Source organism: Corapipo altera, unplaced genomic scaffold (genome assembly GCF_003945725.1).
Source record: "Corapipo altera isolate COAL_440 unplaced genomic scaffold, ASM394572v1 165, whole genome shotgun sequence".
Classification (NCBI taxonomy): domain Eukaryota; kingdom Metazoa; phylum Chordata; class Aves; order Passeriformes; family Pipridae; genus Corapipo; species Corapipo altera.
In genome coordinates, this window is record NW_020884954.1 from 1,703,883 (window position 1) to 1,775,282 (window position 71,400).

Genomic DNA, 71,400 nt, shown 5'->3' on the forward strand with positions numbered 1-71,400 from the left:
TAATCTACAGGGATTTACTAAAAAAAATAGGTTCAGTGACACTTTTGGTCAAAATTATTCAGAGCAGAAGAGAAACAGGAAAACAAGAATTTGGAGTGGCTTCTTTTGTGCTTGTGAGGATTTGAGACTTACATACATGGATGCTTGACCGACTCAGAGTAGGTCATTTCATGTTACCAGATGTGTTAAAATAACAATCTCAAAGATGTTTATTTAAGAATCAAAGTTAGCTCATTATTTTGGGTTTACTTTAGTAAGTAAGTAGGTCTTTAAGCAAACCAGTCTGCTTATTTTGACTGAAGTATCCAACTTTCACCTCTCCTTGTGAGAGAAGCGAGGGTAATCATGCTGCAGCAATGAGCCAAGCAGGGTCACAATACACTTTCAGAAGAACTTTGTTATTTAGAATATTTTGGAATACAGCTTGAGCCAGTGTTTACTTTCTACTTTTAAAGTGCCTGTCCTCAAACACCAGATACTTACACAGATGATTATAAATACAGGAAAAATATAAATAGCGGCAAAGCCTTTCAGATTAAGCCAGATTCCAAAACATAAGTAACCAGCAAGAAGACAAACCTCTTTCACCAAACTGAGGTTTGCCTTGGTCCCCCACATTTTGCCTTTTATCAAGAGTTTCAGCAGGTAAAGTTGTTTTACAGGGTTCCTTGACAGCTAACAGATTTTGGTATGGACCTGACATGGCTGAGGAGGAGATGAGGAACTGGTGACCCCGAATGGAAACGTCACCCCTACCATTCCCCTGTCTACCACAGGAACCTGAGAGCATTTGTAGTCCTGCCAGTTTGAACTGTAACAGTAACTCCAAGATAATTCCACAGGCTACTAAGTTTCAGACCACACAGGTCACGGAAAGCAGAACTGTCAAATCTCACGTTCAGACTGTGCTTTTGTCACCTAGAATTTCTTCCTGTGTCAACCCCTATCTTTTCTGCATGTTTAGGAGAGAAGAGAGTCCTCCAAATGTGACTTGTAGCATCTACACTGGGAGTTTAGCTCTTGCTGTTGTCAGAGGAGAGAGCCAGTGCTCAGGTAACAAAGTCAGAAGATGCAACAGCCTTCAGTAGGAAGCACAATTCCAGTGGGAGCTGCCTGATGCAAGCCATATGAAATAAGTCCTTCAGCACTGACTTCTACTCCTATTTTCCATGGAGATGGATGATCATCTCATTTTTAACTACAGCTCCTCTGGAGAGGGAGGAACACACATGAAAACGCACAATAACTTCGACTACTATATTTTTTTACTTAATAAGAAAGACATGCCCTGTTCTTGAGACAAAGTCAAGAGCATTGGTGATGTTTGTGCCAGTGCTTGTTTTCATAATTCTGAATTTGCAGCACAGGGTAAACTTTGTGTGTCTTTCTTAAATGAAGTTGTGCATTTTATTTCTGGGTTTCTTGTTCCTCTCAGTAAGTATCCTCTGCCTTTCTGAACTAGAAAAGTCATGAAGAGTTTTTATCATTTTGGACACCGATGTGAGCATAATATAAGTCTTCTCATACCTTTACCAGTAAGGCAGTCTTAGTGTTTTGACAATAAAAATGGGTTTATTAAGCTCAGAGTTTTAGGATATCATTAACTGCATTGTTTTTCTATTCCTCTAAAATCTGGTATGAGTTACCCCAAGTCTGCTTGTGGCAGTAGAAGTGTACATGCTCCTGGCTTTGCTCAGCACCCTGACAAAGTTGAGAAGATTTATTAAAATGGGTGGTTTTCTGATGCATGTTCCCGGTCTTGGAATACAGGAATTAACCATGAAGAATATGGATTAGTTCAGGCTGAATTCAGGTAAAAATCTAATGGTTTTTTTTTTTTTTAATTATCAAAAGTACAACTGAAGCAAACTTGGGACAAAACGTGTTCTTTGTTTTTGCCAACCTTTCTCCAAATGAGAAACCAGGCAGTTTAACTTGTGAAGTCTGGAGGAAAGCCAAGGCTCTGTAACCTTGTTGCAGATTACTACAACTTCTTCATCCTGCCATCCCCTACAGCAACGTGGTATGTTCATGCCTGCAAAGTTGGTGGGGAAGGCTTTCTATATTTATAGTCCTAAACCTATTTATATGACCTAAACATAAACATCTCCACCTAGGGTTTTTTTTTTTTTCTAGTAGTCACTCATTCTACGTGTGAATGTGTGATTGTTGCTTCAGGTGGAGGAAGGAGATCAAAACGTGAAAGACAAATGTTCTGTTAACTGCATCAGGAAGATGAGTTGGAGGAGAGGGAGAATAAAATCCCTGACCTTCCTGAGGCAGGGATAGGAAGATTTTCTTTGACAACCAGTGAGACAGTTTGTCTGTCGTGACCCTGTATCTACTTGAAGACATGCACTTTGCTCTGTTTCCACGAGGTCCAAGAAAAAAAAAGGAAAACTAATTGCACGGTTAAATTTCACTGTTCCTTACATGTTATTCCTGTGTTATGTGAAACGAAAATTTTTCGACTAGGGCGAGGCATGAGTTCAGCGTTCAGCAGTAGGTACCTGCCAAATCTGAAGAATTAAATAAAGAGAGAGAGGAGGAGAGAAGGGGAGCTGATTTATTCCATCTCAATAAAGAATTTGACCGTGTGTAACAGCTGGACAAACTATGATTTTTTACACGTGGATGGCCTCAGAAGTGGGCAGAAATAATAATGCAGTTTGGACACCCAATGAGTATGAGAAATTTTTACCCAAAAACAGTAAAGATGGAGGGGAAGTTACAAGTCTTTTAAAGTGAGTTTTTGCATGAAAATACTGTCACAAATAGCTACTGCATGGCAGCAGTGATAAACCAATGCTAGGGGACAGCCATTATGAGCATCACAATAACCTCTGACAGGTGCCAAATGAAATCTCTAAATCAACATCTGCCTTCAGAGGCTGCCTATTCCCAAAAGGAATATTCACTCTTCTGCTCTTATCTCCTGCTCCATCCTCTTCTACCTGCCAACAGCTGTGAGGGATGGCGAGCTGCCTACAAGGCTCTTTGCTTTCTAAATTAAAGAGGTATGTTAATTTGGGAAGACTTCTTCAAAACCCTGGTAGGTGGTGGGTATGCCATGATTCTGTCTCATTCATGTTCTTCTTGTGAAGAGATCCTCCTTCAAAACACACATATCTTCAGACATATTCGATGGGCCAAGGTTGATTATTTATTTTTTTTCCTGTTTCCCAGGCTAACTCTATTTTCTGATCAGATGCTGGCAACGTGGCACCCACTATTGTACCCATGCACTGACTTGATTTTATTTATTTTTCTGGCACATCTATTGGCAGTACTGAAATGAAGCAGATTTACAAAAGCAGGGATAGCTGTTCTCACGTGGGAGAATACGTCTGGAGCTGGAGAAGGTGCAGCCAGGATGGCAATGAGAGTCCTTGCCCAGAGCAAGAAGTCCTCTGGGCATGATTTAGAGCAGCCTTGACACTATTCTAACCTGTAGTATGGAAAGGTAAAATGTCTTCCAGCTGCCTGCTGGATCTGGAAGCAAGACACTTCAGCAGCCTTCCCCTGTGAGGCCCTGCAGAAACTATGTTCAGTAGCAGAGAGAGCTGCTTAACTTAAAGGGGAAAAATCTGGGAATTTTAAGAAAAGTTTCAGAAACCATTTGTTTTGGGTTTTGAGGTTCAGAAGAAAGCAAGGGATGGAAACTCTTTGGGAAAAAAAGGAAAAGGGATCGTGCGAGCCTCAGTTTAGCTTTCCAAAACTGCAGAGTCTGCCAGGGAGGTCTATGCCGGACTGCAGCCCCAAGGGAACAACAAACCCAGTTGGATTAAACTGGCTTTCCTGCCAGCTCACTGAGACAAGTGGGAAGTCCGAGGTTTTTAATCTCCTTTTTAAGTTCTCTCGGGATTTAAGTCGGTCAGTTTGCTCGTTCCCTTCCCCCCCCCCACCCCATCCCGCCATTTAAGAGGAAAAAGAAGGATGAAATGTTAAGTCTCTCCTCTCTTATTAAAATACCCCCAAACAAGTACAGAACAGAGCAGAGAGAAATAACCCCAGTGACCACTAGCCAAAACTCACAAGTAGTCTGTGCATATCTGAAATAGTTGGTGCACTCGCATAGGAAATCGCTGGATATTTTACACCTCTTGCAGTGGTTTTAGTAACTGGCTGTGGAAGCTCATTCCCCACTTGAGAAAGCCATGAATTATACAGTTTTTACATCTGTTGAGCATGTTGTGCTTCTCAATCATCCAGCTATACTGAGCCCTAAGTTTTCAGCCTTCACAATGAGATCACTGTTTTCAAGCACGTTCTAGTGGCATTTTGTCAAGCCATGTGTGTTTTCAGGATGGGGGCAGGGAGGGGGGAACAAAAGTATGCTGCCGTTTCACAGGATTGCAATCTACTTTTCAGCCTACATAAAACTGCGACTGACCCATCAACAAGAAATATTCTTTGTTTTCTGCTTCTTCTCTGCCTTGAAATGGTCTGACTTTCGTTAGGAAGAAGAGCATAAAAGGGAGGGATACATTTTTCACTTTGGATTTCGATACCTGATAATCTTTAAAAAAAAAACAGCAACCAAATAAAACAACCAATCACCAACAAAAGAACCTCCAAAACAACAAAACAAAGCCACAGAATGCCAGTCATCCTTATTCCTCCTCTTAATGTGTTTATTTCAATCTGTGATGATTCATTTTTGCTTCAACCATGTGGTAGTAAGAGTTAAACTGGGCTATTAAAGAAGGGCTGACCATGCAAACTAAATCACAGGGAATAAAGGAGATATAGTATCTCAATTTTGCTTAGGCACAGCCGTAAGAAAATTGCATACATTAATTAGCAGATGTTAAATCAAAGTACTCCACGTTCATAATAGCAGGAGGTGGATTCCATAGAACTAAGAACAAACAACTTAGGAAGGGCCAAAGAGGGAAAACCTTTGTAAAAATTATCCATAGATAATCTTTCCAGTGGAGGCAAACAGGGAAATTAATACATTTATCTTCAGTCACCCAGGACTCATTGAGATCCCTCCAGGCTGAGCAATTCACAGGCAGATAATAATTCCTTGCACTGAAGGTGTTTGATCATTACCATATAAAGATTTCTTTTTTTTCTTTTTTCTTTTTTTTTTCCTAGAGATGGTCACCCCTGATAACATTTCTCCTGGCTAAAATTCAGATGCAAAGAATACAAAACCAGTAGATGTAATGAAGGTTGACTGCTCGATGCACAGGAGCAGCTTCACATTTACGCATCTTTTGTACCAGCTTTTTGATTTTGGACTAAAATCCACTTGCTTGTATAGTTTGGAAAAGATGAACAGGCATTCCTATCTAAATAGATAACAAGCATGGCACTGATGGAGAGGCACTCAAAATTGTAGCCTCATGTAAAGTATGCTGGACTAGCAGCTGGATCAGAAAATGTTTCTGTGTTCTTGCTGAGAAACAGCATTCAGAGAAAACCCCTCTAAAGGCAAAACTCTTCTAAAGAGCTTAGACCTTCAGTGCTTAATTCAGGTAGTCTAAGTGACTGTAATTCATCTGTTTTCCCAGTCCTGTGAGTGTGTAGGGCCAGCTGGGCCCAGCTGGGCTGCGGGAGTGCGAGGAGTGAAAAGCACTACTGCTCCCTGCTGTGTCCTGGGACAGATGTCAGACCTGCCTGTGGGGAACACTTCCCCCACTGCCCAGGGCCATGTGTAGGAATGGGTAGGGGAGAAAGCGGGTCAGGTAGGAGCCAAGGACACTGCTATTCATCCTGCTGAGCCTGAGTGCCCACAGCTTCTTACTGGTCCCCAAGCACACCCTAAACTGCTTGCTCAAATGCCCAGATCAGCTGCTGCTTTGTGGCTGTGTTGACGTACCCAGAGAAGTATCTTGGTGGTGGGACTAATTTGGACTGGGAGATCTAGCTTAAGTTTGGCTGAGAAGAGTTCATACCCACCAGCTAAACCAGGAGTTTCAGGAGTTTTCTCCATTAAACTCAGGATAATCCACACTATGTGTGGACTGGACAAACTGAACTGCCACCTCTTACCCTGTACCTATAACACACTTCATCTTCTCTTCTTTTTCAGCTCACTGGCACGTTCTAGCAAAGCTCGGCAACAACTCAGTGAAATTTTTAGGAGGATCAAAGACAAGTTGTCTTTACCCTGCTCGGGGATGTGATCATAGCACTTCTGGTGGTAATCAACACCGCAGAGCTGACGGCCCCTTTCTGCCAGCTGGGCACCAGGTTTCCTCACAGCAACTGCCAGCCCTTCCCAGGGGCTCTGGGCTACGTGGCTCCCCCATGAGGGGACCTCTAAGAGCAGCACACCCTGGTACACAGAGGGTGCTTGACCATGTTATTGATCCATGGCTGCATCTCTGCCTGCTGAGAGACCAGCGGATTCCACAGATGTGCTGGAGCAGTAACTTGTTTATCACCCAATAAACGTGACTGTGGAAGAGCTAGGGGGAAAAAAAACCCACTTTGGGCACAATATGGTTGTCGTTAATGTTCCTAAAAACTTTTGCCTACCTGCACCTAAATGCAATGTGTATCTTGTTCATGTTCTATTTAAATAAGCAAATCCCTTTCCACCCAGAACAAGACAAGGCTGAGATCCCTGCTGGATCCAACTACTACAGCTAAGTGTCTTCATACTGGACTTAAGTTTTACCTACATAAGCTTGCTATGGCATTCTGATTAAACTTTAACATCCCTGGTGCCCCTGTCCTTTCTGTTTAGATCAGAACATTCAGTGTTTCCATTATACATATGGACAATACCCTGACCCTTGTATGATTTCCTTACCCTATTGCAAAACATTCTGTGTAGCCAGTTTTGCCAGGATGCAGAAACACTGTTAAAAGCAGGGAAAAATAGTCGGTGACATGGCACATAACAACTGAGTGTAAATTGATGTGTAAAAATCAAAGCTGGCCAGAAAAAAAACCATCAGAAAGGGGATGAAGTTTACCAAAGAAACTTGTTCACTGTAAATCACTAAATCATATCTCAATTTTATGGTATTTACGTTGAGCTCAGTCGTGACAGAAATTAAGAAAAGGGGCGAAGACTCGAGGAGGGGAGCCTGTGGGCTAATATTAGCTGCACTATTTGTTTGTGGGCACTGTCGGAAGGAGGATGAGAAGCAAAAGCATCTTTGGTATTACCACTTGCATGTTAAATGGGATTCCCTCCTTGAAGATATTTTCTGCGTTGTCAGAGGAAGGAAACAGCAGCTGCGAAGTCGGGCTCCTCTCATGCCGACCGCAGAGCCTGCCCCACCCCCCTGGAAATCTATGCCAGATGCAGCAAAGAATGAGCAAGGTTTTCAAAGTGGACACTCAGCATATGGGAGGGAATATTTTAGCAACTAGAAAGCCTTGGATATTTTCAACAGCTCTCAGTCCTTGAAGCAGTGCTTCGAGGCAGAGTCCGCTCTGAGCCTCTCAAAGGCTCGTGCAAAATAAAGAGCTGTATGTCTTCTTCCCATCGATCCCAAGCTTAGGGCCAGGCTGCTGAAAGCCTCTTTTGATATGTTGTCTGCATGTCTACTGTGAAGCAGGACTGGTAAATGCTGGGTTTGAAGGAACAGTGAGCTGAGGCAATGAGGTATCTATGAGAAAGCAAAGATCTTTGAGCAGCCTCTGAGACAATTTCTATTCTAGCTCTCTGTCCCCAGAAAGAGCCTTGGCTCCTCAGCCCAAAGGCATAGCTGTTACAAGTGTGATTGATTAGAAAATGGTAAGTGATTTACATGTAACAGACTTAAATGCTTTATTTGCAAATATTATCGGCAAGGTTCAATTAGAACAGCTGAGCACTCGAGACTCAAGCTTTATTTTCCAATTATTTTAAATATTTCCGTAAAATCTCGGCCTTTAAAAACACGGAGGAATTATTTTGGGCTCATTTAGCTATATACAAAAGAGAAAAACCTGAACAAAACACGAGGTCTCCAACAGTATTCGTTCCAGGAGAGGCCTGTTCCTTCTTCTGCTGAAGAGTGCTTTGGTTGGAAAACATGTGCCTACATTACATTATTGGAGTAAGTATGGAAAGTTAATACAGGACATCTTGGCCCTGCCATGAGCACTCCTAGTGAATGGGCTCATTCCATCCCTCACTTTGGAACAAGTCCCAAGTGAACGCAGCTTTTGGTGTTGTGCAGCCAGCAGGAGATACAAGCTGAAGGCAAAAAAATGAAGCAGGTGTGTAAGGAGACAGAGGGTAGCCACTGGGACAAGGTTTTATAGATCTGCTGAGAAAGAAGATGATTCTTCGGCTTGGAAGTAAATTGCAAGTTGAAAGGAGAGGGAGAGAAAAAAACAAGGTCAGATACTTAAAGGAAAATGTGTCCTTTCTGGTTCCTTCCTGGGCTTTGGTTCTCTGGTCCTCCACCACAGCCATCTTTTCAGAGCTCTAATTTCTTGACTCACTAACTGATAAACAATTTTAATGACATGGTACTGGGGATGTTTTCTGAAGGGCTTTTCATATTTTCCATCTCCCGGTGTTGTGGCAAATTGCAGTTATTTGGACACAGCTGCTGCCTGCTCCAAGCGTGCTTGTGGTGTCAAGGTAGGCTGTATGTTCAAATCTGAAGGTTGGGTCACAGAGCTCCTGCCATCAGTAATACACTTGTTTTTCTCCTGTACAATATGCACCTTATTCTTCTCCATGAACAATGAATTGAAGCTATACCCTTATTTCAATTTACGTCAGCGTTGTATGCAAGAGGAAATATTATATCTCGTTGTAAGGGGAGACATGTATTCTTATATTTGGTCATCTGTCTATCACGGATATGCTTCATATCTGAGCTGCACACAATACAGAAAATTATATGGGGAACAACCCCTTTCTTGGGTTTCCCAGCTGGAAACAATAAATCTTGTCCTATAAGCCATACCCAGGGGTTCCCGGGCACTCCGAATCAATTGGGTGCTGCAGCTCCCCGGTTGCACAATTAATCTTTGCAGGAAAATTCTGGTTTGCCTTTCACAGTCAGCAAGGACAAGGGCTGCCTTTCTGAAAACCACCCCAGCTAAACTGTGTGTGAGAAACTCTTGCTCAAACAGTTCATAACAGAATTCAAACGCAGTGCTCAAAAAATATTAGCTTTAGTGCTTTAGTCTGCTGGCTGAGAATTACACTTCCAACAGTCATTTAAACAGAAGCTTAAATAGAGGTATTCTCTTAGTCCAATACAAAGACACCCAGACCATTATTATAATGATAGAAAATGGTGTGCAGTCTGGGGAAAATAGTTATGATCATATGTTTAAATGCATTAGTGAGCATTAAGCATTCAAACTGCTCTGCCAAGCCATCTCCGTCCTTCTGCTGCTACAGGCCATTTTTAATTGGGGTTGTACTCAGAACAGAACTTTTCGGCACCTTCTGGGATGTGGATCATCCTGGGTCTTCTTCTGGGAAGGCTTAACTCTGTGATGTTGGGTTGTGGAAAAAAAAAAAGTTAAAACTAATACCAGTAACTAATCTGCAAACAGGATATTTCTAAGACATAGAAATTTCAGGGTATCACATGCAGGGTTCTGCTTTCATTTGACCCATATCTTTTTTAGGTCCTTTTTCAGGTCCTTTTTCTTCCATATCTTTTGAAATGCCCACTTTGTTACCATAGAGTCATAAATGTGAAGGCATACTGAATTAAAGGATACAAAGAAATATTATTTTCTGAGAATTTTCAACCGTCAAGGTATAGTTACTGGAAGTAAGTCTAGTAAAACTCTCTGAAATAGTGGAAACAATACAGTAGCATAACAGTATGGATTATCATGTCTAAACACTCTATTGCCTGGGTCTTGCTTACTTGACCCCCAGATTTAGAGGACAAGGCACTTAAAATTTAAGTGAGCTGAGGTCTAGAAATGAGTGCTGTATTTTGACTAATGGCATATAAATATAGATGATTCTAGTAAAAGAAAACCAAACAAATCCCAGAGAAAGAGCTGTTTCTCTTTATTTTTAGTTCTTCAAGTTTTCACTTTTTTTTTTTTCTCTTCGTAGTTTTAAGTTCAAAAACTTAATACCTTTGGCAGAAAAAAAAATTTCCACAATATTACCGTAGCAAAACCACCGTGCCCTTTATAATGGAACACCTATTCAGGATATCAATAGCTTAGATGAGCCTTTCATAAAAGCATAACAAAAAAAAAATGGAGAGCTGTTCTTATCATCTGTAGGAACACCTCCCAGACAAATTACAAATAAGGGCAGCTCTGATACTGCATTCCATTTCACTCACTTCTACCAAATACATAGGAAGGGATGTTGAGCATGCTTATGATCTGGATTAAATCAGGAAGGTCATCTAAAGACAGATTTAGATCTAAGGAGAACTAGGAGTTAGTAAACTCACTTTAATCAGACCTGTGATACAGTAACAGATTTATAAAGAATGTCATTTGAGAGACTTCTGAGTGCTGCTGCTCGGAAAATAAAGTTCTTTGGGGTTTGGGTTTTTTTCTTCTGCTGAGAGGAGAGCCCCCTTCTTTTCATTAGGTGGTTTAAAAGAAAAATTGTTTTGCAAACTCAGGCACATAGGAGTAGAGTAGTTCCATGAAAGCTATTCACAGGAAAAACTACCATTGCCAAATTCTCCCTCAGTTCTCTTTTGCCTTCAACAGAAAAAGAAAATCCCACTGACACACCTTGATTAAAGCAACTCTTCAGAAAGAAAAAAGATTCTGCATGAAGTGTGGCCTCACGTTGCTTTTAATGTGAGATTGTATGAAGTCATGGCAGGGATGGAGCAGAGACAGTGAATTCAGCAGATGTTACCCTTTCACTGCCCTGCAGTGACATTTGCCATGAAATGAAAGGGCTGGGAGTTCTTCTGTGTGGTGCTACAAAACTGAGGACAACATGTTCAAGTAAAAGCGAATCAAAACCAAAACCCAGAGCCCAAAACAAGCCTAAAGGGTTCTTTCAGACATCAACTGGAAGAAAGCCGAGCATCATGGTCTGGTTTGGTTTTTTTACCCAACTTATGTGTAATTTATCCTCTCTACACCTCATCCCAACTCTCTCTTCCCAGGATAGTTGAAGAACACGAGGAATCAGGCCAGGTGGAAGGCAGACCACTTCTTCACATTCTGCATGCAGCGTTACTCCTTTGTGTAACTTCATTGTATGTTACAAAATTAACCTTCAGATGGTGAGCTGAACTCTCCTGATAATCCCTCACGAACCCGGAATTTTCCAGATGGAGCTCTGTAGGGGTCGAGCTCTTGGTATCAGCTATTTGTTCTTACTTCAAAATACTTCAGAGCATTCCCATTTCTACATCTGTATTAATGCCCCAGGTGTAATTTCTGGGTGAAGCCTGGTGCTCAAGTCTCCTTTACTCTGAGAACTGCTCCTCAGCCCAACAGATTCACCGTGACATGAACATGAACTAAAGAGCTGCTAAAAATAGGGCCCTTTTCCAGAATAAGGTCCTTCCCTTAACCTTCAGAACAGTTTTTCCAACTGGCCTCTTCAATTATTCTCTAAGCACAAATAGATTGCTTCATAAAATTACTAAAATCGTGGATATAATGACTTTTTTTTCACATACTGTTAAATTGGTCATGCAAGCAAAACTGAAGTCCTGTATCCAAACCTCCAAGAATTTTTGAGTGTAAACTGGATCAAACTTACTTGGATTTAGGTTTTCTTTCCTTCTTATTCTTTTATACTCACATGTGTTTTCACATATACCATATGAGTATGGTAAAGCAAAGCCAAAATTAATATGGTAGTTATTGTGCCATTTCTTTCTGCCAAAATTAAAACTATTTGGTAGTACACATGCTTACACAAGAGTTACTGCTTTCAGCTTAGGCCTTCCTTGTGGTAGTACCTTATCTCTGATACATAATTCATTCTTGAGGGTATTAGAACAAGGACTTGTGTAGAGAAATGTCTCAGTCAAAGAACAGTTATAGGGTTGATTTAGGGATTAGGTGATGTAAATCTATATCCTCTGTTACTCAAAGCCCGTGGTGAGCTGTTCACTGTTCACTGTTGTGCTTTCTCACTTAAGTAGCAGTGAACCCATGAACAGTAACGATGCTAAGTATTATCTGGCTTCAGTTGTGTTCCAAACTTTACCTGAAAGAAAACTCATTTGCACTTAATGTTTTATGTGTCTCAGTCTTTGCATTTTCATGCCCGAGAGTTGTGGACGTCTGCACAACCAAACGCTGACTTTCTGTTGTTAGAAATGGAACAACTTCATCAGTCTGCTGGCATACCCTGCTGTCACACTTTGCTTGTAACTGCACAGATAGATCTCCTGAGGGAGACCCCTCCAGTGAGAACAAAGGAACCTCAGTCCCTCACAGATTATTCTCACACCATCTCTATTTAGGCAGTAAGTGATAATCACCAGGGAGAGCATCAGGTACTCGTTAACGGTGTCAAAGCAGTCCCGCAGATTACCCGTGACCCAAAACCCTCTGAGGCTAACTGAGGGATTTCACAACCTTCATCAGACTCCAGATTGTGCCTAAGCAGGCTTTGGTCTCACAAAAATATTAATACCAGTGACAACTGTACTGTACCACTCAGCTATTCTTCAGCTACCTGTAGCAGATGAGCACTGGTGAGCAAGGACAGGGACATTACAGCTGTCTGCTCCTTGGGCCAATTGAAAACCCTAGTTAGATAAATTTCTGAAGTGTTCCACCCTTGTTGATTGCACTCTAACTAATATGTTTTAATTAGGCACCAAATAAGTTGCTGTTTGCTCCCAGTGTATTCATCTGTCACCAATATCTCTGCAGCAGGAGCTGCATCAAACAGATTTTATTTTCATGGTAAAGCTGTATTGGAAAGGAGGGGAAAAAAAATCCTCCACCAAAAAACAGCACTAACTTTGCTAAGACTGGTCTTGCTGAGGGGTGAAACTGGATAACCAATAACAACAGAAAACACTGAATGGGGGCAAAGCATGACACATATCCCAAGAGGAATAATAAAATATGCTCAGCTTATATGGTTAATCTTCTCTGTAGGCTTGCTCTGCAAATTTAAGGAAGATTAAATTTCAGATATGCTGTTTCTTGTTTTTTCTGGCAACAATAAACTTCAATTTGAGGGAGGTGGGGGAGGGAGAGGCTGAGTGGGGAGAAAGAGCCACAGTAAAGTGTCTGCTGTCCATGTAGTTTTGCCAGACTGCTGTCTCAATTGAGAGCTGTGATCGAGATTTATTGGGCTTAAAATATGAAACAGACCTTTCATGTTGGAATTCTAAATATCTTCTTAAGCAGTAGTGAGTACCACCAAATGCTTAAAGGCAACACACCAGAGTTCAAATCCACATGATAGTTTCTTCTCTCTCGTGAACCAGCAGACTGTAGGAACCTTGCTCCATCTTCTCAGTTTTGAACTGGGGAAAGAGTATATTGGATGTTATGATCAGTGTCTGAAAATCACTTTGTCTTTTTATATTAGATTTTGGCTCAGATGGTCAGTGTTTGAACATGTGCATTGAATGGGCAGGTTTATCACTTAATAAAGAAAACGTCTGAATGTGTGCAAGATGTTTGCATCTTGGTAGCACATTTTATTAAGCTCTTAGTTATGTGGTGAGAGCAGGAACAGCTTGGAAAAGATCTAGACTATTTGTTTTGTGCCATTTTGCCAGCCTCCTGTTCCTCTGTTATGCCAACAGCTATGTTCTACAGGAAAAATAAAGCTGTCTGCCGGAGAAATAAAACCAGAGCCAAAGTTTTCTCTGTGGACCTCAGGGGTTAGAGAGCAAAATGCAAAAACCTGCCTCCTTTCACTGCTTTTCCATCATTACACGTTCAAAGTATATTTGGAAGAGCTCATCCTCTCCTTCAACTTATTTGGTAGGTGCAGTAAAGAGAATATATTAGGATTTTTAGGCTGTACACCACTGTTTATGCTGAGATCTGACTAGGCTGCAGGTCAGGTAGCAGTTACATTGAATTTTCAGTGTCAAATCATTAGATTTGATTACTGCAGATCTTAATTATTGAATGGGGTCCCAACCAGCAATTAAAGCCTGGATGACTTGTTTTTTAGTGGCTTATATGAAATGAGTCTTCAGTAGCAGCTCTGTCTCCCCATGGTGTGTGGACCAAGGTACTTCTTAAGTGCCCATTGCAGCTGTGCTTTCTTTTCACCATCAGCTACAGCAGCACAGGGTAAGTGAGAAAACATGGGAGAGCAAGTACTACAAGCCAGAGGAGCAAGAAAGAGTAGAAATTTCTGTATTTTTCTTTCCCTAGCAAAGAATATCACTCAGAAAGAACGAAAGAGATTGAGATGAGTAGACAAGTCCCTTTCTTTGCTGACTGGTAGATACATAACGTCTGATCCAGAAGATCCATCGCCTGAGCTGAGCTTTTCCTTTGAAGGTGCTGTGTTTCAGCTGTGCTCATGAGGCTTTTACATCCTTTAAATTGCTAGGTACACCATTTTTGTTTCTTCAGTGTAGGAAACCAGATTATATCTCATTTGGTTAGTCCATTTTATTCTTTCATAGCAGACAGAATTCCGGTGGCTTTGTTCCGAGTAATTCCGTTATTAGCTCCTGAAATAAACAATATTGACGTGACTCCTTGGGTTGAAAATGCTGCCAGCGAGATCTTGGAGGTGTTATCCAGACCGTTCCTAGCTTGAGCTTCGATGATGGATGTGATCCAAGGACAATTTGGAGCTGCTGGATTCCTCATGCAATGGGATTTTGCACCAAGAACGTAGCACACCGGTGCTCTGCAGTTTGTTCTTCCCAGGGAAAAATGATGAGCTAAATTTAGGTTTGCTTAAAATATCCTGAGATGTGTTTAGCTGAAGAATGATGATGCTTTCGAAGCTGACTGAAATCCCGTGAAGGATCCTTCGCTCCGTGGTTCATTTACCACCACTGCTCCAGAGCCCAGATCTGTCAGCATTCCAGGCATGCTGCAGAGCTCAAAACTTGCACAGTATTTTGACTTGGAGTGAGTTGAAGAGTGATGAAGATTGAATGGATTCATTATAGTTTTTTTTTTTATTTTAATCAGTTATACACCTCTTCTAGTTTGAGTAGTCTTCATAGGGCAGGTCATTTGTGGGTTTGCACTGTGAGCTTTATTCCTTTTCTTTGTTTGCTGTTGTTGGGCCAGATTTAGAGCAAAAAAAAAATATTGTCCTTATCAATTGGACAAAACATTCTCCTTGAAGAATGTACTTCAGTTCTGTCTGTCCTAACTGGTATTTCAAGTCATATGATAAAATTATCTGGTTTCTCTGAAATGACTGTATAGTTTTCCTTATACCATATTTTATATGCTGCTTCTCTCAGGATACAGAAAGCACTACTTAATACTTAACAAATGGGATGTGAATAAAGAGACCCTAGAAATCCAAAACCCCTATGATTCTTCTGTGAATGCTATAAAAAATGGAGAAATATGAGTTTTCCATACATAGTAAAGTGCTGTGGAAGTGCTGCATTATTCATGCCCCATCACTGGAGGAAGGCATAAGGTTTGCTGCAATAAATTGCAAGGAAAAGAAAAAAAAAAATAGAGAAAAATTAATGTGTGTTCTGTTTACTCTCTAATTTGATAGGCACGACCTAATAGCTGGTGATCCAATTTTTGGTCCAAAAAAGGTTAGGTCTGGAATCACGAACATACTTTGGACCCACTGCATTCCCGTATGCAATGACCCTGATCCACTCTCCCTTTCCTGTATAATGTATGCTGCATGGCACTATAGCTCCACAGTGGTCTGACATTTGCATTGGCAGCAGTAGGATTCCTGGATATAGGAAGAATGACAATGGCCAGTGTGGGAAGGAATGGGTGACAGTCAAGACACTAAACAGATGTAAAATATCTTGTCATTCCTCCTAACAGCTGTCAATCACAGGCTCTTACTAAACAAGACATCCCTGAGGGTGAGATCCAGCATCTCTGTTGTCTTCTTGTCCTCACAGAAGCTTCCCAGCAGGAAGCATGGTGGGACAGCTTACCTGGGAAAACCAGGCTTCTGCAACCTACATCTTAAGACAAGTCTAAAACCAAACAAGCACGGAAAGTGGGAGCTCCCTTTTTTTTGGATAAGGCCTCTTGGCACTCATGGCCTCACTGGAGAACTAGACACAATGGAATTGGGATCCAATTTGTATCAATTCCATTAGGGTCAGACCAACTCATGTTATCCCATTAGCTTGCAGCAGTTAGAGAAACACACAGATGGGTCTGTGTTCTGAAGACCAGGACAAAGCCTTGTTATGCTTTTTTTCCCCCCCCTCTTCCCTCCAACGGGATTACAATGGTCCCTGTTGTCTCTCTTTGTTTCAGTACTTCTTGATTGACAATACCCTGGGAGATGTCACTATCCTTGCTCCATGCATTGTAATAGCCTGGAGTACCAAGGGTGCTTTAGGACCTTGTCTCCTCTTTTTTTTTTCAGGTGTTGTAAACATCTGTCACTGCACCACAATGAGGACCTCTTGTTGAGCTTACATGCCTGATGCTCTATCACTCAGTGTCTGAGGGAGATGCAAGAGAAAACTTTAGGTAGTGACATGAATAGAGGGCAAAGAAATAGGGCAACTTTATTATGGACTATCATCAGAAAGTAGTATGTGTGGAATGTCAATTTAATAATAGAATTGACAGCTTTTCTCTGGCTTCCGCAATGCCACAAGTGTTTCTTTGACAGTTTAAAAAATAGGCCCTTTGTAGCAGCCAGTGAGTGGCACTACATACATTTGTGAATGCCCTGCATAACTGAGATTCCCCCAAATGCCACTGTCTTAAGACCAGCCCTAAAAATCCTTCTGCACTGACTAAGGGTAGTGGTGCACGGAGATCTGGGGAACCCAAGCAATGTAAATAAAATATGGTGTACAGTAGCCAGGAAGGTGCAGCACAGCTAAAAAGCTGCTGAGTTGCCATCCTGTCCCGAGGGAGTTTCTAAATCAAAGAGGATGTATGTGCCACGGTAAAAGTTGCTACACAGCCAGCAGTAAATTTTCAGATGTCCAGTGACAATTATTTCCCCATTCTTCATTCAATGAGCGTTCACAGAAAGCTTCCACTTGTTCACCACAGAAAAGTGCTAACGTTTAGTGACAAATCAGAGGTCCCTAACTCTAGCAAGGAAAAAGAGAAAGCAATAAAAAGGCAGAAATTTGCACGATTCCCCCCTGGTTTGTTCTTTAACTGGGGGAAGAAATTCCAACTGGTTTCTGGTTTTGTGTTCATGAGTACAGTTGTTTTAGAAAGCAAGGTACGTAGTCTAGGGAATAATATTGCTCCTCTACAGGCTGCAAACACAAAAATAAATTAGAGATCTCTCTTTTTTTTTAATGTGTTCTTTTCAGTGCTGAATTTGACATTAGTTATTTTAGCAGAGAGCAAGGCACATTTCATAACCTGCTTGCAATTCTAAAACCATAATCTTCAAGATTTTTTTTTTTAATTACAATTCTAAAATGACAAATAGGTACCATACTTTTGTTTCAGGGTCAGCTGAGTAATTTTTCTTCATCTTTTGAGGAACAGAATCATTCTAGTAAAGAAAAGGTGACTGAGAAGAGTAGAAAATAGGATAAAATTAAAATTGTAATGCCTGTATCTTGGAAATGATGTCTCATAGCATAATATACCTTTCTCCACGGACTTTATAATTAATTTTGGCTTATAAGTTCGAACAGCTTATTTGCCTGGAAGTCTAAGGAGTTATCCAACTTGCTTTTACTAATTTTCTTGTAACAGTTTTCCAATACACAGTGACAAATATATGGGAAACATATAACTAGGTGAAAAAGCGTATTTTCTTACCATTTTTTGATCTAGTAAAATGGGTTTTCCTTCATAAATGCAATGGACAGTGACTGCTGGAATTTGAAAAGAAGCAAAGTCAAGGAAAACCCATCAAGGTTGAGGTCCCTCATACCTCCCTACAAAAAAAATGAAGCAAGTAATCTTTGTTTATTCCCCGTGATGCCTTTGAAGAAAACAGTAATTGAGTCTGAAAACATTTTTAGCTTTAGTGAAAATTTTTTTTGGTGAAAAGATCTGCAAAATAGTCTTAAGATTTCCTCCTGTGACGGTTGCATGAGGAAAGGAACTATTTGTGCCTGTTACGAGATTGACCCGTTTCCCAAGTGCCAGACATACATACTCTTAAGTCAGACAGTTTGGTAACTTTTTAAATTTTGGATTCAGCAGCATTTGGACTTCTTGGAGAGAAAAATAGCTTAAAGATTTCTTCCCTCTTCTGGAAGGAAGGAACCTTTCAAGGTCTTTGTGGTGTCCAAATTAACTGATAGGTGCAGTCTCCCTTCTTCCTTATGTGAAGGTTTCGTGCATTATGAAAGAAAAGTCATCCATCACCTGGTTCTCAGAGGTTAAAATGAATGTTCTTCTTCCCCTGATTCTCTTGTTTATTATAGTTTAGGATTAGAACATTAGCGCACTTGTCAAATATAAACTACATCATCTGTTTCCCTTTTAAACAGTCAATATCTTTGAAGTGAAAGCTCAAGTCAGGCAAGCTCAGCTCCGAAAAAAAGGCATAGCATTACAGTGCTGTCACTACCAGGAGCTGAACCATGGCCAGTTTGGGCAGTATTATATCATTGGAATTAAACTGGTTTCCTGTCCTCTCGAGAGAAAGGCTTTAAAAAGGAGAGAGGAGAAGAAAACAATATTCTTCTTGTTTGACTTTTCAACTTCACGGCCCTGTGCAGTCCCCCTGTCACTTCCATCAGCCCAAGGAGTTTGTTTCTTTGTGTGGGCATACAAGGATTTTCATTTGAGGTCTTTATGGCTACGTTATGTGAGGTAGTTGCGTTGTGTTTTACAAGAAACCCATCCCCAGAGTAGCTGCAGGAGAGGTTTTGCCGCTGACGGTGGAAACAAACTCCCTCAGAACAATTTGGTAATTTTTTTTTTTTTCCCCAAAGGCTGCAGCCAGAGCGGAGGAGCACAGCATTACACCCTTCAGGGCTATGCCCCAGAAGCAAAAAGATACACCACCAGGAACTGAAAGGCCTTGACAGGCTTTTTCCTGGGCCATAAAAGTTGTTACAGAGTGTGCCTGTAAGCCCAACCTGCTCATACTGCAATCTATTCCTGCCAACGATTTAAGATCAAAATGCCCTGTACTGCCTGGGTGGATACAAAGGCTCTCCAAAATGCCTTTTTTTTTCCCTTTTTTTTTTTTTTTTAACTGAGTCTATAAAGACAGAGGAGGCATGAAATAACTTTTGGATCTGATCACGTTTTGGGGGGACTGACAGTGCAGAGAGAAACAGTCTAGCCTTTACTCGTGCCTTTCTGGTAACAAACAAAATTGATTCAAGGATCAACTAAGAAGACATTTCTGAGAGTTTTAGTCTGCTTCCTGTGTGTAAACAGAAGAAAGAGAAGATTTTATCGGAAATGTTCCTCACAAAACAGTTTGTCTGTATCTAGCTTGGAGACAAGGTTTCGGTCAGCTTGACCTCACAGTTAAATAAGGCTGGTGGTCTCAACCTGACACCTAATTAGTATTTCCCCACCTTGCCATTACACTGTCTGCAGCTCGGCATGAGCTGAGATTTCTCCTCAGGAGACCCCAAGTTGTGCAACTCTGAGGCTCATATGGGTTGGGAGAGGAAGCCCAGCTGAGCTCCGGAGGGAAGTTTACAAAGACTCCGTCCACGCTCAGCCACCATCATCAGCCCCATTTTTTCACCATTGAACTGAAAAATAACTAACTAGAGGAAAAAATCAGTAAGCCTAGAGGCTGTAGTTTAGCTTCAGTGAAACAGAACCCAGCATACAAATGTTGTGGAGCCTGAATTGGAAACGAACCCTGAAAAGCTGCCAGGGTACAGCTGTTCCCCCGCGGCCCATTTGCTCTGTGACTGGAAGGTTGCTGGACTCTGAACAGCTGCTAATTGGTAATGATAGCACAACAACCATAGTAGGGAGACTATGCATTTGTAAAGCTCTCCTTAAGTGCCAGTAAAGCCACTAGGGAATAAAGTGCAGAATATCCCAGTTCGTAGAATTAATTTTGCACATTTTATCTGTGGGGAAAAAATGAGGTTTTTTCACATAAAAATTCATATTCTTTAGGTTTAGTTTTCTTTTTCAAACTTTATTTTAACATCATCACCCTGCTTTACCTGGGTAAAAATCAGAGCTTTTGCTGAAGAATAAAAATTCTTTTAAAACGTTCAAAAGTGGTCAAAATATTAGCAGTTTACGACATAAATTTCGCATACTGAAAGAAAGGAAAGAATCCCTTTCAAACTGAGAAATTTCTGTGATCTACCACTTAGGACTTGTATAGTACATGCTTCAGGCACGGGGTGAGGTGATGATGATTTAAAGTCATCGGAAAATAAGAGAAAGACTCACCTGAACCAAATGACCAAAACAGTCCAGCTAAGGAATGCAGTTCTAGTCACTGATGAGTAGAAAAGGTACTTTCCCTGATTCAGCCAGTCTTAGTCCTTGCTTTCCCAATAAGAAGACCTAGAAATCAGTCCTGTTGGCTGGACTTAGTGATCAATTTGTGTCAGGGAGGAAAAAATTTTTGATCTTTTTTTTTAACCCTGAAGGAAACCTTTAGAGTCTTATTCTGCATTCCCTTTGCTGAGAGGAAAGCCATGCTCAATTCTTCCTTTATCTTCTAGGCCAACACGAATTTAGTTCTTTCTAATCTTGCAAAATACACCCTTTCTGTGCAGATTCTGCCGTTATATCACTAACATCCTTCTCCTCTTCCATATGCTTCATCTCCTACTGTCTATAGAATTTGAAAATCATTTAGGTTGGAAGAAAAATTTCAAGATCATTCAGGCAAATTGTAAATTTTATGCTGCCAAATCCACCACTAAGCCATGTCCCCAAGTGCCACATCCACACATTTTTTGGACACTTACAGGGTTGGTGACTCAACCACTTCCTTTGGCAGCCCATTCCAGTGCCTGACCACCCTTCCAGGGAAAGAATTTTTCCTTCTATCCAATCTAAACCTCCCCTGGTGCAACTTGAGACTGTTTCCTCTTGGCCTATTGCTTGTTACCTGGGAGAAGATAGAGACACCCACCTTGCCACACCCTCCTCTCAGGTCATTGTAGAGAGTGATTAGGTCACCCCTGAGCCTCCTTTTCTCCAGGCTAAACTGCCCCAGCTCCCTCAGCTGCTCCTCATCAGACTTGTGCCCCACACCCTTCACCAGCTCTGTTGCCCTTCTGTGGAGATGCTCCAGCACCTCAGTGTCTTTCTTGGAGTGAGGAGCCCAAAACTGAACACAGAATGTGACATGTGGCCTCACCAGTGCCGAGTACAGGGGGACAATCACTGCCTTGGTCCTGCTGGTCACTCTGTTCCTGATCCAGGCCAGGATGCCATTGGCCTTCCTGGCCACCTGGGCACACTACTGGCTCTTGTTCACTTGCTGTTGACCAGCATCCCCAAGTCCTTATCTGCCAGAAGATCAGGTCTGACAATACAGATCAGTCTAACAATATAGATCAGTCTGACAATTTCTAGCAGATGTGATCTAGAGACAGCTCATTAAAGATCCAACAAGCCAGCCAGGTCACTGAACCATGTTGGCCTGACTTATCATGCAAGGTCTGTGAGAGAAGGAAAAGACTGGAAGAGCTGATCTTCCTTACCCAAGAGACTTGCTGGTGTGAGGATGGTGTAGTGTGACCTCAGAGAGTCTTCTCAAACTCATAAAGACTCACCAGTCCTATACTCCCATTCAATACCTCCATACACTTGAAATCCTCTAGGTTAGAGGATCTGAGCCTTTGCAGCCACAGAGTCCTGTTAGAAGCCAGTAATCACCACGTGTAGGGCTTCCACTGCCATCAAAATCACTGCTTCAGCTGGCACTGGCAGTGGGACTCACACTGGAGTGTATTTGAGTTATTTCTCTCCAGCTTGCCATAGTCTTTGCCGAGATCTCAGCTGGCTTTTCCCTCTGCAACTGATGCCCTGTGTGCTAGAGCACAATGGGGGCTCTTCCAGCCAGGAAGAGCCTGGCTGGAAGAGCCAGGATTGGGAGATCTTGCTTGAGATGAGGAAAGCCAGGCAGTGGTGCAGCCCTTGCAGAGCCCTGAGCCTCCTCCTAAGGGCCCTCCTGCCCCAGGAGCAGCTGGTGAGCAGATCATGGATTGAGAGCAATCAGCATAACATATGAGGCTGCAGAACAAGAGAGCGTCTGCTTTGCTGCAACACAAATGCTAAGTGGCAAGATGACTTTTTTTTTGGGGGGGAGGAGGAAAAACATGCTTAAGGTGTTGCTAGGTGAGGACGCCTCTAGAACAACACATAGGACTTGACACAGATTTTGCTTCTATTAAATTCTTTAGTCAGAGGTACTTGTCATCTCTGAAAATTAAACCCTGAGCAGTGCTACACGTGCAAGCCTCTCACTTGTTACAAATGCTAAATCTTCCAGACAGGGGAAAAACTGCACGGGGATAGAACACCAGAAGTGTCATGATAAAGTATTTTACCAAAGAGGTTAGTTTTCATTTTAAGACACTTAGGTGCAACCTCTCCCTCTGTAGTACGAGAATATGTCACTGCAGCAAACAGATTTGTCCACTGTTTATGTAAAGCCCTTGTTTTTGTAGCAAGTGCCTTGCAACCTGTGGCGTGTTTACCCTTGGAACATCCCCATGAAGTAATGAATGCTGTCATACTTATGCTGACAGGGGGTGATACGAGGCCCAGAGAGTCAGAACAGGGTACCAAATTTGGCCACCTGGTAGCTTGCTGCAGCATAAAGATCATCTCCTCACTTCCCCTGGGCTGGTACTGGGATTCATCTCACACCCTGAGGAGTGCAGGTGATGATTCTGCTCTCTAAACTGGTGGAAATGTGTTCTTCTTGCTCACTGATTAATTTTCTGCCAGTGGGATTCAAAAAAATAGCTAAGATGAGGGCAAGAGAGGTGATGACATACTGAAGCAAAAAATGTACATGAAGTGAGGTTATTTCTATTACAGAAAGAGGATATTTGTTTAACGACAGATAATGATTTTCTGAAGCAGACCTTCTTTTAGCAATACTGCCACTTGTTCAAAAGCAAAAAGAAAGCATCCATGTTGTAAAACTTCACCTTAAGTGCCTTAACTCAGGTTCCAGCAGGGCCCCAGTGGCTGAATAGACTGGATTTTAGGCTGGATCGTCCTTCCTTCCTCTCCTAAACTTTTGTTCTGTTTTGTTGTTCTGAGTTCCATAAAAGGAGACTACAGGAAGAGAGAATTTTCCTGACTTGATTATAGTTCCATCAAACACACATGCTCCCAAACATGCTCAGTTTCTTCTACAGTAATGACTCATCAAGCATTACAGTAGAAAATAGTTATGTATTACATAGGGCTGCTGTGGAGAGCAGAAAAGAATGTGATTGTGCAATTAAAGTCTCAGTATTCAAGCACCAGAGACGGAGAGCTAAGCTAAAATTACATATAAAACATTAATTTATCCATTTCCTGGCTGTGATTCTTTGACTGTCCAAGCAGATGGTTGCATTAACACAGGGTGAGTTTTTCCTCATGTAAAATAGCAAGTTGCAAGTTGTTCCTAATAATTCAATTATTACTGTATCCTTAATCACATATAATTTCACTCATTAACTTCAGTCTTGGCTTTCCGTAGGGTATGATTATTATGAAGTAGATCACACTTTAATCTGATCAAATGTTCTGCACATTAAAAAATACGGACATTTACGAACAATAAAACTTATGGGTTTGAGTCCAATGTAAAGCTACTTAACCAAAGTTTCACATTTGGGTGAGATGTCCATATTTTGGGAAGGAGGCAGTCTGGTTTGAGTGCAGCTGCTTGGAAATAAACATCTCAGATGTTGTCTTTAGGAACTACTAATCAGACCTTTCTGCTTTAAAAGGGGCTTCTTTCTTACTAAAAGAAAAATGTTGTGTGGAGCAGAATTTTCCTTAGCAATATTGCCATTTGTTAAAAAGCAGAACAAAAAAAATGTAAGTGATTTTAAATGAATTTCACATTTACCTAAAGAAAAACTTCAGCTCAACCATCTGCAGGAAAAGGCCACTATAATTCACGTTTCTATAAACATGCTGTGATGACAGGATTTTTAATACTGCACCTGAAGGAAAAAGATAGTGTACAAATGTAATGCACCTGCTGGCTTGGGTGTTTATATGATCAGCTAAGCAGGAGCTCTTAATACTTCCCAGCAGATCTCTGCCAGTGGGCCTGCCATAAATCCCTCCACAGCCAGACAAGTTGGCCTTTATTTTTTCATATTGCTCTGGGCATCTCACATGACATTCCCAAATAAGGAATTGTACTACAAGCCTGCTCTGATTGCTAGTAATGACTTAACTGCAGAGGAATTATAACAGTATGAATAACAGTGGTTTGCACTGTGAATGCCTAAGCTACTCCAAAAATGCCAGAGCAACCAACATAATGTGCTTCTCACTCATAACTTTGAAACGGGAGAGAAAAGTCAGGGCACTTTACAACTGCTGCTAATCTGTAAACACGGGTTGCTCATTCAACAGCAGGAAGCAAAAACAAATGGAAAGCAAATAACACTATTAGCTGTTACTGGGTATTGTGGAAGTAAAATTATGCAGACAATTAAATTAAAAATACAGGAGGGGAAATAAAATTCCCCCTCGTTTAATAAGGATAATTTGAATGGACATATTGTCAGCCAAAAGTTTTTCTGTGCATGCTGGCCCTATTAAGCAGCATTAGAGTTCTGTATCCTAGCTCTAAATAAACCAACACTGTTTGTATATGACTTGCACTGTAAACTCCCCAGGGACAGAATCCTCTTAATTGTTTTTCCTTACAGCTTGTTTAAACTGCCCTGGGAGTCTGGGCTGTGCTTGTAAACACATTTCTAGAGAGAGTAGATATTGAACATCTATCTAATAGGCAGCTAACAAAAGATACCAATAAAAAAAAAAACTACAGGTTTGAAATATTTCAAAAAGCAGTGATCAGATCAAAAAAATGTAACACGTTGGTATCTTTGGCAAGGCTATTGGGTTACACATAGAGCAAGGAGGTGCTTACAAATGGGCACTGCCTCTCAGTGCTTGTTCATGGAAAAGCTGCAAATTGCTAATATATATGGAGGGGACACGGGAGGAGGGGAAAGTAGGGGCAAAAAGCAATTTGCAAATCGAGCAGGGAAGTAAGGAAAGCCTGGGCTTAAGCTCAGCAATTCACAACCAATTTCAGCCAATCTCCAGGCATGATTTAAACAAATTCTCTGGAAGGATTTCACCTGCAATTGCTACTGTGCTACTAACGAGTAAAGCAGTTTTCCTGGTTGTGGCTGGCAGCGCTGCAGGAATGAGAGGCCAGTGCCTAGAAAGGCTGTTTGACAACACAGAGTGGGGGGAGAGAGTGGGGGAGTGTTAGAAAGGCTCCGTAGGAGGGTAGGCAGTTCAGAGTTTGATGAAGCAGCACTTGCTCTGAGCCCTGTCCTGGGTTGGAACTGCCGGGTGAGGGGCTCTGCCTCCAAAACAGACCCCTGAAGGATGGGCTTGACTTTTTGGCAGCACACCCTGTGCAGGAGCCTTCAGGCTGCTGTGGGTGCTTCCCTGCAGCAGAGTGCAGGGATACATCACCTAACCAAGCAAGCTGGTGTGGCTGGGTGGGCAGCACCAGGCCTGAGAAGCAGCAAGTCTGGCACTACAAGGCTAATGCACCCACGGGAAAGCTTCAGTGCCGCTTCTTCTGTGGGCAGCTTGTGACATTGTGACACCCTGAATAGCCCTGATGGTGTCTGCCCTGCCACATGGAGCACCTTCAGGGCAGGCCACAGACAGCTTTGGTATTTGGAGCTATAGTGAGAAACCAAAAGAATTCCTCCTTCCATGCTATAAAAACCTGCATTCCTTCCTTTGGGCAAAGCAGGCTGGATTTCTCCCTGTCTGAATTCTCTGACTTAGCTGAGCGATTTGCCAAAAAGTCTGCCTCCCTGGAAAAGAGCAGTTACCACTAATTGTTTTGCCTGAGAATCACTCTTTTGAGTTGTCAACCAAAGCTGCCTTCTGGCAGCTGCCCAGGTTGCCATAGTTCTAGACAAAATGAAAATGTTTTTCAACGAGGCATCCGCATCAAAGCGAGAAGCGATGGAAATATCAGTCAGCAAAACTTGTGATGTTCTGCCTGGGAGGAGCTGAGTCTCAGCACTTTGCACCACTGCAAGAATGGTGCTTGCAAGGAGGATGAAACTGTGAGAGCTGGCCATGGGTTCTTAATTCCATATAAGGAAGAATTCCATTTTCCAGATTTCTTTTCCCTCAAGATAAAGCGTGCCTTGGGTTAGAATCACTGTTTTCTCACCTACTTGACTACCTGATCAAAAGCATAAGGGAAGAAAGATCAGTGCTTCATAATTAACACATTAGCAACTAAAAATTTATTTCTTTTGAGATTTTATCAAATCCATTAGGGGAAAAAAAAAAAAGCTTGCAAATCTGGGGCACTCTCTTCTCTGGGGTGACAATATGCTCCAATGCTCAGCACTTATTTGGACTATAACTGTAGGAAAATGCCCTGAGAGCCAGATCTGCTGGCTTGTCTTCTGATCTTGAATAGGAAAGGACTCCTTTAACCTTCAGGGTGGTTTGTTTAAGTTAACAGAAATGTGCTCTCTCTCTTTGGTTTGAAAGAGATGGCCCTTTTCTGCTATCCATTTTGTTTTGGAAGCTCTAGTGAGGCACAGCTCACAGGGCATCTGTGAACTAAGAGGGAAAAGTTGAGAGACAGAATTTAGGACACGGAATAACTGAAAAAAAAAAAAAGAGATGGCTAAAATTGCAGTGCTGCATGGGTAGACAGCTCTGTTTATGTTGTCTATGAGTACTCAAACAGGCTATGGCAAATGGAGACCTCCCTCCCTTGACCTGTTGGCAATGCCATTCCTAATGCATCCCAGGATACCACTGGCTGCCTTGGCCCTCAGGACACACTGCTGGCTAATAAACAACTTGTTGTCCATCAGGACCCCCAAGTCCTTCTCTGCAGAGCTGCTTTCCAGCAGGTTGTTCCCCAGTCTGTACTGGTGCCTGGGGTTATTCCTCCCCAGGTGCAGGACCCTGAATTTTCTTTTGTTGGTCTTCAGATGGTTCTCAGCCCATCTCTCCAACCTGCTGAAGTCCCTCTGAAGGGCTGCACAGCACCCTGGGGTATCAGCCACTCTTCCCAGCTTTGTGTCACCAACAAACTTGCTGAGGAGGCCTCTTCCCCTTCATCCAAATCACTGGTGAATAAGTTAAACAATACTGGGCCCAGTATTGAACCTTGGGGAACACCACTAGTGACAGGTCTCCTGTAACTTGACCAGTGTCACTGGCCATGACACTTTGGGATCTCCTGTTCAAGCAGTTCTCAATCCACCTCACTGTCCACTCACCCAGGCCACACTTCCTGAATTTTGAGGATATTGTGAGAGATATTGTTGAGAGTCTCACTGAAGTCCAGGTAAACAACATCTACTGCTCTTCCCTCATCCATCCAGGCAGCTGTCTTAACACAGAAGGCAGTCAGGTTGGTCAAGAGTTATATTCCTTCAGGCTTGTGTGGGAATGCCCTGATACCTCTCCTGCAGGGGAGTTTTACACTGTCCAATGCAGTTGTGCCTTACTGGAAGGAAGGAGATTGGGATAATTAAAAGCATTACCCCACCTCCTCAGGATCTGCTTATTATCAGCCTCTTATCGCACCCTTATCTGGCACAAACCCACTTTGTTTAAAACATCAGTCCTGGGTTATTAGGGGAACAATGGATCACACTACTCAACCAGCCCATCCAAGCAAGGTTCTGGTCTTCCTCCTTGTACTCCAAATATATCAGCTTGGGCTTTGACTTCAGAAGCTGCTGCTGCCTGGGATGTAGACTTTTTTAAAAATTGCCAATTAATTGCTAAGGATTTTTGGAAAGGTTTGCCACGGTAATGTAGGATATTTAGTAATCTGATAATTTTCCCTCTAAGTGAAGAAAATTGCTAAAAAATATCTTAAATATTATCAACATTAAAAAGTAGTTTTGAAAGCAGAAGACAAGGTTGAACTTAAATTGAAATTTTTTTTTTTTTTCCACAGAGGAACACCAACTGATGCTCCTATTTTCCACTGTGGTGATTCTGTTCCTAATGGCTCACATGTAAAGCATTTTGCCAAGAAAAAAATACCCTTGTGTGGTGTAGGTTTACCCTTGATACAACAAATCATTATCAGAAGAAAGAAGGATAGGCTGACCTTGCCTGTGACTCCTATCCAGGATTTTTCTACAGCATATACATGGCCACATTTATGAGTTGTTTTTTTTTACCAGGCAGCCTTGGTGATTTTGGTCATCTCCTTAACATTTTGGATTAAGGTATTGTGGCACCTGCCATAAAGTCACAAACACAGGTTAATTTGCAGGGTGTGAGGGGGGAAAGAGATGTGAGAGTTCCTGGTGATGTCAGGGAAAGAAAAGCAGTCCTTGCAGACACTCAGAGGTGGAGGTGTCATCCCACAGTGCAGCAGAGCAGGAGGCATCCCTGGTGGACCCCTTGGCAGGGATCTTCCTCAAATGACATTGCTGAGTGACAGTAATAATGTCTGGGCACAACTCCAGGCTTCCTGCTGACTGGGCTGCATCTAAATTTGAGGTGTGCTCAAATCACTCAGAGTCTTGACCAGGTGGGTTGGGAATATCTTCGGTGTCGAAAATCCCTCCTTATCTCTGGGCAACCTGTTCCCGTGTTTAATCAACATTGCTGACTTCAACCAGTATCTATATCTGTATGTTGAGAACACAAAGAAAACATGGGGGTGTGAGGGGGTGAGTGCTGTTTGTACATTTACTTTTTTCAAAAAAAAAATCAGGTTTGATGCTTATTATTTTTGGTGCTTATTATTTTGATGACTTCTCGATTATCTTAGTTATGTCACCTCCCAAACGTGCAATAATTAACAGTTGACCTTGTGCCTCACAAATACATTTTACCACAGCTTCAGCCCTGGACTGGGCTTTGTCTTCTGCTGGGATCTGTCATTTTTGTCACGTGGTGATACCTCAGAATTTTTGTCTGGAGGGCAGGCTGTAGATGGATATGACATTGTGTAGTTGAATGCTTGCATGAATGGGTAAACCTTCTAGCACACAATTTCTAGGGCCCAAGGCAGCTCCACTGTGACTTCTCAGGCTGTGAAGGTAAAGTGATACAAATATTTTTGATCACATCCAGTTATATAAAAATATAATTGAAAAAAGTGGGCTATCCAGTCAGTTTCTTTTTATTTTTCGTGCGTCACTCTCCTTAATCTGATAACCATTTCTATCTATCTCTGGAATTTTATTGACTGTTTGCTTTTAACAATGGCAGTTGTGGGGAGTGCAGTCACAGATAATTTGCATTTGAGTTTTTCAATGTGCATTCTTCAGAGTCCCAGGGCAATAGTGGGATGCGAAGTCTTGTTAGACTGTTGGCTTTATTATCCAGCTCATGATTCACAGGAAAATGTTGTAATGACCTCTTACACCAGCAACTAATTCTTTTAAAAGATGAAAGTTGTTTCTTCTCCTGGCACAGATATCAGAATCTGCCTTCAAAGAATGATATGGCATTAATAGTACAAGCTGCCCAACACTTCTAAAGGAGTAAAAACAGCAAGAGCATTTTTTTTTTCAAGTGTATACACAAGCCAGCTGTATTTTTTTTTTTATCCTGTGCTTCACAGGCAGAAATGTTTCCTCCTGCTAGTCAGACACAGCACATGTTAGCAATAAGTGAATCATATTTAAGATGGAGAAGAGAAGAAAAACAACCCTGAACAGAATATTGACCCAACTCCCAAATCAAAATTAACCTATAAAACTTGGAGTCACTCAGAGAACCTTTCACAACTATGCTGGCTGCTCTAAGTACAAAAGTGCACAGCTTCTTATTCCAATAATGTACCCTAAAAGAGTACTTAGATAAAGAGATTTTTTTTTTTTCTGCCATGAGAATTCATTTATCTCTTTTCTGAACCATACTACTGTGATTTCCTGTCCTGGATGCTTTTGACAAACACCCGCACCAGAATATCACTTTCCTTGTGTTTCGACCGTTTTAAAATTTCTGGTCAAAATTAATTAAGGGCCTGCTGAAACTAATTGGGTGATGTTGTTCCTTAGGTTCAGTGAATTTCCCACTTCCCTGGTGGTTTTACTTCATCAGGATAGGCAGTAACCATTTCATCTTAGGAAGCCTAGTGAATCACTCTGTTGTACAGTTTTTCTGATTATAGTGCCAGGGGTCCAAGTGGTTTACAGCCATGTTTTGCTTTGGATTAATCTGCTCGTGGTTCAGGTGGTTTGTATCTGTAGTGAAGAGCTGAACAGTGTTTCATACTTTCCTATTTCTGTGGAAAATGTAGCCTGATATGTCATATTTGTCCTTTCACAGTGATACATCACTGGGGGATCCATCATTCTGTAAGGCTTCCTCCCTCTTGGCTTATTTTGATCCATGAGCGTGGATTTGTAGGAAATATTCTGATCAAATGCTAAATGAATGATCTTTGTTTCATATTCTATTTCATTTCACTTACATCACTCCTCAAGTTTCCTCAGACCATTTTGCATTTGCCAGTGTACAACCACTCCATTCTTACACTTTGATAAACTTGCATTTTTGTCCCACCACCTTTAATTAAATACTTAGTACCCATGTTTGTGGAGTTAAACTCCTGTACTTACCCCCACCAAACAGTTTCCCTGTCAGCAAATTGTAATATTGTTTTTCCCTTACCCGGATCTTAACTGCTCCACAATTTTTTTCTTTTAATAAAACGTGGGGAAAATGTATCTTTTATACATGTTGTGCATGTTAGACCAGATCAAATGGGCTCAGAACATTTTGGATTGAAAGAACTGCTTTGCTGGTAAAACTGCTATCTTAATAAAATAGAAGTTGCTTATCAAAGACACCTCTGGTGAATGCAGGCTGCATTTTTTCCCTTTTTCTTGTTTATATCTGTTTCTAATTATCTCCTCCAAGACTTTTTAATAGCTCTTGAATATTACTGTCCCTTTAATGTACAGGTATTATTGTGGTCTTTGTTAATCTTCAGCTGCCTAAGTTTGACATCTTTTAAAGCAAAAAAAACCCTCATCTAACTGACCTCTAAAACCCTTCTCACAGGACCTGTACTTCAAGGATACAATCTGTCAGCATTTTGGGGAAGAAAGGACTCAGCTCTTCTGATGTGACTGTGTTGGGGTAAATTTTGGCAATATGCTTCTCTATTACGTGTAATGACTCCTCATCTTGCTGATTACTTGACCTCCATTCAAAATTACTTTATTGAAAATGGAGGCAGAATATTATTGCAGCCTTAGAATACGAGTGTGTAAATTTTTATCTGGAACTTACTCCTCTACTACATGATAAAATAACTTCTATTCTTTTATGTTTTTCCCCAGTATATGCCTACTGAACCATGTGTTATTTCTATTAATTTGCTTCTGACTCCACTTCCAGCAATTTCTGTGTTGTGCCCACACTTCAAGCTCTCCCTGTTGATTAGTCCCTTTGCTGACCTTTGTAGCTCTATCCTTATTTCTTCTATCTTAATCCACTTTTAGGAGGTAAGCTTGTTTAGTCCTGTATTAAGTCTATATGAAGATGGGGAAACACCACTGACCCCCAACCTCAGGGTGCACTTGGTTAAGTTCCCATTTAGCTGTTGGAGTTTTCAGTCCAGGTGAAATCCCTGACTTTCTCCATTTGCCTTTTTGTAATCATAAGCTTGATTCTATGATCTCTTGTGTTATAATCTTAAAACAGAACCATTTTTATGATCAGTTTTTCTCTAAGGTCCATGCTATGCTTACCTTTCAAAATTATACCTAAGCCTGCATTATCTTAACAGAAAACCTGGTTTTCTTAGTGAATGCCCAAAGCTAAATTTCTATTACATTCAAGTGCTTCTGATCATTTTATTACTTACATTTGCTCTCCATTCTTCATAGAGGAAGCTAATGTCTTTTAATAGCAGAATTTTAACTATTGTCTCTGAAGTTCATCTCCATTTTACAAGGGAAGTTTGCAACAGACCCTTACCTATATTATCTTAGATGTCTAATATGTTTCTGACCCAGCATAAGGGATCCACACTTTTCTTGTTCTTTGTTCCCAGAATGCCTCAGTGTGGCAAAAACCTTCTGTATCTGGAGACTTAATACACTAAATAAGCTGTCCATAAGAAGAGAAGTAAGGAAAGGTGACAATTGTTCTTCAGAATTAATTTTTTCTATGCCTGTTATAATTGTCAAACCTCTTCTTTAAGACACCTCCGCTGTTTTTTAACAGTGAAATGCTGAAAACTACATATTCCAGCACAGGCTTTATCAGTTCAGAATAAAACAGAAGAATTACTGTATGAGGCTATTAAACTTTCCGTATCTATATCCCAGGGTTTGTTTGGTTTGGTTTGGTTTGGTTTGGGAGTTATTTTGTTTGGTTTTATTAGATAATCTGCTCTAATCCCAGGTCAGTAAAGTTGTTTCCTGACCACTTTCCCACCCTGTTTAGTGCACTTGCTCATCCTTGCCCAAACACAACGCCCTGTGCTTGTCATTTGGAGGAATTATGAAGTTTTGTGCTGTTTTTTGAAGCTTCTTACCCCCTCACCCCAACTATTTCTCAGTTTCTCTTGCATCTTTTTGCATTTGAAGCCCTCGGTAGGGTGGTTGGTTTCCACAGTAAGGACACTGTTCCACTTCATTCAGGTCTCTACAGAAAATTTCTTCCTTTCCCTTCCGTTTAGAAAACAAATCACTGATAACTATATTTTAAGTGATTTTGGGTTGGTTTGTTTGTTTTGTTGTGGGGGTTTTTGTTTGTTTGTTTTTGGTTGGTTTGGGGAGGTTTTTTGTTGGTTTTTTGGTTGGTTGGTTGATTGGTTGTTTTTGTTTTAAATATACCATTTCAGACCTGCCACTCAGTTCCCACTCCTAACAGGAATGTGACTCCGGACGCCACCACTTCTTCTTAACATCCAGATACAAAGTTATCTTCTCTTGTAGCTGCACAGCTTTGTTACCCTGTCTAAGAGGGAAATTAGCTGAGGTTGATAAGAGTTTGTTCTGTTCCCATCCAAGGAGAGGTCTCTAATGAACAGAGGAGCTGGGAGAACTTCAGATGAGGCCATCACTCCTCTGCTGAACACAGACTAATTTATAGCCTCTCTGCTGTGGTGGAGTACCAAAATTGGGTGCTTTTAAAGTTAATGGCAAATCAAAGCAGTTTACCCTTTAGTACTCAATTCTGATAAAAGCGAAGAAAATCTTACAAAGGCAACACTTTTGTTCTGTTTTTGAAAAAAAAAAATAAATAAATAAATTGAATACCTCATGACCTCCCTTCCCTTTGGAACTGAATTTAGCCTACCAGTGTCCTTAGGAGACCAAAGCACGAGGCTGAGCCCTCACCTTCCTAAGGATCCTCGGTAAATCCATGTGATTAGAAGCAAAGTACAAACGATGCAATAAAATGCTGGGGAGTATCCCATGATCCAAGGGTGGGGGTGAGCTAGGAAAGTTGCACTTCATGCTCTGCCTGTCAGATTTGCCACCATCTCTGGCTTCCCTACCTCTGTTTTTGTTTTTTTCCCTCTCACATGTGCTCAGCACTGAGTTTCCTCTCCGGCTGTGAGGCAGAGCTGAGGGCCGGGGAAGATGTCTGGGTGCTGTGCTTTGGTTAGAGCTGTGTCTCCTGCCTTCATGACCTTGTGACACCCTGTGCCCCCACCCTCGTGTGCACAGATGATGACCTTGACCCTGCAGGTCTTTTCTCCTGCGTCCCCTGACGAATTGTCAACATTGAATGACATAAAGTCTGATTTCAGGGGCTGTTGTGCCCGCTGCTGCCTTGCTGTTTTCAAGATGCATTTTACCTACTTTCTGTTGCCTTATGGAGAAAACTGACCCTGCAGACACATATATGGGTGTGGTCTCTAACACTGCATTCCATCTTTTAGCCATTCTGCAATGACAGATGTGACTGTTCATTTAACAGGTGAGTGGGTGATTTGGCAAGTTCCATAAACTACTCCAGAGACAACCCAGAGAATCCAGAAAAGTCCTGATATCTTCCCCACAAAACTTCACGTTTCTGCAGAAAATGCCTTTATTTTATTTTAATTTTTCACCTCCCCAAGCTGAAAAGCTGAGGGGAAAGTTTGAGAAAACCTGCTGCAGACTAATTCTCCACTGGTTAACCTGGGTGGAAGCCCCTAATTACTAAGACAACATCATCTAAGAAGTTTTCTGCTACCAGAGCACACATGAATCAGCAGTAAAGCTCTGTCACAGGCTGCCTGTGGCATGGTTTGATCTGCTCTGGTCGAAGATTGATACTTGCTAATGTTTTTATGTTCCTAAACTACTCACTGCGTTTTCTGTGCTGCATAAAACAAAAGAGAACTTGTTTGCTTCATGCCTCTTCAGCTGTAACTTTCATACTGTAGTAGTTGTGCTCCTAGAAACAAAAAATTATCACTTAAACATCTGAGTAAGTAACAGTATCAGGCATTCTCATCCCAGGCTGACCATCTGCGTGAATTAATAATTTATGAAAGACATTATTCTGCGCATTTTTTTTCTCGAGGCTGGTATTTTGGCTAAATATGAATAATTTCTCTAAATTTGTTGTTTTTTCTGCTGGGGGGAAATGAAGTGAACACCATTTAATAATTGCTACAAAGCCAGAAAACTTTGATTTTAATTAATGGCTGCTGCCTAACCAATCTATAATTCCTGAGACACTGATCCTTTTTCCTGTGCACAGTGGTTGTGAAAGAATAGGAAAATGTACTGAGTGACAAATAGAGTTTGAAATAATTAAAAGAGGATGAACAAAGCACAAATTCTAGGAAATATGGGCAGAGGCTGATTTTTGCATTACTCATTCTTTTTATTTTTAACTCAAATTAGGGACTGACTTTTTCTGTACAAAGTCTAGTGTTGTGGCCTGGGCTTTCTTGTTGTTGTTACAACATGGCTAAATATGAAAGTACTAATGAGGTTTCTCAATAAAAATACTTGGTATTCCAGTGTTCCAGCTACAAAGTGTGAACATCAGTGACGGATGGTTTTCAGTTGGGTCACTGTTTTGGGGTTGGGTTTTTTTTCCTTCTCATTCTCTTTTTTTTTTTTTTTTGCCACTGGATTTCTTCAAATTGTTGGCTTTCTGGTAAACGGAATGTTGCAAAATTACTTTCTGTAGAATGAAGCTGAAACGAGACTGGAATAAAAACGAAATTGTGCTCCAGGTATTAATTGCAGTGCTGGAACACTGTTGCAAATTGGATTTCCCTAAAAAATGGATTGTGTCTGTAAACGCATGAAACACACACAGTCAAGAAATTCAGAGGGAGACTTTTTGATTTTTCAGTGACCCATGAGTGATCCAGACTTTATCACCTTTCCTTGTGGTGACTCTTGTGCTCCCCAGCTCTTAATGGACCTGCGAATTATTGGGGGGCAGTTCCTGTTCCTGCCTTGCAGTTTGACACGAAGGGACCACTGAAGCTTTGGTTAACTTCTCCTGCCACCTCCTGGACAGCATTATAAATAGTTTTTCCCGCTCTACAACCATAAAACCTCAGGAAATACAGTGCTCACACGTATCAGGCATTGATTTGTGAAATTATCTTGGCCTCCCTGCTAGCAACTTTTCAACACATACTAATAAGTACCATGTCATCAGTTAAATTTCTTCCCCAGGAGAAGAACTCGAACCCCAGAGTTAAACACCAAAATGTTAAATGAAATGTTTTAACTCCTGTAAAAACAAAATCCTTCAGCACAAAGTCCTAACCAGCAGATTAACTAGCTGAGATAGCGCTGCCTTTCACTGGCACCAGGGTGTAAAGGAACAGTCCCACAGGTCTTGAATAAACTTTTTAATAAATATCTTAAATGTGTGGGTGCTTAGACTTTGAACCACATCGTGGGACATCCTTGTCCTAACACTAAACGCAGCTTTTTTAATGACTAGGGTTTATGGTAGATTGCCCTAAATAACAGAGAAAATGCAGTGGAGGGGTAAATGGCAGGGTGGATTTAATGGCAGTCATTACAGATCTGGCCTGGCAGTTTGTGGCCCTCACTCACACTGAGATGCAGAGACATTTTCTGTTCTAAATCTGACCACCAAGTTGGAATGTTGCTTCCTGAAGAGGTATTCAAGAATAATGTTTGTAGTACTGTGCCAGAGGTAAAGAGCAACTAAATTTCCCTCTTAAGCATCCTGAGTGCCTATAAACACTTCTGCTGATGCTGTTGGCAGCTGCCATCGTCAGAGACACTCTGTATTCTGAAGTCACAGCAGTAAATAACTAAGCACTGTACCACGTGCCTTCTGAATGCATTGATCTGGTTGTTCTGAAGCTACCGTGATGAATTTATCTCCCTGAGTTACTATATTTGTTTTTTATTTTGAAATTTAAAATCCCTTGGCATGACATTTACTTTGAAATCCTCAGAGTGTGTCTCCAGTGCTATTATGCTGCAGACAGGCAATGTATTCCTTCACACCTGCCAGAGGGTTTTCATGTTTTTCAACAGGTTGCCATGTAGTTTAAAAATCATACTTTCTGGTGCTTGCCTTCCACTAGCTAGTGAAATGAAAACAGTGGCTTTCTTATCTTCTACAGTATTCCCCTGACATGGATATTCTTAATTTGTATTGGCATGGCATTGTCTTTTGTGAAAGATTGAGCTAACAGAAGCTTTGAGAGGGAAACATCAAATGGAGCAGTATAATTGTATTTTATCTCCAGTGTGACTCAGGCCATAACATCTTACGTTGTAATTCCTTCGTCAAACTTGTGATTTATATTTGAATATAAATACTCTATCTTGAAGAAAAATAGCAAGACATTAATGTGTAGCTTTCCTTGGTCCTGTGTCCCAGTGATTGATTAGTTTTGCTTCAGAATTACTAATAGAGCAGCTAAATCAGTTTTAGGCCAAATGCTGATGTGCGAATGGAATGGTAGAAATCCATTACAGAAATCTACCCTAGAAATGGTAGATTTGCCTCCTAAAATTGGAGCTCTTGGAGCAATTAAGTGTTATGTCAGCTCAAATTAAACTTGGTAAACAGTTTGATGCCAAAGAAAAGCCAGAAGTTATTTTTACACGGTATTGCCAAAGTGAAAAGTTACAACTCTTCCTCTCGAGGTTTTCAAAAGAGCTGGAACAAAACTGCATCTGGTTTTGAAGTAACTTAAAATTTTAGTTTCTCTTTCAGTTAGCAGAGGAGGGAAGTGCCCTGTTTTCCATACATTCCTCTTTAGGGATGTGACTTCACATTTTTTCCTGTTTCTGTAGCATGTAACAGTTTCACATGTGGAACAAGAGTCACCTGTATAATCAGCCAACTGGGAGGTGTTTTGTAGCTTCAGCAAGGCTACTTTAGGTAACATTCCACTTCTTATTCCTCAATGGATCAGTTAACAAGCTCTGGTGTCAAGGACTCTCTTAAAAGACAGAGTTTGCCCCATAGTTTTATAGCCCACGTAACGAAAATACACTTGGTGAAACATGTGAGGAGATGTGCTAACCAGAAACTACCCTCTTTATAAAGCACTTCTAAAAGAAAAACAATTTGGAAACACGAAAAGGAAGTATCAAATCTGTTTTTCTCACCGGGAGACAGAGAGGGACAGCGTGGCAGCAAAAAAGAAAAAAAAGACATAGAAAAAATACTAGCTGCCACAAAATCATAAAGCAGTCTGGCTGAGCTTAAAACCCATCTCAGATCTTGATTTCTGGCCTGATAGCTCAGCATCAGAACCTTCCCATCTGTCACGAGAAACCCGAAATACAGTTTTGTAGCACCTTCCTTGACACAACATTCTTTAATGAGCTTTTCTTCTTCCTGAGATTTGTGTGAACCAAGCCCTGACACACACACACACACACACGAGAAAAGTTCCTTTCCTGGCTTTAATAGGGCTTTTAGCTGGTAAGAACACTGCTGAGAAATTTTCAATTCTATAATGCAAAATTTGAATTGTAGGTGCAAAACCTCTCTAAGTGAATACACTGAGGTTAAGAGTTGTAATACCATTGTAAGGGATTAATATCAAATGAACCTGAGGACTCCACAGGATGTTGGAATCCAGCATTTTCTTAGGAGTCCGACTAGGGAGTTACAGAGCCAGAAGAGAATCTGAGGCACTGAGAGATGCCTTGAATTCTTTACAGTCCGTTTGAAATATTTTTTTTCCCCCTTTGTGAGATATAATAACTGTGTTTCTGTAAGAAAACGGTATTAAATTGTGTAGAAGGGCTCTTTTTTATTTATGTTCTGTTTATGTTGCGTCTTTTCTAGCAGAAATACGGAAATATATAGGCCAAATATTTGAAACACGCTAGATTACTGAACATTTTGGCGTGATAAAAACTCGGGGCAAGAAGAAAATAAACCAAAGAACTCTCAGGAGGTCATTAACATTTTAATCAAGTGAAAGTTGCTTTTCTCTCTGCAAAGATCTTTTTTTTTTGCTGGCTCCCTGCTAATCTGTGGAGACGTGATGTGAAAATGGCACAAATCACCACCGTGCTCGGCTCCTCCTCTGAGTCTGCAGCCTGAGTATCTGCACAGTTCACGCTTAACTGAGCTACACTTAAGGAATCTGCATTCAAAAACTGATTCCAGTTTCATCTGAGGCGGGCATTGCTCAGCTTGCACCTTCCAGAATTTAAGGTTTTTCACCTCAGATGAAATGTGTTGCTTTTGGAGGTTTTACATCCCCAAATCTGCAGGTGTTGTGCTTAAGTGTTGTGAGAGACCATGGGCACTCTTTTAGCACGTGGCATGATGCCATAGTGTCTGTGGCACTATTCTGTTGCTACACAAAAATTATCTCAGTCAGTAAAGAAGGAAATTGGGAAAATGTTTTGTGTAGTCGAGAATCTCGAATATTTTGTTTGGCAGGTTTAGGAGACTTGCCTCCTAACAAGAGCCACTTAAAATTAATGTTATGAGAAGTGAGATTTTCAGCTCTTCCTTGATATTGGAAACATAGAAACCAAGATGTATTTCCTAAAAGCACTCTGATATATGAATTTATAAAAGCACCTAATGTTCAAACAAGACAACACTGCAGGTTAGGGCTTACCTGGTGAATACTAGGTTGCTATCTAAGGCTGCTTAAAGCAACTAAAAAAAAAAAAATTCAAATTTTCATTTGAATATATGGTTACTATTGTCTACATCAGTTTCCTTCCTCTGTTCTGCAAATGTATTTGTAATGTACTGTGTGTGTCACTGGGAAGGAAATACACGGAAATCTTTCCATAGTTCAGCAACATTTCCTGTGCCAATACCATAAGGTGTATGGCTAACCAAAATTTAGAAGAATTTCAAAGGAGTTTGTGTATGGATTAGTTCTGTCGGTCAGTTAAAGGTGTTGGCTTTTAGTTTTTTTGCTAATACAGCTAAACCAGTGCAATGTCTAAGGAATATTTAATTATGCCAGTCTAAAAAACACCTTATATCATTGCTCTTAATACACTGGCTATATTTTACTGCTTCTTTACTGGAAGTCAGCTGAACCAGGTGTCGCCAACCCTAATTTATCTGGGCACCACCAAGCAGGCAGGTCCCTGCCACAGCTCCAGGAATGGCTTTGTTGCAGCCTGCACCTTCCACTTTTACCTCCCCTGTCACCAATTCCGTGTCCCTGCCCTCACCAGTCATGCCAAAGCAGCAGCTCCCATCCTGGCAGAAGATTGGCAAAGGCAGCTTCAAGCCCAAGCTTGAACATCCTCCAGTGGATGTTCTTGATGGAAATAAAAAGAGTAGAGTGAGGAGCAGTAAAAAGAGTTAGATTTGACTTTGAATTGCTGGTCTGGCATGGTGTGTGCTGGAATGCTGCTCCCCAGCCATCAATCCCTTGGCTGCTCTCCCTGAGGCCGTGCTGGCCCAGGGGTGGAAAGGAAAGACCTTCTGGTCCGTGGTTCCTCCAGGCAGGCACCGTGAAAACCAAAGCACGTTCACAGGGGTGGGAGGAGGTTGCAAGAAGAGGTAAATTGCTTTTTAAGATGGACCCTTGGGCCCAGCCCTGACCCAAGGGCTGACTTCTGGGCCAGGGATGGCCATGACCAACCCTGGTGACCAGCTCTGGCCCAGCCCAACTTGCCACTGTAGTCTCTGCTTGTGCTCTGATGGTAATTTGGTCAATTCTTTTTGTACAATAACTTATCTTTTAATAAGTGTCTTTTTTCCTAGGGTCTTTATGCATAAGAAAGAGTGGGGCTTGATTTGCCATGGATGACAGAACAACAAACCCCATTTTTGTTTGTTCTTTATCATTTGCTTAAATGGTCCTTTTTTTCCTAGTCTACTTGCTTCAAATTTAAAGTGTAATATACCTCCAACTTATTTTCTTTTTTTTTTTTAGTTTTTTCCTTTTCATTAAGGGCAAAAAGAGTTTCTCCACATTGTTCCTAACAATAAGATCTATAATAGAAACCCTCAGGTTGTTGTGCAGACGGCCTCCAGCTTCATTTACTCTTTCATCCCCACCTGAGCCTGAGCATTATAAATATCCTACCTTTTCAGTGCAGCTGAATGGAAAATAATCTTGATGTATTAAGGAGAGAGCCAAGAAATAAAACTGGCAGGGAAGGGAGGGGAGGATAGTTAAATGCAGACAAGCAGGAAAAGGGAGAGAACAGCCAGACCCTAAGAGCCACCTCAGTCCAGCTCCCCTGTTTCTTCCTGCCAGCCAGCTGCAGCAGTGCAGTGGGCACAAGTGGAGGGGCAGCCACTTTGTGCCCCCTCAGCAGTCGCAGCTTAAACAGCCAAATGTTTTTGCACAGACCCTGCGCTTCATTTTTTGGCTCTGGGGTCAATCCAGCTGCTGCTTCCCCTTTCATCACCGACTCCCAACACAGGTGGTGGTCGCAGGGAAACCTTCCCCTTCACTCTGTGTTTCCAAAGGATGGCTCTGCCACTCCCTCTCCAGCTTTTCACCTGCAGTGCTGTCGTTGTGCTTGCTGTTGCCACATCCTTGACTTTACGCCCACAGGTCTGAAATCCCCTTAAAGAACACGCCTCTTTTTCTGGGGCATTGTTTGTACAGTGACCAGCAGAACAAGAGGTCAGATTGCTTTGTCCTTCTCAGCATGTGCCTGGTTGGGGATCCCCAGTTTGAGTGGGTTTCAGCACAGGGGTCTTTATTGCCAACCAAAATGGTCTTTCTACGTACATCTGTTTAATGAACTTATAAGTCAGCACATGCAGCATGCAGCTACATTTTATTCAGGTTTATGCCTCACAGAATGAAACAGGGAGAGACAGATTTTCTAATTAAAAGAAAGGCTGTATATTTGTCTGTTGCCAGAACGTTACATAAATGTGTTCTGCATGCAGTTAGCCTCCTATATCAGCAGAATTTGATGAATCCCAATTTTCATGAGCTCTCTTGACTGAGGATGGATTATTGCACATTTCCTGTAAGCAGCTTAATTTTTATTGTTATATGACATTCCTTGCTTAGCATAAAAAATGAATAACTGAATAGCATTAAAAAGGCTGAGAACTCTCATCAGTAGCTGTGGGGGACTATTTTTGATCCTAACATGACCAAGATGCCATATATATGAAATCATGTGTAAATTTTCAGAATTTTTTCCACAAAACAAACTTTCTTCTAATCACTAGCTTCAACAGCCACTGTACTGCAGTAAAGGAGAAAAATCCTAAAGGCATAGTGATTCCAGAGACAGACAATACACGACTTCTCTAGTAACATAATAAGTCATTTACTAAAAACAAATCATCAACAGCTTGCTGTTCTGCAGCAAAAGGAGGCATAACACAACTCTGTGGTATTGATTTGCTGTTTGGATTAGCCCAGAAGGGAAAATAATTCCTCTCAAACCTGTTAAAAGAAACTATCCTTGCCTTTAAAAGTTGATCTAAGATTACAGATGTCCCAGAAGCTTTCTAACTTGTAGCTGAACATTAAGCAAATAATTTACTGCGTGTGAAGTGTAATTATTAGCTAAAGAAAAAAACCTGTAAATGATTTCACCCATTGAAATAGTTTTAGATGTGACCAAATGGACCAGCAATGACTAATTTTGGCCCTTATTTTTCTGCTCCTGGCATGCAAACAGCCAGGTCATGGCTTAATTTAATTTCATTAGAAGCATCTGATGAAGTTCATGAATGATTTTAATTGCCCTTGATTTGCTGATTTTCCAAAGACAATACAGGAGAAGTGTTACTCTGTGTGTTATCTGCAGATACCCCCTACTTGATGCTCTCAGAAACTGCATGCTGAGGGGGTGGATCTTTGATCTGCCCTGGTGTAACTGTTCTTTTATTCTTGCATGACTGTGAACACAGTGCATTATACAGTGGTTAGATAAATGTGCCAGCATTTCTGATTCAAATACTCATGCATAAGATTTTATAGGGTTTTCTTCCTGCAGGAAGTCTTCTACACAGGACATTGAAAGTTGCATTTTTTTAATTTTAGTAGTCAAATTAAATATACAGATTCTCTTCTGGCTTTAAATTTCCATTCTTTAGTAAGAAAAAAAGAAGAAACACTACAGTTCTCAGGGAGGCTTAAATTGTAGAGTATCCCTTCCCATTCTATTTCTAAGCATTCTGGCCAAAAAACCCCAAACCAAACCTGTTTGGATGGATATGACAGTTTAAGCTTGTTTCAGAATGATAATCCTTATGCCAAGGATTTTCCCACTCAGAGAAAATCCATTTTCAGATGAGATAAATTGTCTCACTCTTCTTTGCAGGGAGCTCCTGTGAAGCTATTAAATAAGGTGTCCAATAGCAGCTTGTCACCAGGGAGAAAAGATAAATCAGAAATATGTTTGTCTTTAAAATACTTCAGTTCTTGGAAGGGCAGAATGTAGAGATTTCACCTTTTAATGAGCAATCCCTTATACCCCTGTTGATTTTACTGATGTTAATAAAGCTCTATTTGGCATAAAAAGAGCCATTTGCACATGTTTCTTTCCAAGGAATCTGTTTTAGACGTGATTATTTCATTAGAAAAGGGAGAAGGAAGAGAAAAGAATTACTGGTGGCTTATGGACCAGACCTGCTGTTCAGATAGTATCAAATTCACAAAATCTAATTTGAACAGATGTTGTCTGGCTAGGACTGTGAAGGAATATTGTCAACTACTCCTTTTTCTGTGATTCTATTATCTTCTTTTTTTTTTTTCTTTTTCTTTGTTCAGGAAGTCCTCCAAGGGACAATACATTAACACATCACCCTCATTGCTCTCTCAGTCCCAGTGCTGGGGGATGTGGAGTTTGTCACTCTGTGTGTATGCAGCCTTGCAGATGAATTAAATTCCTAGAATGTAATTCACAACTGAAGAAGGTTAAGTCATTGGACAGAAGTGTCCTTGGAGGCTACACATTGCAAGCAGGGTATCAATAATAATGATCACCATCTGCACTCTGACATGCACAATCTCTTATTGACTCAAATCAACACTGGATTAAAGGCCGTGGGTGTGGTGGCAACAAACAACAGGAGCAAGGAAATTATAGTCTGGCTTCTTAAAAACACCCCTCCTTTTGGATTGTTCTGTGCAAATGAAAGGTAGGCAGTGTGTTTCCGTTGCACCCACCTTGGTCTGTGACTTATGTATCTAAGAATGTAATTCAGGCATTTGTTTTGCACATTTTGACTGAGTCCCACTCCTGTTTTCTTGGCTCTGGCTCTGGACCCATCACATTGGCCCAGATCCACCAGTGAGTCTGAGAGTAGTTATGCTGAGCATTACTACACTTAAATTTCAGGCAGCTGCTTCCAAATTCCTCAAATTCTTTCAGAAACCCCAAGAGGGTGCTGAAACTGCCTGCACAGTGCATAAGGGGCGGGGTACACGCCCCAAAACCAACCTGGGGACACGTTTCAGATGTGATGCAGGAGAGTCCAACCGTGCAGTTTGTGACCCCAGGAAACAAGGCCCTGGTGTGGTATCTGCTTATGGATTTATTTCAATTGGAGTTGTTTCACCTGAGCAGCATCTCAGGAAGTGGTCTGTGGGTGCCAGTACTGGGGAATCCTGGGTTTGGTTCCCAGTGCCAGGGAAGTTGATATCTCCTGCTGCGTTGAAGCATTGCAAGTTGCCTCCAGGCAGAGGAGGGCAGAGCCTCTCCTCAGGGAGGTGTCTTTACCACTTATCTATCACATAATTCTCCTGGCTATGCACTCAGGACATATTTCAGCTCCTCAAACCCCTAGTTCTTCAAGGGGAGGAGTCCTTGTGGCTCTAGGGAGGGAGCTGTGAACACACTTGGGGTTGAGGATCACAGGTATTCAGGACAGTAAGAGTCTCCCACCACTTCTAAACATTTGTTTTTAGCTTGGAGATCCCTGCAGCTGCCATGCAGTTCTATTTTAGGGTCTCTCAGCAAATTGCAGCCCTAGAGGAGTAGGTTTGCAGAGCAAAACTGTTGGTGCAGAAGAGACAGAAGCCACACAGCTTGAGAGGTTTTCCTCTGGACTGGCTCTGGTCTGCAGAGAGCCCGTGAGTAGCTGGATCAGATGCACACCCAGCCCTCACCTTTCGGGAGAGATTCACTCCAAGGCCACTGCATGTGTGTGCATGTGTGTGTGTGCTGTGATCAGTCCCTAACGTGAACCAAAGCACCACAAGTAGGGATCGGTTCAAAAGTCATTCCCAGTCTGGACTGAAACACCAACGCTGAGACAGCGAGCAGCAGAGCATTCCCGTCAGACAGAATTCCCTAGCTGGGAGATAAGACAGCTGCATGACTCCAGTAGTGCATGAAGATGCTTATGGTATCCTAGGCCCTTGAAAATTTAAACTACACATCTGGATTTCACACAGAAATTGCTCGGCAGGAGTGGCATCTTCAATGCTTCTCTGGGGTGTGATCCTTACCTTATCCATACATTGGTTTTCTTATCTATACAATGGGGTTCTCTTATTCTTCTCCTCAGGATCCCAGGAGCAATCTGGGAGGGATATCAAGATTATACAGACAAACAATTTTTATTTTTTTTTCCCCATCCCCTCACATGGAAAATTATTAAGGTTGGGTTTGTTATGTTTTCCTAAAGGTTCAATACGGGAGATGAGCATCATTTCAGCAAGAAAATACAAACTGCTGGTGTCACCAAACAGTTGTCAACCGTGCAGTTTCTGCTGTGGCAGATTGCCAGTAAGTGATGACATTGGGTTGGCATGGTACTCCTGTCTCTGGCCTTTTCCCAGACCAGAATGCATGCTGGGAATCCTGCTTTTTTCTTTTTTTTTTTTTTTTTGCTGAGAACTTTACAATTAGGAAGGCATAGCCTGCTTCATTCCAACAGCTCAAAAAAGGATGAAGGAACACTGCCAATACTTCTTTCATCACAGATTCCCTCTTCTGCAATGCAAACCAAAGGTTTAAATCTAATTCCTACACGGCTAAAACAGAAAAAAAAAAAATCTGAAACCAGCAATTCAGGAAAGTAGGAAACCAGGAACTCAGTTTTCTGGCATCCTGCCCCATCTGCTTCCCTCACCTGCAATACCTGCTGTTCACCAGCCCTGTGCTCCCTTGCTCCTCATCCCATGCCTGGATTAGGAACTGGGGTTTAACATTGATTAGCTTCTTCTAGCCTGCTGTTTACTGAAAAAAAATCTGAGGAACAAAGAACTCAGCTATACAGGAATGTAGCTGGTACAGTATCTCCATTTGTCCTGAGGTGCTGCTCCTATGGCTCAGGCAGCCTCCCCACAGGTGGCTTCCTAGGACTGTCTGGGTGGGAGCATGCAGCTGCTAAAGCAGTGAATTAAAAGAAATACAAGGGTTAATGAAAACATAATGAAATAATTTAACAGATTTTTCAAATTTCTTTAAAGTAGACCCAATCCTCTTTTATAATTTAAGCAATTGCCTTATTTAAGTATTTTTTGTCGGTCCTCCTTAATTTCCCCTCAGCTGCCCTAAGTCAGAGCCCAGGAGGTCATTGCATCACTCATATGAGAAAGATACAACTGGAGATACTTTACCCCATGAACACACAGGCAGGTGCCTCGTCCTCCCCTCATGTTCGTTCTGGCTCTAATACAGGAAAAAACCTTGGCACAAGGTTGGTGCATTTTGGTGGGGTGGATTCTGAGAAGCTGATGTGTGCACTGTTCTATGGATTATTGCTCCATATTTGCTGCTGCAAAACTCAGGCCGTCTGCGCTCGGAGCAAATAATTCCTTTTATTTGGCAGACTTTAAAAAACAGAGAAAGAGGGAAATAGAGGCCATCAGACTGTTCCCGAACAAGAACATCCAGAATAGTAACAAAAAAATGTTGCTCCTGTGTTGCACAACCATTAGACTCGCTCACCATCAAAGGTCAGAAGCATTAACCACGTTGGTAACATTTATAAATAGACTCTCTATGGAGCTTTACCTTAAGTGGAATGGATAAACACTTTGACTCAGGAAGACCAATTAGAACCAGCAGGATCTTTTAATTTAATAGCTGCATTAAGCAAGATGCATGAATGTTGGTACACACAGACAGGGAACATTTTCACTGCTCATGGAGTCTGAAAGGGAATGCAATTTCAACTTGACCCCCAGAAAGCCACAGTACAGCCGGTCCTGAGTGGCTGTGGAGGAGAAGGAAAACAGAGAAAGGTTTTTTTCTAGCCCCACATGGCAAGCAGTGCATCTCTTGCCATCATTCATGTGTAGAGGCATGTTCTTTGTATCCCCAGGGATAAAGTGACCCAAAAAGTGGATGGGAGCTTAGACCCCCTGCACAAATGGCAACCACCAGTGGGGTCCAGACTGCATTCTCCCAGGAATTTAGGATGCAGGTGTTTTTAGCACACCATTTGTAGTGTTTAACATTACATATTGGTTAAGGACGTTTGCTGAGTACTCAAAACCCAGGAAACATTACAATTAAGTGTGACTTGGGCATTTTAATTTGTACCACTTTGTCCCTGCCTAATATGTATGAGTGGCAAGAGTATATGCAGTATTTTTTCACAAGCACATAGGCTGGTCTGTGTTTGAACTGGTTCCTGCCCAGTGGGAAAAGGCTAACAGGTAAAACCTGGTCACTAGGATTAATTAGTTTCAAATCCACAGAGTGAAAGTGTCTCTTGACTGTCCAGGCTGATTTGTTGTGCTGGGAGCAAGGTGTCAGCTCTTTCAGGGAATCAGATGCTGGTGTCTCCTCACTGAGAGCAGGCAGGAGGTGAGTGGCTCTGTTCTGTGCAGGTGAAAGGCAAAGATCAGAACTGTCTCTGTAAAACTATCTTAGTTTTTATTTTCAGTTTCTTCATTGTGGGTGAGGAAAAGTAATATAAATTTATGGTCCTAAATGTTCTTGTTCTCAGTCTCCTCTTTAAAGGTTTTTGGTGAGAAATCCTGTGATGAAGATGCACAATCACTCCTGGTTCTGCATTCTCCCCCTCCACTATTAAATGCTGAGATGGTAGGAGGACATTACTTAGAGAGTGATGATGGAGGCACTGGGGATTAGTGTGAAGAACAGCAAACATGCTGTAAATACAAAGGGAAATTTGTAAAAATGCAAATACTTTGAGGTAAATTTTATTTTTTCTCCCCTTAGTTCCTCTAATTCCAGTGACATGAGTCAGATCAGTAAAAAGGATAAGAAATGAAGAGATGATAGCTGAATGGCAGACACTGACTTGATGCCAGCAGCTGATTTGCCTTCATTTGCTTAAACACTCCTCTTGTGGACAAGCAATTGCAAACAGAATTTAATAGAATCTATCAGGTGTGAAACCTTTCAAGCTGATTCATGGAGCAGGTGTTTCCAGCCTATTTGTGTGCACACCAGCATCTCCCCTTTGATTTACTCAGAGCTGTCAGGTGTCTCTCTGCAGTCTTCTGCATTTCTACCCTTTGCTGTCTCCCTCTGCCCCCAAAACCAAGGACATCAGTCCCCAGTAGCCATAGTTTTTAGACTGCTGGTTATGTTTCACACCTTCTAAGATATGTGTTGGATTGGAAGCCCTGGCTATGCTGGACTGCATCTTTACCTTGTATCCATCTCCACCGTGGTGCACTCTCTTAGTTTTATCTCTTTTCACTAACCTTACCCATGAAAAAGGGGCAAGAGTAAACATATTGAGAGATAAAAGTTACAGGTAAATAAATACAAACTGTTTTAAGCATCAGTGGGATCTCTTAATCAACCTAACAGAATTTCATACACAGATGCTAAGTGGTCTTGAGAGCTGATGATCAGTTAGCAAAAATGCACCTGAAACTTCAAAATCTGCTTTCACTCAGGATAGCTTTACTGTATTTTTTTCTCGTATTCTGATTCTTTGATCAGTTTGATGAATGGTGTTTTTTCTATTCACAGTCCTTTCTGGTTTTCACTGTCCTCACTTTCTATTTAATTTCTTCAACTTCTATTTAATTTCTTCCATTTAATTTCTTTCAACTACTTCCTACCCAGATGGCCTAATCACTTTTTTTTTTTTTTAGTATTATTAAAACTACTTAACAATTATAGTATTTTGCTTTTCTTACAAAGATACAGAAGGGTGAGTTCCTCTTCTCTTGCACTTTCTGTCTCCTTTAAAGGTTCTTGATTCACTGGAGTGGTGCCACAGTCTTGTAGCCAAATCATCCTCATTTGTCCACCTGTTTTGATGCAATTGCAGAATTAAAATAGACAGGACATAACTGATTGTCCCTATTTATTTTTCAGCCACAGAACAGACTTTACACATAGATAATAGAGTACAGCCTAGAGCCAGGGTCTGTGTGTATGCAAGCCATTTTAAGAAGGATAATCAGTTCTAAGAATTTCTCTTATAATTCCTTTTTAGCCTAAGCTTTTAAAACAGCTCATCATTTTGTCTGCCAGATTTGAGAAAACTAAGAGTGCTGTGATTCTCTAGAGAACATGAAGCACCTCTGTTCTGAAAAGAGGCTTGTTGACATGTTACTTTAAGACAGGTGTTTCAAGAATTGAATTGGTATTTGGATCACCAGTGCATTTTAAAAACACAGCCCTCCCCCAGCATCCTGCATTGTCTGTGTTTGAATTTTAAAAGTGATTCTGCGAGAGTTACTTGGTTACTTACACAGCTAAAACAGGCAACAAAACATTCAACCCAAACTGATGAGCCCAAATTTGTCTCCTAAACAACTGGGAGAATGAATTAAGGAGTGATATAATCTTCCAAATTACATCTATTACGATATAATAATGCAACATGCCAGAAGGAGTATGAAACTCTCATAAAGGCTCTTAATTTAAATTTGCTTTGAATTGGCAAGACACACACAAACCCAATATACTCAATTTAACTCATTTAAACGATGTCAGCATTTAATTAGACTATAAGGATAAAGTGACAGGATGTTACAGTGCAGATTTCCATGACATCTTACTACTTCAGGGGCAAGAACTTACAGCACTTGGTCCATAAAATAAGGTACTAAATTTAAAATATAACCCCATGCATATTAGCGTAATTAAAATGCCAAACTTTAAAATGCAATTATCAAGTAATAGGAATGCCATGCATCTGTAATGCTAGAATTTCCTTAAAGCACATTAAGGACATGCAACACTCAGCAGATTCCTAACTACTACTTAATTACCCTTTCCACTTATTGCTGCAGAGATGCAGAGTATGGAAAAGATGCACATTTGCCCAACCAAAAGAAGGATCAAGAGATTTTCTTTTGCAGTTCTAGTACAGATAGCCTTTTAGCATCTACTGTGTACCTTGCTCCCTGAGCAACTAATGAAACCATCTGCAAGTCTAAACTTTAAAACTGTCATTTGAATACTTTTGTTAGCCTGGAGGACTCCCTGTTGCATGAATCCCTGTTGCTCTTGAGCAAAGCTCAGCCCTGTAAGAGTTCCAGAGTGCCCCTTAAAAGCTCCTTTGTCTTTGTACCCAGCAACCTGCTGCTATTCAAAAGGAAGACTAACCTTTAACACATTAGTCCTTCTAACAGCATCTCCTGTATAATCAGTGTTGCAGCTCTCAAGAAGGCAGTTCACATTTTCATACTACTCCAGTCCCCTTCATGTAATTATCGTAGGGTTTGGTGTTCATTTAGTGGCTGACTTCCTTCCTCTTAAAGCTTTTAAAAAGTTACATGTTCGAGTCTTGTGATTCATGTTTTTCTCTCTGTCTTCAGCAAAAACAAAAGAAAATTTGACACTTTGCTCATATGGCCTTTAAGATTAGAAATAGCTACCTAAGCTAAGCCCAGTTTAAGGTCTCTCTCTCTCTGGTCTGAGATACCTTTTTCATTGTCAAATACTTCACACAGTGCTGTTGTGCCACATGGCTCCAAAGGGGGTGGGAGATGGGGAGGAAGGAGTCCTGAGAAACTGCATCTGCAATTGCTTTGTGCAGTGCCTTCTCCCTTTGGTGTCCTTGGACAGTTTGTGGGCTACCTGTGAACAGCTTGCCCTGTGTTGTGTGCCTGGTGTTGTCACCTGGTCAGGAGATTTGGGGTGTATGGGTCTCATAGCTTGGACAGGGAACATCCTGGTTGAATTCAGGTGTCTCTGTTTTCTTTTCAGGGTCCCCAGGTGGTGGTAGCTGAGTCTCCTCTTGAGAGAAGCCTTGTAGTAATCACTGAAGACTTGGTTTCAGCTTCTCTTATTCTCAATTTGAGTGCTTTCACATCTGTGCTGATTATAAGATTATAAAGTCCTTATTCTGGGAAGATTAAAGAGAAATAAAAAAAAAATAATAGAAAAAAGAAAGAAAATCTTTACAAAGGAACAACACACCAGAAACAGCAATAGAGGAACATTGCTGAGGGGAAATGGTGGGATTTTTTTTGAAGAAAAAGATAATAGCATCTGGGGAATGGGGTTTACCACAAAAACTCACTCCCTCTGAACATTTCTTAAACCAGCTGCGTGTCTTTCTTTGTACTGTCTCCACTTTGAACAGAGACAGGCAAGAGTAAGAGGTTAAGTTACTTTCTTCAGCACCAGCCCAGAGACTCTCTGAGTTGTGTTGGTCTCAGCTCCTGGAGCACTCTGTTTTCTCAGGGAAGGTGTGACATTACTTCCAAGACACAGGTGGCTTATGTCTTGGTGCTGGATTTTTTTCTTTTATCACAAATCCTGCAGAGAAGGTGTTGAAAAGCTTATGCAGGTCCAAAATATTTAATGACAGTACTAAGGGCTCAGAGCCAGCAACAAGTGGGACCTTTCAGTGCAGGCACCTGGAACTGGCACCATGAATGACCATGGAAGAAAAAAAATTCTTCCAAGAGCAGGAGTTATTTTAATTTCCCTTTACGTTCACTGGACTGATGAACACAATTAACAGCTGCTTCACTGCAAGGAGTTTTCACTCAGTTATTCCTTTCATCTCAGACTTTGACTCATTTGATAACTGTTTTTACACGCTGGCTTTCACATCATCCACTGTTCTTCCCAACCTTGCACAGTAGCAACAAAGGGATTACAGTAAAGTCAAGTCATTGATTTTTACTCTTTCCTTGTGCATACTTACTGGTTTTTATAAGTGCAGTAATTTCCCCTCTGCCATGCTGAGATGTGTTCTACATCTTTCATAGGACAATGTGTGTATCTGATCAAATACATCAGACAGGTAAGCCAGCTGACACATCTACTGCTGCTCAGAAAACAGTCTGCATTGACTTAACTACCAGAAAAGATATCTCCATTATTTCAAAGAGCAGTAAGATTGCCCTCAATACACATTTCCTATCAGTGTGGGATGGATAAAGCATTGAACTGGAATCCAGAAATCTATTGAATGGCTCATTGACTTGGGACAATTTGGAATGGTTTTTCCTTGTGCTTCTTGACTGTGTGTCTGCTTCTGTACCACAATAACTCTGCGGAGGAGAAACCACTTCTGTGCTTGTTTGTGCAACCTCTGTTTTGTTTGGAGTCTTCAGGTAACATGAAATATGCCTCACTCTAAACAAAACTGTGAAACATTGCAGCTCCCACCTGTTTCATTCCAAATTTCACAGGAGTAAATAATTTTGCCTTACAGCAAATGCAGTCCCATGGTTTGGATTAAAAAGATGTGCAGTTCAAGTTGTAGTATCATGAGGCCTCAAAACCTATTTCCTTGGGTACTGCTTCTTTAGGCCTTCTAAAGTAAAAAAAAATGCTTCAGTTTTTTTCAGAGCTCAAAGTCCACAAATATGAATGTGAATTAGCCCGGTCCAAACAAGCAGACCAAATGTGGTAATATTAAGGTGGGTAAATAGCTGGTGTAGTGGATAAAGTTGATGGAGTTACGTTGGTGAGCTGAGAATTCACTTAAACAGTAACCAGAGTAATGAAAGCTTGAGCTATTCAATCCATCGTTCCGTCCTCATGTCCAGAGAGCAGCAGTGCTGCTGGAGAGGGCCAGAGGACAGCAAGCCCTCGTATCAAAAGTACAGCACAACTGCACCTTCTCTTGAACCATGTCCTGATTGCACTGGGTAGCTGAAAGGGACCCCCATGTCACCACCATCTCCACCGGTGTGGTGGTTTGGGCTAGGCCTTCCTTGGTGACCAGTTTGTAGCCAAGGAAGGGTCCAGATTTACCCAGTATTCCCTACGATTTTTACGTAAGCCAGATTATAAGAAGAAAGGAGGAGAGGCCTTCACTCTCTTTCCTTCCGGCGGCTTGGAGGTGCAGGTTCCCTGCTGTTGAGTCTGTCCTGTTGGGGAGCGAGGCCTGGTGAGGCCTTGTCGACCTTGGGAGACGGAGGTTGCCGGTGATCGTCCCGGAGCAACTCTCGGTTGTCCCAAGGAGAGTGGTGGGATATTTTCTGTGCTAACTCTTTAGTTACTAGATCTCGGGCTACTGATTGGGAGATATATATATATATATGTTTATTATTTTGGTTTTGTTCCCTTTTCCCTTCCCCCTTCCCCTTCCCTTGTGAAATTGTATATATTTTAAATTGTATATATTTCAATTGTAACATAAGTGTAAATATATTTATATATATCACTTTAGCTGTCTCTCTCGTTTCGGGTTTTCTTAGTTGGTTGTTTTTCTCCCTCTTCTCCCTGAGGTTTGGGGGGGTGGGGGGAACTTCTGGTGGTAAGGTTTGGAGACTTGGTAGGGAGCCAGCTTCAAACCATATCAACTGACTTCAACAAAATTCTAGTCAGTGCCAGACTATGAGACCCGAAGTCCTGATCTCACTTTTTTTTGTCCCCACCTGCCCCCTCTCTTTTGTTTTTCCCCTGTTTCCCAGTGTGTTGTGTATTTCTTCCCTTCTCTTCCTCTCCTTTTGCTCTTGTTCAAGAGTTCGGCTTTGGTAGCTGGGACTGGTTTGCTTTTCCCAAGCAAAATATCCTGATTTGTGGAGGTGTGTCAGACCTACTCACAAGAGGTAAGGCCTAGTGCTGGGAACTCACCACTCTTTGATAGCAAGTGAGAGACGGCCTCGGAAACTGAGCTGCGTTTTTTTTCATCTCCACAGTTCTTTTTACTTTCTGCCCCTTTCAAACTTGCTTTGTCTCGAGGAAAGAAAATCAAGGTTCACCAGAAACAGCACTAGAAACAAGAATTCCAGCTCACTTCAGCATCTGTTTTTCTTTGCCATCAAAAGGCTCGTTAGTTATTTCCCTTGTTAGCACCCTCTGATAGATTTGCCAAACAGCATGCTTTGTGTGTTAAAACTCTGGTGACAGAAGAGAAAGGGAATAACAGAGGCTGGAAAAAAAAGTATTTAGTTCTGTACCATCCATATGTTTTCTTTTCTTCTTTTTGTTTTTTTTTTTTGTCCTGCCCTTGCAATAATCAGTTACGAAAATTATTATTCTATGATTGTTTGCCATGTGATTAAGGAAGCTCTTGGAACCCTACATCAATGCAAGAATTTAACATGAGTTGGTCCAAAAGTATCATTCATTGTATGTTTGAAGCATCCTGGTACAGGGGAGCCCACCTGGCTGTGGCCTTTCACAAAGGTTCGTTATGCAAATTACACAGCGAGTTTAATTTGCATGTCAGGAGAAATTTGCATAGAATAGTAAATAAACACTTTTAGCATTCCTTGCTCTGATCTTTGGGGTTGGAATATCCAGCTTGAGCAGAATTTGTTGCCTGTCTTTGCAGTGCATGTTTGAAAATGTCACTGTTGCTAGTGATTAGGGCAAGAGATGATAAAGTTTTATGGCTTCCTCAGATAGAGAGTATTCCTTTGGGCTCTGGGGGAATAAATGAACTGTCAATATATACTGAACATAGGAATTCATGAGGGACACCAGCAACATCAGGGAAAATACAAATCTAGTAAAAGGTAGGGCAGTGAGGTAGCCCTGAAATAAGAACCAAATACATCATAACAAAGTTATAAGCCTCTTTCTGAGAGAAAATGATATAAAACAGTAATAAGCAGGTGAAGGGTGTGAAGCTGTTTTCTCCCCATATGTAGTGGTTTTGGTGCTACAATACTGGGAGCAGTTTTAGTATCTATATTTTGAAAAGGCTGTTTGGAAGCCAGAGGGAGCATGGAAAAAGACAATAAAATCTTTGAAGGCTAGAGAGCAATTTCTTTGTTTCGTTTCTCAAGAACTGTCAAGTGCACTGTGATGTGATCTCAGTCCTGAAAGGCATATGAGAACAAATGCCTGGAACTGGGAGCTAGAGAATATGCAGGTAGAAACACACCATTGCAAGCAGCTTAAGGTAAATGGATGTTTTTGGGGGATGTGATTCAATACAACTGTTAAGGGTAAAACCCCACAGGACATGAACATATAACCTAGAGAACAACAGCACTGAAGATCAATGTCATTAGGCATTATGCAGACCAAAACGTTGATCAGTGTGTTCATGGTCCAAAGGCACAATTATCCATTAGCATCAAGCCCATCACACTCCAAGAAGAAGCATATTTATTAAAGGAATACACAACTTTCAGATGGCAACCAGGGCTTCTGATGGCATCAGCTTAAAGTTATCATTTTTGAAGAGATGATGAAAATCTTTCAGACAACGCGATTTTAAACAGTGACCACAACATTTTTTTAAAAGAACGTTATTCTGAGTCTGGAGAAAAAATTTGTTGCCCTCTTTTTTGTGTGTGTTTATGTCAATGCTGCAAATTATGACTATTGAGTGACATCTAGTGGATGTGACGATGCTGAACACCAACAATTCAAAGGTAAAAACCTTTTGAATGAAGCCAGACTTGTAATGCTGGCAAAGGGACCACATAATTAAAATGTTATGCATTGTAGCAACATGTAGGTAATAAGCCAGAGAGACAGAATCCAACTCTTCAAGGAAACACAAACTTAGGCAAATATAAATGTGCCAGATTTTTCTTTTTTAGGTCCCTCCAATTCTTATGTAAAAAATCCCTACTCATTTTGCATGGCCTATTGTACTTTATATAATCTACATGCAGAGACCTTTTACCAGCACACTCACTGTAAATCACAATCTGTCACATAACCCTTGTATGGTGCTGAGGGCCTTCTCATGTTGTTTTCGATGGGTATTTTTCCTTTTTCATGTCCATTTCATTTTTTCAGAATTTAATATGAATTTATCCTTGCGGCTTACTGGCCACAGTAAGTCTGGAGTTGCTGGAGTTGATGACAGAAAATGGTAGTTTTTCGTGAGAGATTATTGAAGAAGAATACCTGAAACGCTTGCCTGCCTTAATTCTCTTTTTGGGAAAATGCGTTTCTGGGAAGATCACGTTTCAGAAACTGAAATACAGAGACTTCCAATTTTTGAAGCTGAAGGGAAAAAATGCCAACAGAAAGCTTTTATATCCAAAGGGCACGATTCATCAGGTGTCTTACAGGATGCTTAACTTTGCTGATCATTAAGCACGTAATTGTGAGCTCTGGATTTTTCATCTTGTCCACAGAACTTTCACAGGGCTCTGGGAAAGCACCTTTTAAGCTCCCATTTATGAATTTTACTTTACCCAAGTTCACAAATGTAAATTCATTTTTTTCCACATTTATCAGATAAAATTTAAAAAAGTCCCTGGATACAGCAAGACATTGCTATTCTATTGATAAACTCAATCCCAACGTTTCTAACTATGGAAGAAGTGGTAGAGAGTACTGATTACTGACAGATTATTATAGTGGAATATAAATTATCTGTATTCAGAATGTTAAGCAATTTTATCTATTGTGTCTAATCACCCCCCTTCCCCAGATGAATTGCAGTGGCAATTTATCTTTTAAAGGGATTTAATTTTATTTATTTTTGTCTATACAAAAAACCTGCACTATATGTGCATGCAGATATCCCTCTTTGTAACAACTGCTTGTCTTTGTCTGACATCTTGTACCTGTGTGTGAGCAAGGGCTATGTTTATGTTTTAAAAGAAATTACATTTTTAAGATACAAATCTTGTTTCTCCTTCATTGTATATTCTGCCTAGGTTAACTAAAAAAATAAATTACAGAGTCATTTAGGCTGGAAAAGACCTCCAAGATCATCAAGTCCAATGTTTGACCAATTACCAGAGGTCACATGAGAGATGGAGGGTAAGAGCTTTTCTTCCTGGCTGGAAGTTTTGTCGTTGGCTTGAAGGAGCCCTGCGCTGAAACTGCCAGTCCAACTCCCAGAATTCCATACGGATGAAGATTCCTCCCAGACAAAAGGTGCCACCAGAGAAAGCTCTTGCTGTCCATGGAGAGGCAAGAGTGGTGCACCAACTGCACTTCAGAGGTAAGGGTAAGGGCTCTCTTTAATGGATGGATCAGCAATAGTTCACATTATCAGAGCACTGTGCTGAAATTGCCAGTCCGACTCCCAAAATTGAACACGGACAAAGATTCCTCCCAGACAAAAGTGTCACCACAAAAAGATCTTGCTGCCCACGGAGTGCCCAGGCTGCCCCACCAACTACAACTGAAGGCCAAAGCTTACAGGGTTTCTCTTGTGGGTGGAAGGTCCAACATTTGCTTGTAGGAGCCCAGCACTGAAACTGCAGTCCGACTGCCAGAATTGCAGACGGGCAAAGATTCCTCCAAGACAAAAGGTGCCACCACAGAAAGCTCGGGCTGCCTATGGAGTGCCCAGGCTGCCCCACCACCTGCACCAGAAAACCAAAGGTTGCAGGCTTTCTTTCCTGGGGATAAGGGCTGTTGTTTGCTTTTTTCAGCCCTTTGCCGCAAATGCCACCCTAACTCCCAAAATTCCATACAGGCGAACTTTCCTCTCAGACCACAGGTGCCAGGACAAAAACCTCTTACAGCCCATGGAGTGCCCAGGCTCATCGACCAACTGCACCAGAAAGCCAAAGCTTACAGGTTTTCTTTCCTGGGCATAAGGGCTGGTCTTTGCTTTTTTCAGCCCTGCGCCGCAATTGCCAGCCTGACTCCCAAAATTCCATAGGGACGAAGATGCCACCCGGACAACAAGTGGTAAAACACCAAGTTATTGCAGTCCACAGAGTGCCCAGGCTGGTGCAACAACTGCACCTGAGACCCAAAGTTTTCATGCCTTCTTTCCTGGGGATAAGGGTTGCTGTTTGCTTTTTTCAGCCCTAAGGTGCAACCGCCAGCCCAATTCCAAAAATTCCATAGAGAGGAAGATTTCTCTCAGGTAAAAGCTGCCACGACAGAAAGCTCTTGCCACGCACGGTGTACCCAGGCTGCCCCAACAACTGCACCCGAAAGCCAAAGCTCACAGGCTTTCTGTCCTGGGGCAAAGGGCTGCTGTACCCTTGGTTCAGCCCTGCACTGCAATTGCCAGTCACCCCTCCCTAAAACCCATACAAATGAGGATTCCTCCCAGGGAAAAGGTGCCAGCACAGAAAGGCCTGGCTGCCCACGGAGTGCCCAGGCTGCGCCACACACTGCACCTGAAAGCCAAAGCTCCCAGGCTTTCTGTCCTGGCAAACAGGGCTGCTGTTCCACTACTTTAACCCTGTGCTGCAATAGCCAGTCCCACCTCTCCAGAACTGACACAAATGAAGATTCCTCTCAGAAAGAAGGTGCCACCATAGAAAGCTCTTGCTGCCCATGGAGTGCCCAGCAAGAGGGCAGGGGGGGAGGCATCTTCGTCCGTGTTCAGATTTGGCCCTCAGATGGTCGATTTAGGATTGGGGCTTCGGCCCACAATCGACTGCCCTACCAGCCAGGAAAGAAAGCCCTGACCCTCTGTCTCTCCCCTGCCGTTGGTGCAGCACTCTGGGCACTACGTGCACAGCAAGAGCTTTCTGGGCGGGCACCTTTGGTCTGGGAGGAATCTTTGTTCATATTCAATTTTGGCCCTTGGACGTGAACGACACTTAAGTGATTTCGGAAGGGATTAAAGCAAACGCAGCCCTGTCTCCTGGCTTGGTGATGGGTAGTCAGTCCTGTGCCATGGCTTTGGGGATATAATTGAGTGTTCCATGTAAAAAACTGTCCTAGGGAAAGGGATAGAGCTCCTGATATCCACAGTGTTGGATAATCCCTGACTGGGGGCTGTCCTTGCTGTACCCTAGGGAAAAGTGGAAAGGGGGGAAATGAGAGTCCTGTCTCATTTGTGTGTCTGTCACTCAAATAAAGGAGCTGAGGGTTTGTTGCTGGCCCAAAGCCCAAAGGCCTTGGGACAGCCAACATTGTACTATTGAACTCTTTTTTTTTTTCCCCTCTCTCTCTAAAACTGCCCTCTTCAATAGGAGCTTAGTGGTTCAGCTGGGGTGGTTCTTGTGGTGTCTGGGAACCTTTCCAGTCCTTTAAATTTGCCAGAGCTGGGGTCTGGGAAGGGGTGCTGATGTGGCCACGGCCAAGGCTCACACAGCTGCCACAAGAAGGATCTCCACAACCTTGATGTGCTGGGATGCTTGGGAGCTTTGGAAGCCCAGCCTCAGCTGGAAAAGCCCAGCCATGGAGGGAGCAGCAGCAGCAGCAGCACGAGGCTGAAGGCTGGTGCCTCTTCTCCTGGACTCTTGGTGCAACAACCTCTTCTTGGTTGAACCTCCTGACTGAGTCTCGAGTTCCACATGAGTACTGACCGTATGTGAAACAGGAAACCAAGATGGTTTTTTTCCCCCCTCTTAAGGCTCTTAATTTTCTCCCTCTCTTCCTTCTGGGCCCTGTTTCTGTCCTAGTTATGTCTCTGCCCTTACTCCTCCTTTTGGCTCTTGTGCTTTTGTCTCTTCTCCTGGAGGTTGGTGACAGCCCTTCCCATCTGCTGAATGGCTGAGGGGGAGAGGAGGCTGTCCTGACTCTCTCCATGACAAGGTGGACTCTGTGATCTTAGAGGGCTTTTCCCTTTGTCCCAGTGACCTGCTCCTGGTCATCTCCAGCTGTCATCCCCGTGCTCCATTCAGCCCCGGGCAGTGCAGCCTGGTAGGGCCAACTCCATCGGGATGGGAGATCCTGGGAGCAAATCCCACAACCCTCAGAGCCCTCTGTGCTGGCTGGGAAACCACAGTCCCTTCCAGGTTGCCAGGGATTCGTATGCAAATGCTGGGAGCAAGCGGGATGCCAGCTTGTGCCCTGCATCCCAGTGATGGGAGAGGGGCGGGAAGGACCCGGCCAGGAAACACGGAAAGGCAGCTTCACAGGGATGACACGTGGGTTTATTAATATTTCTCTTTTGTCCAGTGTAGAATAATACAGGTTGTTCAAAGCGATGCTGAGCAGGGGAGGAAAGGCTGGGCTGTGCCACCTTAGGGGTGTGACAATCCTCGGCACAAGGGGGAACTCTGTGGAGCTTCCCCAGGGCTGCTTTGATCCCTGCCACGGAGCATTTAAAAATCCACCCAACTGGGATCGAGTTAGAGGGGAGGGTGCGAAAGCCACACGGGGCAAAGCTCCCCTTCTGTCCTCGCCATCCTCGGGGCCATAATTACCTAATTATCACCCGTTAATGAGGGGGATGCAGCTCCTCCCTGACCCGGTCCCTTCTCCTCCAGTCTCTCTGCTCTTCCTTTCAGCCGCGTTTTATTTATCGGCTTTAGTGGCGTTTCCAGCAAGGCGGAATCTCCATGAAATGAATCGTTCCACCTGGACCTCGCTTTGCTCTCCAGATGGCTCGGCCCTCCTAAGCTGCCCTGGGTGCCGTATTTTCCCCGAGCTGGGCTGGCTTTTCCCTGCGTGCCGGCTCCTCCCTGGCTGTCGCTGACAGCTGCGCGGCTCATGCCCTGTAGCAGCTCCCTGGCATGTCATTCAGGAGGAACAAAAGCGGATTTCTCCCCCCACCTCCCCGCCAGGGAGGATAAAGGGGATGCTTTTGTGCTTCCCCCCGCGTTTCTGCGGGAGGGCTGAGCTTTGCCGAGGGGACCCGTCTCCCTGCAGGGCTCCAGCGTGGATGGGAGATCTCCGGGAGGGAATTGAGTCTGCGCTGGGTCCCACCTGGAGAGCAGAACTTGTGTCAGGTGACGTTGGGCTTTTTAACGTGGGACTTTTTTCTGGCTTGCTAAAAAACTCCCGAAAGAAGTATTTGCTGCTGCGTGGGAACTGGATGCAGAGGGGGACCCCGGGGAGGGCAGTGGGGCAAACACACTCCTCTTTGGAGTTGGCAGCATTTGTCTCGTGGGTAGACAGCGAGGATGTGGGCTGGGGAAGGGCATTTGGATTAACTGCGAGGGGAGAGCGGTGTGTCTCTCTCTAAGGAGCTCAGCCTGAGCTGTCCCTTCCCCATGCATGCCCCTGATGGCTGGGAAATGCGTGTGGGTCAGGGAGAAGCGTGGGGATATCCATCGATTTTCCCTGCTCGGCCGGGACCGCGTGTGTCAGCAGGACACAGAGTGTGCCGAGCTCTCTGCAAAGGCACCTCCGGGGAGCTGCCCTTGGTGGGACTTCCCCAAATCCCTCTGAACTGACTAATTGCAGCTCCGAGCACCCGTCAGGGTGTTTGGAGCCTTCACCCAGTCCCGGGAGGGTTCTGAGGTGTTCAGGTAGGGCTCGTCGTGCTGCTTCGCTGCTCTTCAGGTCTCTGCAGCTCCCTGGGGGCACTGGCAAAGGTGTTTTCCCGCTGCCAGGGTGGGGTTTCAAGGCACAAGGGATATACAGGGATGCTTTATCGGGCTGGTGGGGTGAAGATCCTCAGGGCTGGGGTTGGTTGTCCCACACCCCCGCTGCAGGGGCAGCCAGGAGGTGTCCTCTGGAGGAGGGATCCTGAGTACTTTGTGGTCCACGGGCACATGTGGCTGCCCAGGAGATGCAGGTGTAGGAACAGATGAAGGACTAGGGCTAAAACGGGGGTTTAACTCAAAATAAATTCAAGGTGATCCCCCTCAGAGGATGTGCTCCCTGCCCTCCTGCAGGGAGTGTGTGGACTTCACAAAGCCACTGATTTTCTGGTAACTTGTCACCCCAGTGGGGACTTGTGCTCTTGCCAGAGCCTGACTGTGAGGAGGGACTAAGAGCAGAGCCTGAGCCCCTCCCAGATGGGCTCTTTGCTGTCAAAGAGCCTCAGAAAAGCAATGTAAAACGTGCCTGGCTGTGGCAGAAGCTGTGAGCAGGAGCTCCACTCTGGCTCAGGGCTGGGTCCTGCTGCTTGTGCCATCAGTGTGAGCTGTGAACTCTTGGAGCTTGAGTGAGAGTAGTCTGCTGTGCTTCATTGCAATCACTTCATGAAGTCGTTTAGGAGATATTAAAAATCATCTGGAGACCACATAAGCAGAAAGGGACGTCAAATGTAGCATCTGCCCAGGTTTTGGGCAGGTCATGTCGTAGCTACCTTTGGCAAATCTCAGAACCGCAGCCTTACCTCTGCATTTTTACCTGCAGTGTGGGGAAACAGGATGGGTCAAAGTCAAAATACTGCATTGCTCTCGGCTGGGCTGGACTGTGGGGCACCTGAGAGGATGAGGAAATCAGTTACTGAGAGCTGGGAGACACCAGGGAGAAAGGAAAGGGTCTTGAGGTGGCAGCACTGCACAGGTTGGGCAAGGCAGCAGCCTTAGAAGGAACTTCTCCTAAAAGCAGCAGTTTGACTACAAGGATGGGGCTGGATTGGGAATATCCCAGTGCCCTTGGCTGTACTGTGGTTTGGAGGAAGTGTTGTTACTGAAGAGGAGTTGTGTGGGGGTGGGGGGGCAGGGTCTGACTAGATTTTGGCTGGATTCTGTACCTCCTCGTGGCACTGAGGAAGGTGCACAACCATGATGTTGAGTATTGCAGGTAGATGTTTGAACAGTGTGCTGATCTCCTGTCCCTGTTTGAACAGTGTGCTGATCTCCTGTCCCTGTTTCCCTGTCTGAACAGTGTGCTGATCTCCCATGTCCTGTTCCTGCTTCCCTGTTTGAACAGTGTGCTAATCTCCTGTCCCTGTTTGAACAGTGTGCTGATCTCCTGTCCCTGGTTGAACAGTGTGCTGATCTCCTGTCCCTGCTTCCCTGTTTGAACAGTGTGCTGATCTCCTGTCCCTGTTTCCCTGGTTGAACAGTGTGCTGATCTCCAGTCCCTGGTTGAACAGTGTGCTGATCTCCTGTCCCTGGTTGAACAGTGTGCTGATCTCCTGTCCCTGTTTGAACAGTGTGCTGATCTCCCGTCTCCGGCCCTGCTTCCCAAGCAGGATGCACCGAGTGATGAAGGAGGAATCCAGTTTCAGGACAAGCAGCCTGGAAAACGTGCCCCGGGACCCAGGCAAGGCCAAGCTGCACATGAAGCTGTGCAGTGGGTCCTGCCACGCCGAGCAAATCCTGCAGACCCTCAACTCCTACCGGCACAGCAGCACCTTCACCGACGTGGTGCTGCTGATTGATGGGCAGGAATTCCCCTGCCACCGTGCCACCCTGTCAGCCAACAGCACCTACTTCAGGGCCATGTTCGGTGGCGACCTCAAGGAAGGCCACCAGGACATCATCAACATCCAGAAGATCTCCGCCTCCACCATGTCCCTCCTCCTGGATTATATGTACGGGGGGAACATCATCATCCAGGAGGACAACGTCGAGGGCATCTTGGAGCTGTCTGACCTGCTGCAGATCTCCAAGCTCAGGGATGCCTGCATCACCTTCCTGGAGGGCCAGCTGCACCCGTGCAACTGCCTGGGCATCATGAAGTTCGCCGACTCCTTCTCCATCGCGTCCCTGACGGAGAAGAGCAGGAGGTTCCTGCTGGAGTGTTTTGTGGAGGTGTCGCGCCACGAGGAGTTCCTGGAGATGGGGGTGAAGGAGCTGGTGGGGTACCTGTCTGACGAGCAGCTGGTGGTGCCCAGGGAGGAGGTGGTGTTCGAGGCGGTGATGCGCTGGGTGCGGCACGACGTGCCCGCCAGGAAGGGGGCCCTGAGGGAGCTCCTGGAGCACGTGCGCCTGCCCCTGCTCAGCCCCACCTACTTCCTGGAGAAGGTGGAGATGGACGGGCTCATCCAGGACTCCAAGGAGTGCATTCCCCTCCTGCACGAGGCCCGCAAGTGCTACATCCTGGGGAACGAGGTCAGCTCCCTGCGCTCCAGGCCCCGGAGGTAAAACAGCCCCAGCTTCCATGGCCAGCATGGACCAAGCTGATGGATCTCACAGCTTGATGATTCCTGTAGTTCGTGGTTCTTGGGTTGTTTTTCTTTCTTTTTTTTAACTTTTTCCCCCACCTATTGCCTCGCTTTTGGCCTCCTTGCTCCTGAAATGAAGCATTGGCATTGTTTGCCTGCCTTAAAGGGTTCCTGTGGAATTTAATGCATGTGATGCTTTTTGTTTGCATTGTGCTCTAACCACAGCAGTGTCCAATGATCCCATCCAGGGAAGTGTCCAGACTAAGGGCAGGAAGGGGTGTTTTAGCTCTTTGTTTCCATCTGCTTCCCCCAAAGGGTAGAGCGCTGGGTTGAGACCTGTTTTCCAGCTCTGCCACTGGTCTCCTTTCACCTCTTTGGATCTCTCCCTCACCTTCTGCAGACTGTTAAGAGGAAGGCTTGGAGCAATCTCATTCCTGCTGGCCATCAGCACAGTGCTTAACTCAAAGGCATTGCTGCAGGGTCAGGAATTAGTATCCAGGGGGGAAAAGCAGTTACTGCCCTGGGACTCACCTAGGCACGCCCAAATTATGGTTTTTTCTTTCCATTGATTTACTGATGAACAACCAGAAGGTAAAGAGATGCTGGCCCAGGCAGCTTTGGTCTGTAGGGAATTGTCTCAGCCTGCACAAAGCATGGAGGAGCTGAGGATTGGACCAAGCCTTTCGAATCCTCTTTCATCCTCCTCCTTCCTGTCCCCTCCCTTCTCGCAGAGAGGTTCTTTTCTCACCACCACCTACTTGGCAGGACTTGCCTTCCCCTGCCGTCTGTCTCGTCTGCTCGCTATTAGGGCTGGAAAGGGAGAGAGATTTCCTGGAAGCACTTCTCTCTCCAGGCAGAAAGCTCGCCCCAGGCAGGCTGCCAGGAGTGGCTTTGCACACTCCTGAGGATTATTGGGTCTGACTGTGCTGGAAGGGGGAGGGGGAGTGGCAGGAGCCAATGTCACTGTGGATCTGTAGAGGTCATTCCCACTTCCCTTCCCTATGCACTCTGGAGCTTTTCCCACCCGAGCTGGGCGGTGCCTTTGATCTGATGGTGCAGGGGTGAAATGATTTGCCCAGCAGATCAGTAGCAGAAGCAGCAGAGGGCTTTGCCTTCCCTGGGATGTCCCAAATAGGACAGGAGGGATGCTGGAAAGGAGTGGCCTGGCCCGGGACTCACCCCTGCCCTTCCTGGTGCAGGTTCATGGAGCTGGCAGAGGTCATCGTGGTCATTGGGGGCTGTGACAAGAAGGGCCTTCTGAAGCTGCCCTTCACAGACCTGTACCACCCCAAGAGCAGGCAGTGGACAGCCCTCTCCAGCGTGCCCGGGTACACCAAGTCAGAGTTTGCTGCCTGCACACTGAAGAACGACGTGTACATCTCAGGTGAGAGGGCCTGGGCCAGGTGGTCCCTTCCTGGGGACAAAGAACAGCACAAACTCTGCTTGGACAGGCACTCCTTAGGTCTGTTCACCAGGAATCCTTTGCGTGTGTCCCAGCTTTGGAGCAAAATCACTTCTTGGTGAAGGTTATCCTTGGGTGCTATGGATTTTTCTGTCCCAAGGAATAGTTTCACTTTTGAGGGGGCAGGATGGCAGTGTTAAAAGCCCTTTCCCTTCTGATGGGCATCTGTCAAGAGTGTCCAGCTGTGGAATGAGCTGGTTTTGGTGGGTGCTGTCAGAAGGGGTTTCCTAAGACATCCGAGTCCCTGCCTGTCCCTCAGCTGAAATACAGTGACTGTCAGATGAGTTCTGTGAGAGGGATGGAACAGTGTAACAGGGCCTTGAATTCCAGGCAGAACCTCCCTTGGGAAGCTGGGTTTACATGGCCATAACCCCACAACCACATTCTGGCCATGGCTGCTCCATTGCTTGGGGAAGCTGTGCAGTGCTGTGGTGCAGGGAGGTGCTGGGGCTGTCCTTGGGATCGCACCAGCCCTCCATCCCCCTGTTTTCCAGGAGGACACATCAGCAGCAGTGATGTCTGGGTGCTGAGCTCCCAGCTGAATGTCTGGATCAAGGTGGCCTGTCTGCAGAAGGGCCGGTGGAGGCACAAGATGGCAACGCTCCAGGGCAAGGTGAGCAACGGCCTGGATTTGGGAAGGAGCCACGTGGAGCACTGTCCCCACTTCTCCTGCTGCCCTGGACAATGAGGAACTGTCAGCGTTTGTATTCAGGATCATCATGAGGGTGGGGAGGCCCTGGCACAGGTTGCCAAAGAAGCTGTGGCTGCCCCATCCCTGGAAGTGTCCAAGGCCAGGTTGGACGGGGCTTGGAGCAACCTGGGCTAGGGGAAAGTGTCCCTGCCCATGGCAGGGGGTGGGACTGGATGATCTTTAATACCCCTTCCAACCCAAGCCATTCTGGCATTCTGTGACTGATTTAGAGATGGTTTTGATGGGAGCACAACTGGGCCATAGCCAAGATGTCACTGTTTCAGAAACAGCCCCAAATGAAGTTGTGTCAGTAAGATCCACTGTGGGATGGTGCCACACTTCTGCAGGCAGCCGTGGGAAGTCTTTGGGTGAAAGCTGTGCAGCGTGGGGTGTTTCATGGCATGGTTTGTGTGGGGAGGGACCTTCAGAGCTGTTACTGTGGCTCTGTGTCACTCTGGCCAAGTCCTCCCCTCCCCTCACACACCCCGTGAGAGGGTAGCCTCCAGGAGTTCCTAATCCCCTTGCTGTGCTCCTTCTGTGGCAGATCTACGCCGTGGGGGGCTTCGATGGCTTTTACCGCCTCTCCAGCGTGGAGTGCTACGACACCTTCTCCAACAGCTGGTCCAGCCTGGCCCCGCTGCCCCAAGCTGTGAGCTCGGCCGCCGTGGTCTCCTGCCTCAACAGGCTCTACGTGCTGGGAGGGGCTGTGGATGACACCTCCAACACTGACAAGGTATTGCTGGGCCATCAGGGATGGGCAGAGACCTGAAAAACAAGGTTTGGCAGGGAACCTGGAGGGAAAAGGGGTTGTCCCTGAGTTACAAGGGTGCCTTTTTGGGTTTTTTTGAAGACTGATGGAAGCTCTGTTACAATAAGATGAGAAGTCATGCAGTGAAACAGAAGCCAGTGAGACTTGGGGACCAGAGAGGGAAGGTGTCAGGAGGTGACAGTGTATTAGATGTGCTTTCTGTAGAGCCTGGTCAGCCCTGAGACATCACTGGAACAAACCTTCCACACCGTGGGTGTTCACTTCAGATCAGCAGCAACACGCTCCTCGTGCCTGGCCGTGCATCTGCAAGGCAGACACGATGCTGCTGGTCTCCTGAGCTGCAGGAAGAGCTGTCAGTGCATCTTATCTCCATCTCCAAATGCTGTCTGGGTCAAGCACAGCCACCCTGGGGCTTGTAATTTGTCTGGGACACTGGAGTGCAAGAGGGAATGCCGGAACCCCTCGTGGCTTTGCTCACCCCTCCGGGGGTTGGAGCTCCCACCCGTGTTTCTGTCCCCATGCACTTTTATTTCCAGTGAAGGGCAGCTTCCCCCAAGCAGGGGGATGTGGGGAATTCATGTTCCCACAGCTGTGTCTCCCCTCCCAGGTCCAGTGTTACAATCCAGAGGATGACAAGTGGACGCTCTTGTCTCCCACCCCGTTTTACCAGAGGTGCATCAGTGCTGTCTGCTTGGACAACACCATTTATGTTGTGGGTGGGCTCCTCAGCAAGATCTTCAGCTATGATCCCAGGAAGGACAGCTGGAGAGAAGCGGCCACCCTCCCTGGGCCTCTGGTAAGGAAGAGCTTTAGGAAAGAAGCTCTGGGTCTCCTCTCTCTCTCTAGAATCGTGGCCATCTGTGCCTTGCTGGGGTTGAAGGCAGGGCAAACACATTGTGGGTTTGGCTCTGAGCACGTGGACGTGGCCTGTGCAGAGCAAATCAAACACATGTCCTACTGTCAGTGTCCACACTGTTTGCAGGATCTCTCCCACAGCAAACCCCACTTTTCTTGGGGAGCTGGGTCTACACCACCTATTAATGTCACAGGAGTGGATCTCCAGGGAGAAAGCATTGATGTTGAGGACCGTTCTCCACATCATCTGTTTCAGTGGGAGGGTTACACTGCTCTGCTCTGTGCTGGTGGTTGTGTATCCTGCTTTATTGCCATCACAGTTTGGCACTCACAGCCGTGCTGCAGTGTGAGTTGTGGCACAGGGAGGAGGAATGGTGGGACACAGCTTGTGATCTGAATTAAAATGCCAGGAAAGCACCTTTACAGGTGGCTTTCCCGGGGAGGCACGGCCTGGCTCCCTGTGCCCTCGGTGTTCCTGAGGGACTGCCAGAGACAGCAACAGCCCTATCACCAGCTGGAGGCATTTCCAGTGCCTAAACTCTGACAGAAATAGTGAGAGTGCAGCCCCTCCAGAGCCAGACATCAGTCACCCTTCCTGCCAGGCAGGGCAGAGTTGGGCCATTGCAGCGACTCAACGCCCTGCTCAGCTGTCTGGAGCTGGAGGCCTGATTCTCAGCTTTCCTTGTGCTTTCCAGGAGAGCTGTGGCCTGACGGTGTGTGGAGGGAAGATCTACATCCTGGGTGGCCGGGACGAGACCGGGGAGGGCACGGACAAGGCGTTCACGTTCGACCCGGCAACGGGGCTGGTGGAGCCGCAGCCGCCGCTGCAGCGCTGCACCAGCTACCACGGCTGTGTGACCATCCTGCAGCGCAGGGACAGGTGACCACGGGGCTCCCCTGCGCCCAGAGCCTCCCCTGGAGCCGCCCAGCACGTGGCAACAGCAGCCCCTGCAGAGGAGGTGCTCCCCCGGCCCCCGAGCAGCCCCAGGTTTGTTTTTCCCGGCCCCGCGACGGTGCCGAAGGATTTGATGCTGGTCCAGGTGAGAGGATGGAAGGGTCCTGGGCTGTGTGAAGCTGTATCACAGGCCTTGCCACTGCAGCCCCTGGGGCTGCTGAATTTGACCTTTGCTTAGGTTTTCCTGGCTGTAGATGAAAACCTTCTGCTGCGTTTGCGAGAGAGGTTTGCTGTCCTGAAAGGACGTGTGTTTGCTGCTCTCTGATGCCCAGAAGTGTTGCTGTAACAGTTACAGCTCCAGGATCCAATCCTTTGACTAAAAGCTGTCAGGTATTTGTGCATTTATTACAGAACCCCGTGCCAAACCCCAGTGGGGACCTACATGCTCCTTAACATCCATGAACAGAGAGCTGGGATTGGGACTTCAAAGTTGATAATCCCAAGAAAATCACTCCACTAAATCCCAAATAGTTTCAGCTCTGACTCTGCACAGGCTGTGTCAGGGTCTGTGCCCCCAAAGCACAGAGTGCTGTCTCTTTTCATACATGTTTTGTGGTTGGATTGCTGTGTCTCTCTCACTGAGTGGACAAGTGAATCCTGCAGCCAAGAGCTCCTCCTCCAGAGAGGAGAAGGAGGGGGAATATTAAAGTGTAGGAATTAAGCATGAAGACCTGAAGCATAGTAGCCACAGAACCATCTCATTTTGGCTCTAGACTATGTAGCAAATCTTAAAATAAACTCCATATTTACCAGCCTGGGGTCCCTGGGAGCCTGAGAGTGCAGCTCATTTGGAGGATGTTTGATGGCACAGCCTGCATTGCTCCAAGCTGCCCTCAGGCCTGGAAATGCCCCTGAGCATGTTTGGTTTGGTAGGATAACCGTAGTTTTTGGTCTTGGTGTCTTTAGTCCGTACCTGGAACTGGTAATTTCTGGTGGCTCCATGTAAATGCTCACGTTGTTCAACTAGGGGCTGAATTGCTGCCAAATGTAGAGTGAGGGCTCTTAAAAACTCCCCTGCCTTGGACACTGTGGGGTGCACCCCTCCACAGCAGGCTGCTGGCTGGCTGCTGTGCTCTCTGCACCTTCCTTTCCTCACGCCAGTTCTTCCCGAAGCAGACGAAATGACTGTGGCCACTGGGCCAGCTATTCCCCTTTGATTGTCCCAAACCTGCTGGTTCTGCCTGCTTCTCCCCGTGCTCACCACTAAACCAAGTCCTCAAGGGCCACATCCACATGTTTTCTGAATGCTTCCAGGGATGGTGACTCCACTACCTCCCTGGGCAGCCCCTTACAATGCTTCAAAACCCTTCCCATGACATTTTTTTCCCCCTAATATCTAATCTAAACCTCCCCTGGCACAACTTGAGGCTATTTCCTCAAGGATTTCCTCAGAGGAGATTCCACGCTGGTATAGGTTGTTCCCATGAGGAGAGAAAAGGAAATTCTTGCTGGTAAAAGACCATTTGCAATCAAATTGCATCCACATTTGGGTCTTTAATGGGAACGGAGATTCCAAGAGGATGAGCCTGCCCAGGGCAGGCACTGAGCAAAGTCTGATCTGCTGAGGAGGTTGAGCACTGTGGGGAATCCCTCGTAAAAGGGATGGTCCTCCTGCCAAAGGTAAGCCTGAGGAATGTGGAACGGGGCTGGGAACACAGGTGATCTTGCCTGGCTGCTGGTGGTTCTTTGTGCTCCTGCTCTTGAGCACAGGAATATATTTGGACATAGCAATAGCCTTGAAAGGAAAAAGGAGGAGTTTTCCAGTTGCATTTCTAACTTCTCTCTCCACAGTCTTCCCTGATTTTCCTAATGCCCCCTCCCGGGAGTGTCTTGCTGTACTTCCCACCTTACTCCTGCAGGAGTGAGCACACTCCACAGGGTGGAAGATGTCCCTGTCAGCTTTCCCATGTGCCTTTGCCACGTGTGGTGTGTTGCCATAGGTGGGACACCACACTGGAAGTTGTGGCACAGACACTGAAACGTTTGCCTAGCTCCTGGTCCTGCTATTTATTGTACCCCTGGAATTGTGTTTTGTGGGGGCTGTGGGTGTGCAGGGGAGGGGTAGGGAAGGGATTCAACTTGCTTTTATTTAGAAATAAATATTCACCTTGACTCCCAGCTGCTTTTTGCTTCAGGGAATTCATTTGTGCCTATGGCATTCCAGAAACGTATCGTTGATGGAGCATCACAGGAGCTTTGGGAACACCGTCCTTGAGGTGTCCCAGCCTTTGTCTGGGGTACCTAAATCCTCACTGTGAGCAAGCAGAAAGTTCAAGGCACTGCTGTTTGTCTGCAGGGAACAATATCTTTAACTATTCCATGGAATCACGGCCGAGTCAGTGTAGGGGAGGTGTTTGGATCATTCAAACTCTGCTAAGGATGGGGAAAATTTGACTTGTGTTTTGGCATGATGGAAAGAGAAACCGAAAAACCATTTGCCCTGGCTGTTTCTTGCTCTGCCTTGGTGTGGCAGAAGGACACAGAGCACGGAACTGCCCAGCACCACAACGTGCTTCACATCCCAAGAGGACTTTCCTCAGCCCACGTGTGAAGCATCTCCTGGCTGTGTTCCCAGGAATACCCAGACTTGCTGTGGGAGCTCTGCATGGCAAAAGCTGTAGAAGGAAGTAGTGATCACCTGCAAAGCATGTGCAGTAGGCTCAGCTTTATGTGTTTAAGCTTTGAGAAACAAAATAAATTACTTTTTTCTTCGCACTCCGACTGTCAATCACTTCCAATGGTACCCAAACCATCCCTTCCTCCTCCATCCCTGGGGTTTTCCTGCTGCCTGTCTCAGCAGCGGGGTTATTTTGGGCATGTTTGTGTTATGGATGGGAGCCAGGGGGAAGAAAAAGCTTTTTGTGAACAAACCACACGGGTGGTGTAGGCAGTAAGGTCTTCAGGGCCTGATAACATTTGTCCATGACACAAAACCCAGAAGAATTATAAATAACCAGGTAGACAGGGCTGCTGGGGGAAGCAAGTGGAACTGCTTGTAGTAAACAAGGCAAAAATGGCCTTTTCCATCCTATCCCATGAACGCTTGCACCCCTCAGAAAGTCCATATACCCCTCAGAGGTAGAAACTGGAGCCTCCTCCACAGTCAGGAGGGAAAAGGGACCCCTCTAAAGAGTGAGCCAGGGAATCCCAGAACAGTTTGCATTGGAGGGAACCTTAAAAACCATCCAGTCCTTCCCCCTGCCCTGGGCAGGGACACCTCCCACTAACCCAGGTTGCTCCAGCCTGGCCTTGGACACTTCCAGGGA

At 43.9% G+C, this 71,400-nt stretch overlaps 1 protein-coding gene and 2 long non-coding RNA genes across 3 annotated transcripts; 2 read left to right on the top strand and 1 right to left on the bottom strand.

The window, feature by feature from the left end:
- The first annotated feature begins 33,787 nt into the window (after positions 1 to 33,787).
- Positions 33,788 to 50,752, top strand: LOC113956750. The gene is made up of 4 exons (XR_003530942.1): positions 33,788 to 34,029; positions 45,109 to 45,209; positions 46,753 to 46,854; positions 50,577 to 50,752. It is a non-coding gene; the product is annotated as an uncharacterized LOC113956750 (long non-coding RNA).
- LOC113956751 lies at positions 47,266 to 50,160 on the bottom strand. Its single transcript, XR_003530943.1, has 3 exons — positions 49,974 to 50,160; positions 48,554 to 48,667; positions 47,266 to 47,472 (listed from the first exon to the last, which is right to left on the bottom strand). It is a non-coding gene; the product is annotated as an uncharacterized LOC113956751 (long non-coding RNA).
- Positions 50,753 to 59,847: 9,095 nt separating the features above from the next.
- Positions 59,848 to 69,454, top strand: KLHL35 (kelch like family member 35). Its single transcript, XM_027663650.1, has 7 exons — positions 59,848 to 60,343; positions 62,488 to 63,378; positions 64,602 to 64,786; positions 65,359 to 65,477; positions 66,100 to 66,288; positions 66,932 to 67,120; positions 67,875 to 69,454. The coding sequence occupies exons 2-7, from the start codon at positions 62,489 to 62,491 to the stop codon at positions 68,061 to 68,063; spliced, it is 1,761 nt and encodes a 586-aa protein (XP_027519451.1). The 5' UTR covers positions 59,848 to 60,343; position 62,488; the 3' UTR covers positions 68,064 to 69,454.
- The last annotated feature ends 1,946 nt before the right edge of the window (positions 69,455 to 71,400 follow it).

Coding starts and splice junctions, on each gene's coding strand:
- KLHL35 (XM_027663650.1), top strand. CDS start 62,489: ATGCACCGAGTGATGAAGGAGGAATCCAGTTTCAGGACAAGCAGCCTG. Junction 66,289..66,931: donor ACACCTCCAACACTGACAAG/GTATTGCTGGGC, acceptor CTCCCCTCCCAG/GTCCAGTGTTACAATCCAGA. Junction 67,121..67,874: donor CCACCCTCCCTGGGCCTCTG/GTAAGGAAGAGC, acceptor TGTGCTTTCCAG/GAGAGCTGTGGCCTGACGGT.